The 72,089-nt window shown below is 34.0% G+C and overlaps 2 protein-coding genes across 2 annotated transcripts; both read right to left on the bottom strand.

Annotated features, from left to right (window-relative positions):
- Positions 1-4,764: 4,764 nt before the first annotated feature.
- On the bottom strand, positions 4,765-21,591 carry LOC18424391 (uncharacterized). Its single transcript, XM_088845992.1, has 5 exons — positions 19,127-21,591; positions 18,919-18,958; positions 18,776-18,836; positions 18,588-18,639; positions 4,765-7,390 (listed from the first exon to the last, which is right to left on the bottom strand). Exons 1-5 carry the CDS (start codon positions 21,563-21,565, stop codon positions 4,922-4,924), a joined length of 5,061 nt encoding a protein of 1,686 aa, XP_088702118.1. The 5' UTR covers positions 21,566-21,591; the 3' UTR covers positions 4,765-4,921.
- Positions 21,592-61,825: 40,234 nt separating this feature from the next.
- LOC18424390 (ferric reduction oxidase 2) lies at positions 61,826-71,761 on the bottom strand. The gene is made up of 8 exons (XM_020676620.2): positions 71,540-71,761; positions 71,172-71,274; positions 68,012-68,188; positions 67,693-67,927; positions 64,331-64,658; positions 63,926-64,169; positions 63,073-63,785; positions 61,826-62,269 (listed from the first exon to the last, which is right to left on the bottom strand). The coding sequence occupies exons 1-8, from the start codon at positions 71,733-71,735 to the stop codon at positions 62,118-62,120; spliced, it is 2,148 nt and encodes a 715-aa protein (XP_020532279.1). The 5' UTR covers positions 71,736-71,761; the 3' UTR covers positions 61,826-62,117.
- Positions 71,762-72,089: the final 328 nt, after the last annotated feature.

Raw genomic sequence — 72,089 nt, 5'->3', positions numbered from 1 at the left:
TGCTAATTTGATTGACAGGTTGAAGAAAGAATTGAACAAGGTTTTTGACATGAAGGACCTAGTAGCTGCAAAACTATTTTTGAGTATGACAATCAAGCGTGATGGGAAATACAAAAAGTTGTGGCTCTCACAAGAAAAATACATTGAGAAGGTACTTGAAAGATTCAGCATGAAGAATACCAAGCCAATTAGTACACCATTACCTAGTCACTTCAAGTTGAGTGCCAAGTTATCTCCAACCAACAGTGAAGAGAAGAAGGAAATGGAGAAGATCCCCTATGCTGCAGCCGTACGGAGTTTGATGTACGCTATGGTGTGCACAACGCCTGACATAACACATGCCACCAGTGTAGTTAGTAGGTACTTGGCAAATCCAGACAAACAACATTGGGAAGCTGTAAAATGGATTCTAAGGTATCTAAGAGGCACATCTAAAGTTTGTCTATGTTTTGGAAACTCATCACCCTTGGTGGAAGGCTATACAGATGCAGATATAGCAAGAGATCTTGATAGAAGAAAGTCTACTTCGGGTTACTTGTTTACTTTTGCAGGAGGAGCCATTTGTTGACAATCAAAGTTACAAAAATGTGTTGCACTGTCAACTATAGAGGCAGAGTATATCGCTGCCACATAAGTCTATAACGAGATGCTGTGACTGAAGCGTTTTCTTATGGAGTTGGGTTTGAAGCAAAATGAGCATGTAGTTAGATGTGACAGTCAAAGCGTCATTGATCTGAGCAAAAATGCTATATTCTACTCTAGGACCAAGCACATTGAGGTATGGTACGATTGGATTCGAGAAGTCTTAGAAAATGGGTTCATAAAGATTTGCAAAATCCATACCGATCGGAATCCGTCAGACATGATGATGAAGACAATGCCAAATGAGAAGCATGAGCTATGCAGAGCTTTGGCAGGCATGGGTGCCATGTGAGTATCCAGTATGGGGGAACCCTCCTCATGGGTCTGGAGGGGGAGTTTGTTATGGTGATTGCGTTTTGGGGTCCAGCCCCATAAGAAGAAAAAAATGGTTAGAGAGAGAAAAGGGTTAGAGAGAAGCGATTCTCATGAAGATTTTGAGTGATTTCGTCTTTAGAGAGAGAAAATCTAGGTTGCTCTCACGATTATCCTCCTAGACAGTAGTTGCTCTCATGGTTCTCCTCCTGGACAATGGTTGCTCTCAAGGTTCTCCTCCTGAACACTGATTTAACTATGGAATGAAGATAGTCTTTTCCTGGACAACGATTTAGCTATGGAATAGAGATGAGAGGTCGATGATATTGCCGATGGGAAGACTGGGTCTAAAAGGGTTTACTCAATTGAATTTTGTTAAGGGTTATAGAAGTAACTATATGTCCCAAAATCTGTAATGTAACTTTAATTGGTATAATGGATTTTAGTTTGCCATGCCCATGGATGTAGCTCTCTTGGGGTGAACCAAGTAAATCGTTGTGTTCTTGTGGTGTGTGTGTTTTATGTTTTATTTATCATGTTATGGCTCGTACTCTCGTCTATTTGGTTTATAGCTGGATAAGTATATGATCTTGGTGGGATCCAATATTTGCGATGTCACACCCCAAGTTTTATAACACTAAAATTCTTGAGATGTGATAATCAGTTCTTAAAGAACAAAACCAATTGATTTTTTTTTTTCCTCTATATTGCACCAAAACAAATGTTCCATTAAGGAACTTTTAGATTTATACAAAGTCTATTAATAACTTATAATTAACATGAAGATATATATATATATATATATATATATATATATATATATATATATATATATATATATATATATATATATATATATATATACAACTTTGATAGAACAAAAGTTATAAAAGCGGATTTATCCATAACTACAAACTTCTTCCAAACTATTCTTGTTGTACATATGAACAATACAGTTGCAATTACTTTGAAAAGAATTCACAATAGTTTGATGAGTTTGACTACTCAGTAAGTGACCATCATAATTCAAAAAAATCATGGTTGGAAAATATAAATATTTTATAAAAGAATACATATTAAAGACAATATGAGAAAGAGCATACATGAAGAATAGTTTCAAATTCAGAAACACACAATTTAACATAATTCAGAAGATTTGAATGCATCTTGAACCAGTATGAGGAAGTGCATCTATAAATCCTTCAACAGGAAAGTCCAGTTTAACATGATTCAAAGGATTTCACAAAATACCCTACTAATGACCCAAGTAGGTCATCTATATATCACATCAGCGTCTTGAATGTGTCAACGTAATCCCTATCGGCATACCAGATAGGTCTAGTCATATCTCACCGGTGTACCAAATGAGTCCACTTATTACCTGTAACTAACGTTTTTGGTAGATTATAATTTTCTATCTGCTAAGGTTCTATGAATTCCTTCCATGCTAGTTCTAGTTAGACAAGATCTTGATATCGTAATAAGTAAGACTTATAGTGTATTTCTATTAAGATCTCATAAGAATCCTAAACCTATTATTTTGATACTAAATTAATTCCTGAAGTAGAAGTCCTACCCATCGGGCCAATCAAATCATGATAGAACCTCTATCATTACAATCAGGAGGGAGACACCACCAACAGGTGAATTTGTTACGCATTACCTCACACACGCACATAACCTCAGCGCGCTTTGGGATTTTTGATAGGCACTGGCCTTACGAGACATGACCTTCTCATTTGCCCTTCTGGCGAGAGAACGCTACATTACTAAAAGGGTCCCAATGAGTAGTGCCTCACATAAGTTTTGGGAGAGCGACTACCCAAATATACACACTCCTAACTCTCATCTTATCATAGAGAGTAGAGAAAAATCACAACTGTCGACACAAATATCTCATTAGATCATAACAGGGGCATGTCTCCATACGCCCATATCTCATCAAAAATATGTTACCATGCATACATATCTTATTAGAAGCATGTTATCATGTACATATATCGTATCAAAAGCATATTACCATGCACACATATCTTATCAGAAGCATATCTCATATGTAATCACAAGAAACATCAACATGTCTATGCTATACATATAGTCACAAGGGGCATCACTATGTCATATTATCATGCATATAAATTCAAAAGGCATTATTATGTCAATTGCATTCCATATATCAACGTAGTAGATATCAGGAAACAATAATATCGTATTTTCAAAATATCATTGAAATCATTAACATGAATCCACATGAAACAATTTATAGCAATCATTTGAACATAACACTCGCACATAACACTTACATATAACACTTCCAGTATTTTCAAATAATCATGTTACAGATACACGTAAAACTTATAGCACAGAAAAATTGTTTTTTAGGAAAAGCAAGGCCACTTGCACATAACACTCAAAGTATCTAAACTTTATGTTGGAAATATTACAATTAAATACAGAAATATCTATAAGAATATTACAAAGATATAGGTTTTTCCCAATAATGATTTTACAAGAAAAATGAAGTCACTTACCTATATGTCACTCTGAGGTGGATATGTTGCTATCATTACCGGAGTAGAACTGGAATCAATGGTGTTATACTAAAGGTATGAGAAGAAAGAGCATAAAAATATTATAGAATTATAAAATATGGGAAAAGGAGCATAAAAATATATTCATATAAGAGAGAAAAAATATTATAGAATTATTTTTATGAGAATATGATGTGAGAGAGAAGAACTATTATAAGCTTTTTAATTATTTTTCATGACAATATTTTGAGAACATTATCATGATGAGAACATACTATAACATATAATATAAAATTAAATAAAAATTATAATGAATATTATAATAATATAAAATAGTGAAAATAATATGCATACAAACAATATATAAATGAAAACTGATAATAAATTAAATAATATAATCGTGCAATGGTGACATATATAGTAATATGTAGGTAAAAACTATTCATAACATTATAAAATTAACAAATTAGCTAATTGAACTCCATAATACAAAATTAAGTGTATCATATATAACTGAATAAATCATTAAAATAATATTATGATTACAAGAAAATAATGAGGATATTATGAGTGCAAAAAAATACTATTTTTATAAGAACATCATTATTATGAGAATGATGAGAATATTATTAAAATCATAATATCATTATGAGAGAATACTTCATAAGAATATTATTAAAGTAATAATATTATTATGAGGAAGTAATGAAAAAAATGAATAAAAAAAATAATTGTAATAAGAGAGAAAAAGAGATTTAGGTATAGACAGATGGAAGCTTTGATGAGCTTCATGATTAGCTTATGAGGGGGAGGGAATATTTTGAAAGTGAGAGAGGACACTTCACAACTTACACATATCAAGGTATGTTGTTTATCTTTTTATTTTTTTGTTAATTATTTTATAATGCCACATCACTTTCTATTATTATCTTTTAATATCACATCACTTCTTATCATTTTTTTTTCTCATAATGTCACATTATACCATAATATTTTAATTAAATATTACTCTAGAAAGTATAAATGAAAGGTGTTGTAAAAGATTGATCCCATGGTGCATTAACAACACAATGAACTATCGCTCAAAATCATTTCTTTATATAAATATTTTATTTTGATTTTTATATTATTATTATTACTTTTATTATATTTATTATCATTATTATTATTAAGTTTTAAAAAAATTAGGATCATTTCCGCATCTAAGAAGGTTATGAATTCCTAACACTGAATACTCCCGCCAATGCTCTAAGAATGCACAACAAAACGAACACCGTCAGAGAGGAAACAGTTCACAAAAGCTATTGAAGCAATAGAAATCAAACCATACTACAGTATTCTGCCAAAGTTCGTCACAAGCTCTTATGGTTATGAGACAAGCTGGTCATAATTATCTTATACCTGAATGGTTGATTTGATCAAGCTTAAGCTCAATGCTATCTTCCTATAGAAGTGAGAATTTGCGAGAAGACTTGGCTTGTTGCTAAATCGGAGCCCTCATCGCTGGTATCGATTCCATCCTTTAAGCTGTCAAAACGCCTAGGCTGAGGCACCTGAGAAGGAAACTGCGTGGTCATATTGGTGCTATCTTCGTACGGTTCTCTTTCTATCGAGGTCTGTTGAAGCTGGAGAGCATACTCCAAATTCCAAATAGCATCAGCCATACAAGGTCTATTGACGCCCCGTTCAGCTAAACATTTCTCAGCTGTTTCTACAAATTTTCTCAGAGATCGCGGATTGATCTTACCCACCAGCCTAGGGTCAATAATTTTCTCAATTGAATCCCCTTTTTGCGACTTCATGGCCCAATCAGCCAAGTTTGCCTGCTCAGTTGGAAGGCAGGGATCCAGTGCTGCTCTAGCACAGAGAACTTCAAGAAGAACCACACCGAAAGAGTAAACATCTGATTTCACGGTTAATTGTCGGGTTTTGAAATATTCAGGGTCGAAGTAACCAAAGCTGCCTTTGATGAGTGTGCTCACATGGGTCAGATCACTCTCACCATGGTCCGGACCGAGCTTTGAAATCCCAAAATCTGCAACTTTTGCAGTGAAATTCTCATCAAGAAGGATATTGGCTGACTTAACATCTCGATGGATGATTTTTTGTGAAGAACCAGTGTGGAGATAGTGAAGTGCCCTTGCTGCTCCGATACATATCTCGAGCCTATGTTTCCATGATAAAGCAGGGAGGTCATCACCATACAGGTGATTATTAAGAGACCCATTCTCCATGTATTCATAAACCAGAATCATCTCAGCTTGCTCTTCACAATACCCAATTAGGGAAACAAGGTGTCGATGTCTTATACTCGATAGCAATTTCACTTCTGTTTGAAATTCAGAGACACCCTGTTTTGATCCTGTGCTTGCCCTTTTAACAGCCACTTTTGTGCCATCTCTTAGCACTCCTTTGAATACTTTACCAAAGCCACCCACACCGATGACAAACTGTTCATCAAAGTTGCAGGTGGCGAATTGTATCTCAGAGAAAGAGATGCTAAGGTCGAAATTTAGGTTTCGAGCAGGACATGTGGTGTTGGTTCCAATGCTAAATGACTTCCCCCCATCAATTGCCAATGGAGTCCATTTAACAGATTCCTCCTTTTTAGGCCTCCTTTTCTTGGAACCCAAGAGAACTGCCACCAAAAGAAGAGAGAGAACGAAAAGACCACCAAGAACAGAACCCAATATGATACCCAATCGGTTATTAGAACCACCATGAGAGACCCCAATTGGGTTTGCACTAAGCTTCATGATCTCCAATCCATTAAGCATGGCATCATTGCTCCAAAGGTTGTTAGACACAGAGAGACCAACACTTACACGAAGAGTAGCCTCTGATTTAATAGCATCAGCCACAAAATCTGCATAATAAGGGGCAGCCAAAGTCTGCACTGTAACAGTAGAGAGATCCAAATCCTGAATCGCTAAGAAATCGTTGATATAGACATTGAAATAGAGGTTATTAGGTGATCCATTAAGAATGTCACAAAAATGGAATCTGACCATGTATTGGAAGGTTGGATCGACTGTAAAAACCCAAGTCAGATTGAATTTCTGAGAAATTATTCCCAGATGGACCATATGTTGAGCAGTCGAAAAAACTTTTTCGGGTGCAATCTCTTTGGTAAGCTGAGCACTATAATGGATTGGCTCTGTATAAAATATAGGAGTTGCAGAGCTCTTCAAGAACAAGTATTCAGTATCAGGGATCCAAGTCCTCCACATTGTGTCATTCCAAGGGGTGATTTTGGGGCCACCCATGTTAATCCTATACACTGTCTCCAAAGCCTGGTCTGGTAAATTGGAAAGCCTACGACCCGATGGAACCATACTTACAGAATCAGGAATAAAGTCATTGGGGAGTGAAAAAAGCTCAATGGCATTGACAAATGCATAATTTGCAGAGTTGGGATCTGAGTTTTCAGCAGAGGGAACGAAATTCAGGACCAAAGTATCTGATTTCACAGGGATTATATACTCCTTGAACACAACTATTGAATTTGTGGGGGATTTGAAATCATGGAGGAGCTCAATCCCAAGAGTGGAAACAGAGAAAACAGACAATCCGAGATCGTAGTTCCGATTTCTGAATGGCGAAAAATGGAGGCGAAGCATATGAAGGCCATGCTTGCTTACCCTGAAGGTGTAAAAGAAGGGTCGAGTAAAGACTCTAGCTGAGTTGTAAAGTCCTGGTTGTGAATTTGCAGAGACTGATTGAGAAGGAGAGAAGTACTGATCATGGACGAATACTCTGCTGTCGACGGTGGTCTTGGAGGTCGAACCACAGTTGATTAGGAAGTTATCAATTGGGTCGAAAGCCAGAGAGAGAGGCAATAACCAGAAGCAGAGCAGAAGGGGTTGGAGCTTCTCCATTGTAATGAATTGGGGTTGTAGCAGTTTTCAGAGAACCAAACCTTGAAATTTATACAATGGAAATGTATGCCATAGTTTGGACACTCTCCCTAGAAAAAGAGCACGTCATTAAGCAATTGGGGCCCCTGTTCTTGCGGTCTATGGGTTTACTGGTGACCAAAGTAAATAGCCTTGTCCGTTGCGGGAAATAAGGGGTGCGCTTGGCACATACGGTGTAGAGGTAAGGTGCACCTTCAAATTTTATCATGGTATATAATTTTGATGTAAAATGTTGTTAGGATTATATTAAAATCTATTATTATATTTAATTATAACATTATAAATTTTAAAAAAAGTTACAATCGAGTAGATCTATAAACATATGAGAGGCTCTCAACAATCAAATTAGAGTCCACCTTCAAATAGTGTCGAAAAAGATGGTTTCAATACTGGAAAATTTTTACTAGCCTTAAAATATATTTTTATTTTTAATTATAAAATTTAGAGCTTAAAAAATAGTATAGATCGAGCAGATCTACAAAAACTTGAATAACTTAAAAATTGACGGTCTAAAACTGCGTTACAAGATGCACTATTTTCGAAACTTGAAATTCATTTTTTTCTCAAGTCCATGTATGCTGATGTCGAGATGATCAATTTGAGAATATTTGGGCATCAAAACAACCTCTTTTAGTAAAATTTTTGAGGTAGGCTCTAATTTGATCGTTTAGAGATTAGGGTCTGCATAAACTTTTTCCTTTAATCTTTCCTCCCAATATTTTTCTATATTTTTATGTTCTCTCCCCATTTTTTGTTTCTTAGTATGGGGAACCAATGAGAAACCTTTGTCACAGTCGTGAGTGCTTTGATGCAGCATCAAAAAGTTTGAGAGGGCTTTTTGCTCTTGCTTTACCAATGGTAGCCAAGTCTTGTGAAAGTTTGAAGGTTTTCCTAGCAGCGGGGCGATTGCGTTGATTAACTCAAATTTCTCTACGCGGCCGCACATCTAGTAGGCAGCAGCAAAAAGGACTATTTACTACTAAGAATTTCTTATAAGAAAACAAATAGTTAGTGTGGTATTTAATTAACCGGTTACAAGGCAACACTATACTATTTAAAGAGTGATCAACGGGCTACTTGAGCTCCAAAGGCGAACATCTGTTCGACCAATACAGTAACGTTTACTTTGGAAACTAATGGCACCTGTCCTGTTTTTATTTTTGAGCGATTGACGTACAGACCTTAAAAGTCTATGTATAATACGAAAATTATAAAGAAAGTCGTTTAACCTTTCTAATTTTTTTTTTATTTTTAATTGTCCCTTGCTCAACCTGAATTTTAGTTTTTATTTTAGGTTTTCTTTTTAGTTTTTCCATTATTAGGGCAGTGCCCCAAACTTGAAGGCACTTCCATACTAACAAAAAAACTAAAAAAAACTGAACAAAAAAGTAAAAAAGTAGATTGATCGAGAGACAATTTTGAAAGAAATAAAAAACGAGAGGGGGTGACCGACCTTCTTTGTAATTTTCATATATAAGTGGATCATTTTGTATTTTACGTAAAATTTTAAAGTCCGTACATGAATCATCTTCAATTTTCTAACATCATCATCTTTCGCCCCTCTCAATTTGTCTTTGCCCTTTTATTTGATTTTTACAGACAAGTTATCAGACTAGGGTTCTCAATTTCTATCGACAGTTTTCTATTTTCTATCTTTTTCCTCAGACTTAGTTTTACAGAGATTCTCGAAAAAAATATCATTATTGGTTGGGTGAGGTTTGTTTAAGGTTTCAACCTTCAACAATCACGGTAAGGTAAACCTCAAAATCTTATTAAAAGATATATTTTTGGTGCCAAAACTTTTATCATGGCCTAAAATTCTATTTTTCATCTTATATTGAAATTGAATGCTCTGAAAGTGGTACATTTAGCAGATCTATAAGCATTTGAAATTTTTTGAAAATGAACGGTTAGATAATGTGTTACAAGATACACTATTTTTAGGACTTGAAATTCATTTTTTCTTTCATATCCATATATATTGAGGTCAAGATGATCAATTGTTTTTAAATGATGAAACAACCTTTTTCAATGAGTTTTTTAGGTGCACCTTACTTCTATAGTATAAGGTTAACACCTTATATCATATTTTTAAGGATAATTTTAATAGGGTTAGTTCCGCAATTTTGTTGATTAATGCCGATGCAGCGGTTATGCGTGTTCGAAGAGCCGGGTCCCTTACGTGAAAAATGATGAATTTATTATTCCGAAATTTCCACTCAATCTTCTATGCTTCTAATAAAATAATAAATTTAAGTTTAAAAATAATGCATCTTATAATATATTATAGGAAAAGGTTTATATAGAGCCGAGGCTCTAAACAATCAAATAAGAGCCTACCTCAAAAATTTCACCAGAAGATGTTGTTTTGATGCTCAAGCATCCTCAAATTGATAATCTCAAACATCAAGATGCACAGACATGAGAAAAAAATGGATTTCAAGTTTTGGAAATAGTGTATTTTTTAATGCCTTTTTGGACAGTTAATTTTTAATATTTTCAATTTTTTATAGATCTGTTTATCTACACTATTTTTTGAAGCTTTAAACTTTATAAATAAAGATGAAAATATATTTTAAGGCTATCACAAATATTTTTAGTATTGAAACCACATTTCCTGATACTATTTGAAGGTAGGCTCTAATTTGATTGTTTAGAGCCTAGGCTCTATACAAACCACACCCTATATTATTTGGTCTGCCTATTTTTAAAATTTTTAAATATTTGTAGATTTGATCGATTTTCACCATCATTAATGCTTAAAAATTCATAATTAAAGTCAAAATAGATAATTTGGCTATCATAAATATTTCTGATACCAAAACTGTATCTTTTTACAAAGTTTAAAAGTACGCTTTACTTTGATTATTTAAGGTCTAACACCAACCTCACGTAAAAAGTATAATTCTAATAAATATGGATGGTTCAAATCAGAATTTGAAAGGCCAATTAATGGAGCCTTCTAGGTTTTCGAATTCATTGTATTCATAAAATTGATTTTAGAGGATAAGAGAATAGATTTTTTCTTTAAAAAATAAAGGAATATAGCCATGTCAGGGAAATGCCCGATATAATATATGACGATGTCGGATGGGAAAATCTAGAATCTATATTGGGTGTCGTATTTTTATTTATTGGAAAAAGTATAGTTGGAGAGAGATGATTTAGAGAAGAAAGGAGTAAGAGAGAGAGGACACGGAAGCAAAAAACAATGTGAGAGGTGAACTTCCTAAAAAAACAGGTTAAGTGAACTTCCATGTGGGAATGGAAACTACAACTACTCATTTTTAAGAGCCAGATTCCTATGGAACTTCTTGTTATCAAAAAAGGATATTGAACTTCAAGCTCTTAGAGTCATCCGATGAATGCTTAGCCTCTACCAACGTGTGCATGGTTATGACAGATGATGCAATCCGGTACACTGCGCCCCACCATATGGTTATGGTTGATCCCCTACGTGCAAGAACCGACCAGAGCAATTGTATGATCCCCTGCGTGCAAGAACGTACTTAGAGGGATTTGTTGGATCCTAAAATTTCATATTATTTTTTATTCATTGCAGCTATCAATTTATACAAAAAGAGCAAGACCATTAAAATGGTCAGAAGTACGCTAAAAAATCAATGAAGTAGTTAAATTGACAATACTTTGGACAATTTTCTTACTTTTGCAAATCTTTTCATGTAGATACCTCCTCAAGAATTTTGTAAAACAAATTCCATAGGATATTTTGGTAATTTGACCTATTTAAGTCACTTAAATCAAATGACATGAATACATGTACTGATCTTGGTGCAAAATCCCAAGTATATTTTTTTAAAAAAAAACTTGATCTGAGTTTGAAACCTAGAGCAAGTAGTGTTTTGGTAATTTAGCCCAAATTATGTCACTCAAGCTAAAACATGTAAGTATCCTTGAGTGTTCTGGGTTCCAAACCCAAACTAATATTTTTAATGAAAAATATGTTTTGATTTTGGAACATGAAACAAAGGAATTTAGGTCATTTCACTCAAGTAATTTAGGTGACCAAATTATCAAAATGCACTCATTTTTTTACAGGCTATGACCTTGGAATCAGAGCATTTTTTATATATTTTTCGACAAAATTCTCAAGGAAGTTACTAAGTGAAAGTAATTTTAAAAACTAACCGCCTTTTAAGTTGTATACCCACCCCATTGATTATTTTTTAGATTATTTGATCATTTTATTGGTATTTTTTGTTATAAAGAAAGAAAAGATTTGCACCCCAAAAGTAGTCCAAAAGAAATATGCTCCAACCAGAGCTATATAGAAGGTCGAATGTAGGTTTGCAAAAACTCAAAATCAACTTTTTTTTGTTCTGTTTAAATTTTTCATCAAGTCAAAGTTGTTTTGGAAAAGGGGCTAGGGTGCAGTAGTGACACACTCTGCTCTACACTTAGTGATTTTTATTCCCACCAACGCATTAATATTTTTTAAAAGCTAACTTTTAATCTACTTATAAAAAAAAAAAAACAAAATAAAAATAAAATAAATAAATAAATCCGGTCATTCTCACTTAATTACCCAAAAATAAATAAAATGGTGGAACTTTCCTTAGTTCCTCACCTTCAAAAGTAGTTTTTGAAGAGGGGAGCATAGTACTTTAATGTTCTCAACGACGTACTGAAAGTTTTCTTCTCAAATCAAAATAGGAAACAGCTGTCCAGCATCAACGACTCAAAGTCTTTCCTTTTTATTTTTCTTTTTCTTTGTTGTTTTTTCTATTTAATTTTGTAGTTTGTGAAAGAAATGAGTCAAAGGGAAAAATAATTATTCTTCTCCTGTGCTGTGGAACGACCTAACCATCCCCATCTTCTAAAGGGCTCCTAAAAGCCACCATGTAGAAGGATAAGGCCTATTTTTCTACTTCTTTTGTTTAAATATATTCACTTTCCACATTAGGGAAAGCTTTTCATGGGGCCCAGTGACAAATACCCATAATCTCAGCTGTGGAGTAGATGACTTGAGTTTATTTAAGTCACAATTTCAAAAGGTGGCTCTATAGCTTCGGATCTTGATCCAATGGTTTAGAGTGTTTTATTTCTAATTTTTATTTTATAAACCATTTTGCAGCAAAATTTGGGGTATACATACATCTGATAGAGGTACACATGATAAAAATAATAAAGAAGATTTTATGTGATGAAAAATTACCAAAATACTCCTAAAACATTAAGGGACGTTTTGATTATATATTTTATTAGAATTATTTTTTCATATTTTTATTGGGTGCTCCTCAAGAAGGAGATGGGACGTTAATTTCAGCCAAAAAAGGTATTATAAGAAAATTAAAAATTAAATTATAATTTGGCATGATACTATAACATGAGCCATCTTAATCAAACGGCTGAGAAGTGGGTTCACTTATAATGTACGTGTGCTTGAGGTCATACAAAAAGCTTTCCCCCATGAAATTATAGTTGATGGTGAGAATAAGCGGGATTCAAAATTATAGTTGATGGTGAGAATAAGTGGGATTCAACTCGCGTAGGAGGACTGTATGGAGATGGAGAAGAAGATGGAGATTTTTTTTTTTAAGTGGGGAGAGGGCCTTTGCCTTTGGTGGGAATTGAGCTTAAGATATATCGTCGTAAATCGTCAAGCGGAAACCAATTAAGCCCGGGCTCTTTTCCTAAGATGGAGACTTTAGGGTAGGGTGGGGAGGAGACCTAGAAATTGCGAAACTAGATTAAGACGGTGTGGCTGTGGCGATGAAGATGGTGGTTTTAGGGTTGGGTAAAGGAATTCTACGTGTTTGGATGGCTTTCAACGTGATTCAATTAAACTTTTATTTTTTATAAGAAATGTGAAACGTAATGTGAAAATCACTTTTTCTAGCTATAAGATCGTGTGGCTATGCTCGATCTACATTATTTACGTAGTTTTAAATTTTATAATTAAAGATGAAAATATATTTTAAAGCTATCACGAAGATTTTTAATATTAAAACTATATTTCTCAGCACTATTTGAAGGTGCACTTTACTTTAATTGTTTAGAACCTCAGCCCTATACAAACTGCACTTTTGTAAAAAAGATATGGTTTCTATAAGTTGGCTGGCTCATATGTACACATGTGGCCCCCCAAATTAGAGCGCACCCCCAAATTTTCTATAAGTTTCTATAAGGCTGCAACCTTAAACAATCTAATTAAAGTACGCCTCCAAATTTTATCATAACATGTAATTTTAGTGCAAAAAATTCTTAAGATTATTTGACAATCTATTTTTCATATCTAATTATAAAATTTTAAACTCCAAAAATGATTAAAATCAATTAGATCTATAAACACATGAAAATCTTGAAAATGGATGGTTTAGATAATGTGTTTCAAGATGTACTATTTCTGGGACTCAAAATCTTTTCTCTTTTTTTTTTTGTTCATATTTATATAACTTTATGTCGAGATGATCTATTAAGGGGTTTTTTTAACATTAAAATAACTTTTTCCGATGGATTTTTGAGGTGCATCTTTAATTCTACATTTTAAGGTTGCAATCTTATATAAACTTTTTCCTTTTTTCAAAGTCCCTAAAAAATGGATATTTACATTAATTTTCCTATTAAATACTTTATTAAAACTTAACTTGGAACATATAACAAGAATTATGATTGAGAAAATAACCTCTCTCATTACTAAATACTTCATCTAATCCAAACCTACGAGTATTATGCAATGTTTTAAAAAGCGGCTCAGTGAACAGGATCACCAATCCGAAAAACTAGGCAAAATCGGCGAATCAGCAATTCGGATCAGACATTCGATAAGGTTTTAGCTTAAAAAACATTTCAAAAAATAACTAAAAATCTATAAAAAAATCAAGTTTCTTATGTTTCCAAAAAATTTGGGGGTATTGCACTGCAAATTTTTATTATTTTATAAAAAAATATGTAAATACTAAGAATTTGTTTCATGCTCGAGTGTTTGTTGACCAATCCATTACAATAAAATGGATCTCTCTAGTGAAAAATAAAGTTTAAAATACAATCCATTACAATAAAATGGATCTCTCTAACTCAATTTTTTATCTTTATAATTTAATAATCTCCATTATCACTTGTTAAATATAGGAGATCATGTCTACTCATTTCTTATTTTTCATTTTTTATGAAAACTAATTAATTAATTAATTTATACTCATATTTTTATTTTATTGAGGTGATTTTTTCTCATAATTTCCTATCTTTTTTTTTGTGGAAATCCCTCATTCGCTACATCACAATGTTTTTTTTTTCTAAATTTTTTTTGCTTATCTTTCTTGTCCTAGAATAGCTAGTTAAAATTTCTTTTTACTCAATTTTTCTAAAACAAATTCTTTCCTATCACCACTCTAAGCTGCTTGTTGGCCTCAATTTTATTTCGCCATGCTTTGATTTGAATTGCTTAGAACATGGTGGCTCTTGAAATACACGATGCAAATCATGAGGGACCATATTGTATGTAAAGTCTATGCACAATATGGTTCTTGATATTACGTACACGCGTCGCAAATAATAAGGAATATGGTGGCTCTTATATTATGTACACGAGTTGCACTGTTTACACTTTATATTTTAAGGTTGGAATATTCAAAGTAAAATGCATTTTTAAGTTTAATAAGCATAGTTTCTTAAATAAATTTGGTTTTGAAATCTCAACGCCATTTCCAAAACTTTTTCAGATTGCCATTACAAATAAGAAAAACTTGAGCCCCCATGAAAATAATTTTCAAGAGAATGGTGTCATATTTCATTACTATGTAAATATATATGGAAATCTATCTTTGTTAAATAGCTAAACTTTTTTATGTAACATAATCATTATAGCGTTTTATTCAATTATTTGGGATTGACTACATGAATCATGTTCTATCATTTTGTTTTATCAAGGGCTATAACTTAAGTGAAGCTATAAACCCCTATATTTAAACTTATCTAACAATTTTGAAAAAATTGAATGTGAGGAACAAAAGACATGGTTGATGAAAGCTCTCACATTTGGGGAGTCCAATAGAGTTTCGAGTGTGGTGGGCTATAAAATCCTCTGTAAGGGTATGTAAGTGCCTTCCGGCTCGTGAGGTTGGGTTTTGGTGGGACCACAAATAGGGTAATACCACATTAGTCCCATAAGGATAGGGGTGGGGTGCTCCTCTTCTTGTATAAACATATGAATACAAACTTTAAGAGTACAAAATATAAAAATAAGCAAATTAAAAATATAAAAATAAGGGAAATGGGACAAGTGGCAGGTTCTCGATATTTTACTGAAATCCATTTGGTGTGAACAATTTTCGATCTAGATTGACCAATTCTAATCCAAATTACCATTTTTTTTTAAATATAAAAAAATATTTTCTATTTTTTTAATAAAAATAACATAATGGGTTGTCTAGGACCTATCATATGGAAAACCTGATTTTGCACACCTAGGTTTTGACACAAGTTGGGATGTTTGGATCTACTTTTACCAATCAAAACCTAGTTTTGGCTAACCCGCACTCGAATTAGCATATTCGAGTATTGGGAAAACCTAGCACTGGCCTCGAATATCATGCCGCCCATTGATATCTACTCCTTCCTTATCCCCCTTTTGTTCCCCATGTCAACCATTGATTGCACCCTTCTACCATGTCACCCTATGAAATAAGTGGCAAAACTGATTTAACAGTAAATAACCAAAACCTAGTTTTCAACTTAGTGGCAGCTAGCCAAGCATATCCAGGATTTGTGTATCCAGGGACCCAAACGATAAACGTTCAGGTGCGTTTTGCTAGTGTGTAATAATTATGTAATTTAGGTTGGAGACTCAGCAAATAAGGTAGACAACATTTTGTCTATACATTCTTACTACTAAAATAAAGTCTGAGATCATCAGCATAACCCCTATGAACAAACTACTATTGACTCTTTGAAAAATTAGATTCAAAATTGGAGCAAATTTCTATATAAGTTTGTCCATGAGTACTAGAAATTCTATTGGCTAAGGTGTCCATATGGCATCAATCTGTACATTTGCCCCCTAAGGAAAATACAAAGGAGTTTTTGAACATTTTAAAACATGCATGACTTCAACTTGTGATCAATTTCAAAAAAATAAAGAATTATTTTTAGTTCTTAGGAACCTCGGTATGATCATCCATCAAATAGAAAGTCCAATCTTTGGAGAAATGACTTAGAGCATTTTTTGAGCGCTAAAACATTGTTGATCATTGCACTCTTGGTTTCTTGACATTCAAGAACTAGAGTTTAAGGAAGGAAAATATTTTGATAGGGCTACAACCCTATCAAAATAAGTAAAGCTTCACCACAAAACTCACTAAAAAATTGTAATTTTGGCATTGGAAAACCTTCAAATCGATTATCTCGGCCTTGACCATTATGGCTGTGAAAAACATTAGGATATCAAGTCCTAAAAATAGTCTATTATAACCAATTATGTAGACTATCCATTTCTCCCTAAAAATAACTTTTCACGAATATGCAAGATTTGTACCATTTTTTAGCTTTACATTTCATTTTTGGTGTAGAAAATTGATTTTAGAGCTATCATGGCCAAAAGTGCTTTCTGGCAAAGGATTTGAGGTGCGGTTCGTATAGAGCCGAGGCTCTAAACAATCAAAGTAAAGCCCACCCTTAAATAGCGTTGAGAAATGTGGTGTCAATACTTGAAATATTTGTGATAGCCTTCAAATATATTTTCAGCTCTAACTATAAAATTAAAGCTTCAAAAATAGTGTAGATCGAGCAGATCTATGAAAATCTTGAAAATTGACAGTTAAAAGACGCATTACAAGATGCACTATTTCTAAAACTTGAAATTCATTTTTTTTCCCATATCTATGCATCTTGATGTTGAGATGATCAATTTAAAGATATTTGGGCGTCAAAACAATCTCATCTAGTGAAAATTTTGAATTATGCTCAAAACCTCCAAAACTTTTCAGGGGTATTTTGCTCAATTGAAATTTTGTAAATTATTTTTTAATATTTTTATTAGGTGCATCTTGATGAGAAGAATGAACCCTTAAAATTTCAAGTAATTTGGATATCAACGACGGTGGAAGATTGAGTTGGTCAACATAAAATCACGCATCAGGTATCCACATACATGGAAGGCTGGGAGGCGAACTCTAGCGCATACCAGAAAAACTTGCCTTGAGCCACAAAGTTTTGACCTAGGGGTCATGGCTGGCCTGGCCCGGGTTACTATTTCCTTATTTTCTTTGATTTTTAGTAGTTGACGAAAGCATAACTCGGCCTTAGAACCCAGCCCTAGGCCTGACCGAGTCTAAGTAACTCTACCCAAGTTGGGCAGGTCATGGCCAGCCCAAAAGTGTTCAAAAAATAAAAAATACAAAAAAAGCAATTTGTGACTTGATCACCAAACTCGGGATACTCAGGCGAGTCTGTGTTGGCTCGCCCGAGTAGTCAAATGCTGGTTTTTAATTTCCATTAGGCCTGGCTCGAACCAAGCTAATGCTAGGCTGGACCACCTACATGACCCTCAAGCTTGGCCTCGGCGAGGGACCTTCCATCAAGCCAAGCTCAAGCAAACCCTGGCTTGATGCAGCCCAAACCCGTTGCAAGCCCTAATTAGGTATAAGAAATGCAAGTACATACAAGCAGTACCTTCCCATAATCATATACAAGTGATACTAACACAACTACTGATACAGCCTGAGTGGCGAAAAGGACGTGTTGGACATTTTACGGCAAAGTTTTGATTAGTTTTGTTTTTCTTATTCAGTAAGACGGGAGCTGAAACCTGCAACTGTGCAACAACTGAGGAGGGGGCAGAAGAAGGAGAACCAACTAATGTAAAATTTTCCATTGTAAACACCAATTAACTCCAACAAGAAACATTGAGAGAAACAAACTTCTAACGGAGTTTTGCTTTCATATAAGCTGAATTCTGTTTTCTTATAAGCTATAAATGCTTACATGCAGTGTTCTATAACATGAGCGAGTCTAAGAAGACAGTTACCAGCTAGACTCGACCCGTTCCTATACTTAAGTATTATAGTTTGTACAGACTTGTTGAATCTTTGACAGATTTGATGGAGCCTATATGGACAACTCAGAATAGAGACCCCGGCCGAAGCCGGGATCCAAGCCTTGTTTTTGAACATTATTGATTTGGTAAAAACAGTCATCAAAAGCATGAGGAGGTATTCATGGCCTTCACATCATCCACAATGCAATTCCAAACAGATTTAACTATCTCACATTTAGTTATACTGAATGTAGGTGGAAGACAAATCACAGAAGATCCAGTCATTGCTTCAAGAAAGTTACACGAGGGTTAAACGCCCAATACAAAAAACTTGAGACCTGCATTGGGAAGCTTCATAACTATTATTACAATAAACTTACCAGGAAGAAAGAGTGAGAATCCCATTTGCTTTAAAGGAATACATGATATCTGTCCTCCAATCTAATCCAAGAAATGTGGATTTAGTCTGTGGAGACTATATGTTAACTATGTGACCTACAAGAGAGATATATTCCGAATGCACCAGCCAATGCTCTAAGAGCGCATAACAAATCGAACATCATCTGAAAGGAAACAGTTCACAAAAGCTATTGAAGCAAAAGAAATCAAACCATACTATAATACTGTGCCATTATCACTACTTCTTCTACTTGAGACAAGCTAGTCATATAAGAGTACGGAATTATTCTATCCCTGAATTGTATATTTGATCAAGCTTAAGCTCAATTCTATCTTCCTAGAGAAGTGAGAAGTTGCGAGAAGACTTGGCTTGTTGCTAAATCAGAGCCCTCATCGCTCGTCTCGGTTCCATCCTTTAGGTTGTCAAAATGCCTAGGCTGAGCCACCTCAGAGGGAAACTCTGTGCTCATATTGGTGCTATCCTCGTACGGTTCTCTCTCTATTGCGGTCTGTTGAAGCTGGAGAGCATATTCCAAGTTCCAAAGAACATCAGCCATAGAAGGTCTATCGACACCATATTCAGCTAAACATTTCTCTGCTGTTTCTCCAACTTTTCTTAGAGAGCAAGGATTGATCTTACCCACAAGCCTAGGGTCAATAACTTTCTCAATTAAACCCTTCTTTTGCCACTTCATAGCCCAATCAGCCAAGTTAGCCTGCTCAGTAGGAAGGTAGGGATCGATGGCAGCTCTAGCACAGAGAACTTCAAGAAGAACCACACCGAAAGAGTAAACATCTGATTTCTCAGTTAATTGTTGGGTTTTGAAATATTCAGGGTCGAAGTAACCAAAGCTTCCTTTGACGAGTGTACTCACATGGGTCTGATCACTCTCACCATTGTCCGGACCAAGCTTTGAAATCCCAAAATCTGCAACTTTTGCAGTGAAATTCTCGTCAAGAAGGATATTGGCTGACTTAACATCTCGATGGATGATCTTTTGAGAAGAACCAGTGTGGAGATAGTGAAGTCCCCTTGCTGCTCCAATGCATATCTCGAGCCTTTGTTTCCATGACAAAGCAGGGAGGTCATCACCATACAGTTGATGTTTAAGAGACCCATTCTCCATGTATTCATAAACCAGAATCATCTCAGCTTGCTCTTCACAATACCCAATTAGGGAAACAAGGTGTCGATGTCTTATACTAGACAGCAATCTCACTTCTGTTTCAAATTCAGAGACACCCTGTTTTGATCCTTTGCTTGCCCTTTTAACAGCCACTTTGGTGCCATCTCTGAGCACTCCTTTGAATACTTTACCAAAGCCACCCACACCGATGACAAACTGTTCATCAAAGTTGCAGGTGGCGAATTGTATCTCAGAGAAAGAGATGCTAAGGCCGAAATTTAGGTTTCGAGCAGGACATGTGGTGTTGGTTCCAATGCTAAATGACTTCCCCCCATCAATTGCCAATGGAGTCCATTTAACAGATTCCTCCTTTTTAGACCTCCTTTTCTTGGAAACCAAGAGAACTGCCACCAAAAAAAGAGAGAGAACGAAAAGCCCACCAAGAACAGAGCCCAATATGATACCCAATCGCGTATTAGAACCACCATGAGAGACCCCAATTGGGTTTGCAATAAGCTTCATGATCTCCAATCCATTAAGTATGGCATCCTTGCTCCGAAGGTTGTTATCCTCAGAGAGACCAACACTTACACGAAGAGTACCCTCTGATTCATCAGCATCAGCCACAGAATCTGCATAATAAGGGGTAGCCAAAGTCTGCACTGTAACAGTAGAGAGATCCAAAACCGGAATCGCTAAGAAATCGTTGATATAGACATTGAAATAGAGGTTATTAAGTGATCTACTAAGAATGTCACAAAAATGGAATCTGACCATGTATTGGAAGGTTGGATCGACTGTAAAAACCCAAGTCAGATTGAATTTCTGAGAAACTATTCCCAGTTGGACCATATGTTGAGCAGTCGAATAAACTTTTTCGGGTGCAATCTCTTTGGTAAGCAGACCACTATAATGGATTGGCCCTGTATAAACTATAGGACTTGCAGAGCTCTTCAAGAACAAGTATTCAGTATCAGGGATCCAAGTCCTCCACATTGTGTCATTCCAAGGGGTGATTTTGGGGCCACCCATGTTAATCCTATACACTGTCTCCAAAGCCTGGTCTGGTAAATTGGAAAGCCTACGACGCGATGGAACCATACTTACAGAATCAGGAATAAAGTCATTGGGGAGTGAAAAAAGCTCAATGGCATTGACAAATGCATAATTTGCAGAGTTGGGATCTGAGTTTTCAGCAGAGGGAAGGAAATTCAGGACCAAAGTATCTGATTTCACAGGGATTATATACTCCTTGAACACAACCGTTGAATTTGTGGGAGGTCTGAAATCATGGAGGAGCTCAAACCCAAGAGTGGAGACAGAGAAAACAGACAATCCGAGATCGTACTTCCGATCTCTGAATGGCGAAAAATGGAGGCGAAGCATATGAAAGCCATGACTGCTTACCTTGAAGGTGTAAAAGAAGGGTAGAGTAGAGACTCTAGCAGAGTTGTAAAGGCCTGGTTGTGAATTTGCAGAGACTGAGTCAGAATGAGAGAAGTACTGATCATGGACGAACACTCTCCTGTCAACGGTGGTGTTGGAGGTTGAACCACAGTTGATTAGGAAGTTATCAATTGGGTTGAAAGCCAGAGAGAGAGGCAAAAACCAGACGCAGAGCAGAAGGGATTGGAGCTTCTCCATTGTGATGAATTGGGGCTCCAGTTGTAGCAGTTTTCAGAGAACCAAAGCTGGAAATATATACAATGGAAATGTATGCCATAATCTGGACTCTCTCTCTAGAAAAAGAGCTGATCATTAAGCAATTAACACACTTTCTCTCTCTAAATCCATGTAACTCCTATTCTTTCTCTCTCTAAGCTGTAACTCCGATTCTTTCTCTCCATTTGATTAAGAATTGGTATCACTAATTGAGGGAAATGAACAGGGGTTAAATTTGATGATCTTTATGGTTGACGTTGACTGCAGCATCCTTGCGTAATCCATCGGGTAACTCGTAACACAAATGTAATTAGCCTTCTTCTTTGACCGAAACTACGAAATGGTCCCTCTTCAATGAATTTCCTTGCAAATACTAAAATGCCCTCCGACCAGATCCCGCCCTTACGGTCGAAATAAGGTTTTGTTTGGTACCTCGGAAAATAGAAGAAAATAGACTTCCACTTCAGATTCGGCCCTTATTGTGGAAAGAAGGTATTGTTTGCAACTGAGAAAATAGAAGAAAAAAAACTTTTTTTTTTTTTTTTTTTTTTCAGCTGCCATATTTTCCGCTTTTTGAAAATAGAGAAAAGTATGAAAATACAAAATCTCATACTTTTTTATATTTATATGTTTTTTCCTGATTTTAAAAAACTGCAGTGTAATACCGTGAGAAGGGCAAAACTTTAAAAAAAGGTTAGGGTCGTGGTGATAGCACCCAATACTTTACTCTAATCACCACATTGTGGTTTCCATTCCTATTACTAATACCACCCTACTAGATACATTAAAAAAAAAAAAAACTAACTTCTAATCTATTTGAAAAAATAGATAGATGCTTGTCTTACTCAAAAAAAAAAAAATTAAAGAAATAAAAAAAGAGAGTAAAACTCCCTGGGTCTCTTTTTTATTTCTCTAACCTCATGATCTTTTCCCTTCTCAATATCTCTTTACCCAAGCCCTAGCCCAAACTTTATTTGGTTGTCTCGTACCGATTATCAAACTAGGGTTCTCAATTTTTACCTACAGTTTTCTACTTCCGACCTTTTTCTCGTGCTTCCAAATTTTTATGGATTCTAATAAAAAAACAGCTTTCTTGGTGGCCAAAAGTAGCTCGAATTTTTAAGGGTAATGTTGAGGGTCAGTTCAGTAATTTTGTTGAGTAATGCCAATGCGGTAGTTCCGCGTGTACGAGAATCTGGGTCCACTAAGAGGAAAATGGTGAATTTATTATTCCGAAATTGCCATTCAATCTTCTACACTTTTTCTTTTTCATTCCGTCATCATTGAACGGTCCAACAAATTTATTTATTTTCTTGTCATCTTTACGATAGAGACTAATCCCAAGTTGCAACGACTGGCAAGGTGGTGTCTAAGTATGGTCCAGCTGGTGTATATTTATCGGGAAATGTTTACATACAGCTGGTGGTGTATATTTATAGAGAAAAGTTTATATAGAGCCGATGTTCCGAACCATCAAATTTGAGCCTATCTCAAAAAATTTATTAGTAAAAAGTTGTTTTGGTGTTCAAATATCTTCAAGATATATCATCTTTATATTAAGATATATGGATATTGAATTTCAAGTTTTGAAAATAAGGCATTTGAAAACGTGTTTTAAACTGTTAATTTTCAAGATTTTCAAGTTTTTATAGATTTGTTGATCTACACTATTTTTTAAGCTTTAAAATTTATAAATAAATATAAAAATATATTTTAAGGCTATCACAAAGATTTCCCATATTAAAAAACCACAGTTCTTGATACTATTTGAAGGTAGGTTCTAATTTGATTGTTTAGAGCCTAGGCTCAATACAAACTGCACCCATATTTATAAATAAAATAAAAAACTAAAGTTCAAAAAGTGATGCACCTCACATAACAAACATATTATTTGAAAGATTGTCTACAAAGAAATAATTTATCTTTTGTATATAGAGGTTACAATCATTCTCACTTATTAGATGTCAAATTGGATGACTTGGCGTAGATCATGACGTTCGAAAAAATTTGCAACGTTGTGTCTATTCAAAGGCACACTTACAACCACCTATTTTGAGATTTACGGGACAAAGAATGATTGTAACCTTATATTTTTAAGATTTTCAAATACTTATAAATGGAAAATTGTTTTATGTGGGTTGGAGTGTATTTTTACAATATGCGGTCATAAGGTATGAAGCAACCTTAAAGATAGATGAAAATAGGTGATCCATCTAAAAACAATTGAAACTAACGGTCCAAATATTTTCTTAATAGAATTATTATTTTTAATTTTCAAAATTTATTTATTTATTCATATTCATAATCTCCATGTTAGAGATTACATGTCCTTAAAAATTGGATCTGAAAATCTATCTCAAAATCATATTTTTAAAAGGTGACTCATTTCTATATGGACTCATAGAAACTGTGTTTTTTATGGCTTTGCTTGATTTACACCATTTTTAAAACTTAAAAATTCACAATTAAGGTTGAAATAGATCGCATGGCAATTGTAAACATTTTTTTCACCGAAACTCCATCGTTTTACAAACTTTGGAAGTGCACCTTATCGGTTGATTATTTAAAGTCAACACCCATTCGAAAAAGGGTATGGTTTTGATAAGGTTGCAACCTTCAACAATCCAATTAAGGTGCACACTCAAATTTTATCATAACATATAATTTTGATGTAAAATATTTTTAGGATTATCACAAAATCTATTTTCATATCTAATTATAAAATCAAGTCAATATGAAAATCTTGAAAATAGATGGTCTAAATAATGTGTTGTAAGATGCACTATTTCTGGGACTCAAAATATGTTTTTTTTTCATAGTCATACATCTCTACGTCGACATGATCAATTAGAGGATTTTTCAACATTAAAATAACATTTTTCCGATCGATATTTTAGGTGCATCCATAGTTCTACATTTTAAGGTTGCAACTTTAGATAAACTTTTTCCTTAGAAAAAAAGATATAAGTATGATATAGCATCTATTGCAATCGATGGTCCAAATCAAAATGTTGAAAGGTCTGTCATTAGAGCCTTTTAGGTTTTCCAATTCATTCTTTTCATAAAATTGATCTTAGAGGTTAAGAGAATGGATTTTCTAGAAAAAAGGAAAAAAAAAAAAAGGAGCATAACCATATCAAGGAAAGGGCCGATATAATATATGATCATATCAGATGTGAAATCTGTAATCTGTGTGGGTGCGTTTGATATCGGAGAAAATAGGGGAAAGCCTCACACTCTCTTTTGAAGTGTAATTTTCACCTGTTTGAGAATAGTAAAATTCGGGAAAATCAAAACTTATTTTTTTTTCCATTTTACTATTCCCTGCAGACTATAGGGCACCCCTAAACAACCATTTTTTTTTTTTTTTTTTGAACGGAAGAGGAAGCGATAACTATAAAGCCATGCTGTGGCAAGTGTTCCTACGTGCCACTTTTGGAGAAAGTTACAAACCATCAACAAATATAATAATATTATGATATAGCATGTACAATTTATTATATTATAGATAATATTTTATAATATATTAATATAATATATTATAATATATTAATGTGTTATAATATGATAATATATTATTGTAATATAATATTATCATATTATATATGTAATAATATATATTATAATAATATTCTTATATATAATTTATTATATAATATATTATAATATAACATAATATAATATATTTAATAACACTACTAGCTTTTCGCTACGATGGATTTTGGAGGGAAGACTCACAATAATAGATGAGTCGGCCGACTCATTGAAACCTTGTATTAAAAATATTGTGTTTAAGTGAATGGAGTTATAACACATATAAAATGATAGTCTTTCATTAAAAAATATAAAATCCAATATATAGGGCTTTATAATGTAATAATAGCCCAATAGTTTAAGGGGAGAAAGGGCGGTAATGGTGGCAACGCGCTGGGTGGCCCGCCCTGGTCGGTTCTCCCGGCCCTAAAACACTCCTGGACCACAAAATGTGGCCCAGGGCAAGGCCACCAGGCCTGTGCCTTTCTTGAGGCAGCTAGCATTACTTTTAAAATGGATGTCAAAAGTTGGTGGTCTGACCAAAATTTATAAGTCAACACGCTAAAAAAATATATCAAATTTTATACTTATTTTTAAAAAAAAGTATAAAATGAGATTATTTACCTTTAGTACAAAGTGGTCATATTAATCTTGATAAATGGATGTGAAATTGGGTAGCGGCAATTATTCCATTAACTAAGCTCAAACTTCAAAAAGAATTTTATCGAACTCTGTGACACATCCAACCTCTCGAATTTCATATCGGATGGTTGTAAATAATTATGACTATCTTGTATCAAATGTAAATGATCTCACTGTATACAATTCTTATTGTAAATTTTTTTTTATATTCACATTCACGCTTTGATTTTTGACCTCTAGGATCCAAAATTTATTGCTAAGATCGATTTTGAAGAGAGGATTCACATGAATAGATGAGTTGGCCAACTCACATAAACCTTGGACTTAAATTATTGTGTTTAGCTAAATGGAGTTAGAACACATATAAAATGATATTTTTTCGTTAAAAAATATAAACTCCAAGATATAGGGCTTTATAATGTAATAATAGCTCAATTGTTTAAAGCAGTGTTTAAAAAATCGTCGAGTCAAATCGGAGAGTCCGGTTCGACTCGGGAATCGCTACAAAACGCACCGAATCGACACAAAAAACGAGAATCCCCCGTGTCTAGAGAGAACCGGACGATTCCCAATAATAGACTCGCGATTCTGTCTGAGTCCCAATAGTAGAATCGCGAGTCACCCGGAAGAACAAGGGCTGAACAGTGTTCTTCACAGGATTTCGATTTTTTTTGTCTTTTTTTTATCGATTTTCAACGTTTTCAGCCTTATGAACGAATATTACAGGCTTTAATTCAAATTTCGAATCAGTTTCACTCAATAAAAGGAATTAAAAACCACCGTTTTTTATCAACAAATTTGGTTCGCAAAGTGAGTTTTAGGGTTTCCGCCATTTTCACGATTTCAATCGAAATAAAGCTTCATTTTTTGTACAATTTCAGGCTTAGTGATTGTAAGAGTGTTGGTCAGAATTTTGTGTTCATAATTTGTAATTATCTTGGAGGAATACATATCAATTTTGAGTTTGAAGGCACGGATGCATGAAGAACAGGTAAAAACTCAGTTTTTTTTTTTTTTTCCCCATTTGATCAAATTTAGTTAATATTTTACAAATCATGTATTAAATTTATAGGGTTTTTATTCTTTATAGTGTTATTTATCATTAGATATATTAATTTGATTATATTTATTCAATTTAAGTTGGATTTTATAGAAAATAAGAGTGATGTCTGTTAACAAAACAGTGGACTGTTTTTTGTTTTTGTTTTTTTTCCGCCATTTCACGATTTCAATAGAAATAAAGCTTCATTTTTTGTAAATTTCAGGCTGAGTGATTGTAAGAGTGTTGGTCAGAATTTTGTGTTCATAATTTGTGATTATCTAGCAGGAATACATATCAATTTTGAGTTAGAACGCACAGATGCACAAAGAACAGGTAAAAACTTAGTTTTTTTTTTCCCATGCGATCCAATCCAGTCAATAGTTTACAAATCGTGTATTAAATTTATAGGGTTTTGATTCTTTGTAGTGTTGTTTATCATTAGATATATTCAATTTGATTATATTTATCCAATTTGAGTTGGATTTTATAGAAAATAAGAGTGATGTATGTTAAAAAAAAAGTGGATTGCATTTTTTTTTTTTTCTGCCATTTTCACAATTTCAATAAATATTTTGCAAAAAATGTGCTAAATTTATAGGGTTTTGATGCGTTATAATGTTGTTTATCATCTCATGCATTCAATTTTATCTGATTTATTTAATTTGAGATTGAATGACTGTTGTCTGTGAAGAACTGGGTTTTTGTTTTTTTTTTTATTCATGATCAATTTTTTTGAGCAATCATGATTTTTCAAAAAATTGTTTTAGATTATCATGAGGAATTAAACAATATTTTTAATTTTTATTGTTAAATTTCTAGTTCAAAAAATTACATGTTGATAGATTATTTATGCAAAAAAATACATGTTATTATATTTATAATGCAAAACTGTATTTTTTAATTTGTTGTTAATGCAAAAAAATACATTAACAAATAAATGTTGTTAAACTGTATTATATTTTTAATGCAGTTTTGTATTAAAAAAATATTTTTAATTTTTTAAATTTTTAATACAAAAAATATGTGTTGTTAACCTGTATTATCATGAGGAATTAAAGTGAATATCAGTGTAAAAAAATCGTGGCATGTTGTTATATTTTTAATCCAAAACTATATTTTTTAATTTGTTGTTAATGCAAAAAAATACATTAACAAATACATGTTGTTAAATTGTATTATATTTTTAATGCAGTTTTGCATTAAAAAAGTATTTTTAATTTTTAAAATTTTTAATGCAAAAAATATATATTGTTAAATTGTATTGTCATGAGGAATTAAAGTGAATCATTGTAAAATATCATGTATGATAATTATATTAGCTTGCAATTATCAATTTTATTATTAAATTTTTAATGCAAAAAATGTATGTTCTTGATAATTGAGTTGTAGGCATGTTTGGAGCTTACTTTTTTTATTATATTATCTTGCATATTTGTAATTGAGATGTATGAATATTTGGCATATGTGACTTATACAGACTTTTTTTTTATCTATAATGTTGCATAAATGTTTTTTTTTTCTTAGTAGGAACTAATTCATATTTGTCGAAACGAAGATTTGTGACAAGTCCATATGTATTAGCATTGTGAATTACTATACTATTGTAAATATTTTTTTTATTGATATTATATCAATGTAAATATATTGTTCTTTATGTAGTGGTTGATATAGGTTATTTTTATCTATAATGGTGCATAAATAAATTATTTTTCCCAGTAGAAATTAAAATATTTTTGTCAATTGAAGTATTTTGCATTAACTAACAAATATAACTTCATGAACTACCCCTACATATTATCACGGCACATGGTGATTATTTTTCATGTTTAACTGTCAGGTTAATTTTTAACCGTTTACATTTTAAAGTTGAACAATGGCAAGATCTGCAAAAGACCCTGCATGGCAACATGGGGTCAGACTTGATCCCAACAAAAAAGATAAAATTATTTGTACTTACTGCCAAAAAGTGATAAGTAGTACTTGGCAAGGGTTAAGGGAGATGTTCAAGCAGCACTTGGCAAGGGTTAAGGGAGATGTTTTTGCGTGCAATAGTGTCCCTAATAATGTAAGAAAGCAGATGGCGGCATTTTTCAAAGCTACCAAAAAAAAAGAATTGCAAGGTAGAGGATGGATGAGGAGATAACTAGTTTATATACGCCATCAAGTGGGAATAATCTAGAAGAGCAATATAATAATGACTTGGAGATGGCTACAAGAATGAGTTTACATAAACATACCAGAGAGGGAACGGGGGTTTAGAATGCCTGGTGGTTATGATATGGGCAAGCATGGTGGGCCTAGCTCAGACATGCATGGCGGGCCTAGCTCAGACATGCATGGCGGACCCAGCTCAAGCATGTACGGCGGGCATTTATCAAAGCTACCAAAAAAAAAAAATTGCAAGGTAGAGGATGGATGAGGAGATAGCTAGTTTATATACGCCATCAAGTGAGAATAATCTAGAAGAGCAATATAATAATGACTTGGAGATGGCCACAAGAATGAGTTTACATGAACATACCAGAGGGAACGCGGGTTTAGAATGCCTGGTGGTTATGACATGGGCAAGCATGGTAGACCTAGCTCAGACATGCATGGCGGGCCTAGCTCAGACATGCATGGCGGGCCCAGCTCGAGCATGTACGACGGGCCCAACTAAAATATGTATGGAGGGGTTGGTGACAATATGTATCACGAAGAATCAGACGTTAAAGAAATTGTTTCTAGATTACCTAGGAGTGCTAGTATTGCAGGTCATGGTCGTATAGACCTATTTCTCTCAAAGCCTAAGTCACAACAGATGACCTTAAAAGGCATGGTTAAAGGTACAAGAAACATGTTGGAGAGATATATTAGTAAATGGTTATACGATAAAGGGATTCCCTTTAATGCAGCCCAAAGCCATATTTTCCACCTATGGTCAGTGCAATCCAAAGAGCCGGGCCCGGTGTAAAACCCCCGACGACATATGAGCTCAGTGGGCCAATATTAGATGAAGTGGTGCAGGAAGTTACAAAGTGGATTAAGAATATAAACAGAATTGCTCAAGGACAGGCATTACTCTCATGAGTGATAGTTGGTTGAATAAACTTAGCAAAAAGGAGTTTTTAAATTTCTTGGCCTATTCCCCAAAAGGTACTGCTTTTTTGTATAGCAAAGATGTATCAAGAACGAAGAAGGATGCAAACTTCTACGTACGACTATATGATCAGATCGTTGAGGAGGTGTGAGATAAGCATGTAGTCTAGTTTATTACGGACAATGCGCGTGCATGTGTTTCTGCGGGCAGCAAGTTGATGGATAAGATGAAGCATCTAGTATGGACCCCGTGTGCTGCACACGACATCGATCTTATGTTAGAGGAGATCGGTGAGATGAAAATTGTGAGGGAGACTCTAGAGGAAGTAAGGTTGGTATTGAGATTTATATACAACCACTCTAAAATATTATTTCTGTTTAGAGAACACTCTAAGAAAAAAAAGATAGTCAGGCCTGCCATAACCCGCTTTGGGACCGATTACTTAGCTGTGGACTCCATTCGGGAATCTGAAGGTGCATTAAAGAGATTGTTTACTTGTGAAGAGTGGTTAAATGACTGCCTCTCGAAGTCTAGTACCGGTATAAAAGTAGACGGCATAGTCTCAAATAGGAGGTTCTGGTCTCGATGTTCCAGTGTTGTAGAGGCCACTGCCCATTTGATCACGGTGTTAAGAATGGTGGATGCTGACAAGAAAGCTACCATGTGCATCCTTTATGAAGGTATCGAGAAGGCGGAATCAGCTATTGGGGAGAATTGTAGTTTTGCTAGCAAAGTAATCGAGATTATAGAAATGAGGTGGAACACCAAATTTGGATGTCCAATTCATTATGCTGGTAAATATATATTTATATCATTAGAATGTTTAATTTTAAATCATTTTTTATGAAATTGTAAATGATATTTTTCTATCTATATAGTTTCTAGGTTACTACTTCAACCCAAAATTTTTCTATTTGACACCTGAACATCCCCACAAGATTATGGAAGGGGTCAGATACATTATTGCAAGGTTGGAGAATCAAAACCAAGTAGCAGCAATACCTGAGATATTATTTAACGTTTGGGTAAGAACTTCATTGAGTTGTTATATTTTTGAGGAATAATGCACTAAAACGAAATATATTTATTTTAGCTTGCTATGTATAGGGATGCTATAGGATCTTTAAGAACTAGACTTGCCAGGAATTCTCGAACTAAGATGGATCCAGGTTATCCCCTCGCTAATATTTTATTCATTCATATATTTAATTGTCACACCCCAAGAATTTACAATACTATTATTCCTGAGATGTGATGGACAAAACATATATACATCTATTGATAGGACAAATTTACAGTGGCGAGGTCTTACATAGTAAATAAAGAAAGCTAGCACAACAACAGTATCTTCCAAGGTTGATCTTGACTAGCACTCAAAATGAATCCGTAGTTATCCTGAAAAAATGTTTACCATAGTTTGATGAGTTTGGCTACTCAGTAAGTGATCATCATAATCCTAAAACTAATCATAATTGAAAGATATCAATATTTTCCAAAATGAGATCTATTAACAGAAATGCATCAATAGTTTCACTTTCAATAAATGCATAATTAAGTATAATCCGAGTAATTGAAATGCTTATAACACTTTTAACGGCAGTACATAATTCAAAGGATTTCACAAAATACCCTACTGGCATCCCAAATAGGTCACCTACATACCCCATCAGCGTCCTGATGGGTCCACTTAATCCCTATCGACGTCCCAGATAGGTCCACTTAATCCCTGCAGGTCCACTTATACCTCACCGGCGTACCGGATGAGTCCACTTAAACCCTACCGGCGTCCCAGATAGGTCCACTTATACCTCACCGGCGAATCTGATGAGTCCACTTGCATACTTAAATTATTTCTAAATCTCTTTAAACATTTGAAAGCAGCAATATCATGTACTCAACATATCATTGAAACCATTAATATGAATTTCACTTAAACCATTAATAACAGTTACTCTCTATAACATTTCAAAAATAACCAATCAAATATTTTGGGCTCAAATTTAGAAAGGTAGCAGTTTGTAAAGGCATTCTAGCATAATTGCCAATTTAATATGTATAGAAAAACTCTTATAAAAATTCAAGAATACGGAATTATCACAATTTATGGAATATCAATTCACAAATAAACATTTCACAACAATACTATAATCAATTGCAAAAATGTCAATTTTTAAATAATAAGGCAGTCATTTGCACATGAATTTTACAATATCTAAATATTCAAAACAGTAGAAAGAAATATCACAATTTTACTAAAAGCAGAAATGTCACATTTATTTCTAACAATAGACTAGAAAAATAAATAAATTTATTTTTCTAATTTACAGCATTCAAAATTTCTAACATAGATAAAATATCACAATTTTTATTAAAAAGATTATTTTTCAAGATAATGAGGTCACGTGCGCATAAAATTTATCGCGCCTAAAATTCATGCTAATAAGAAGAAATAATTATTTCATTTCATTTTTAAAAAGAATGGATTATTTTTCGAGACAATGATGTCACTTACACACAAAACTGATAAAATAAAGATCCTAGACGGAAATATCACTATTTATTAAAAATAGACTATTTTTCAGAAAGACGATGTCACTTACACACAAAACTGATAAAATAAAGATCCTAGACGGAAATATCACTATTTATTAAAAATAGACTATTTTTCAAAAAGACGATGTCACTTACACACAAAACTTATAAAATAAAGATCCTAGACGGAAATATCACTATTTATTAAAAATAGACTATTTTTCAGAAAGACGATGTCACTTACACAGAAAATTGATAAAATAAAGATCCTAGACGGAAATATCACTATTTATTAAAAATAGACTATTTTTCAGAAAGACGATGTCACTTACACACAAAACTGATAAAATAAAGATCCTAGACGGAAATATCACTATTTATTAAAAATAGACCATTTTTCAGAAAGACGATGTCACTTACACACAAAACTGATAAAATAAAGATCCTAGACGGAAATATCACTATTTATTAAAAATAGACTATTTTTCAGAAAGACGATGTCACTTACACACAAAACTGATAAAATAAAGATCCTAGACGGAAATATCACTATTTATTAAAAATAGACTATTTTTCAGAAAGACGATGTCACTTACCCACAATTATTTGAGAGGGAGCTTCCGATAAAAAAATTCTGTTCGAGAGAGAAGTTCACTGTGTTTCGACCAGAGAGAGATCTCAAAGTTTTGTTTTAGGGTGGGAGTGCTCACATTCCCTATTTAAATTCTTATAACGTATTATTATATTGTTTTATTACGCTCTACCTCATATCTGAGGTGTCGCGTTAAAAGCAAACTTTTATCGTACGAAAACCACGTCCGCTAAAGGACGTTGCCAGCTGCAAGCAGCAGGAGGCAAAAGCAGGCAAAAGAAAAAAAGTAAAGGCAAAGGCAAATCTTTTGAAAATAGTGATGGTCCTCAAGGACCATCATATTCAAACAGAACATCACCTATTTAAAAGCATATTTTCTCCTTTTCTTTTTTTTTTTTTTTTTTTTTTTTTTGAAATTTTTGGATTGTTACATTAATCTTATGAATTGTTCTTGCCTTTACAATGCTTTTTGCATTTCAATCCAGTTGAATGGTGTGAGATATATGGTACTGATGCACCTCACCTAAAGAGGATAGCAATCAAGGTGCACACCCAAACATGTTCTGCTGCTGGCTGTGAGCGCAATTGGAGTACGTTCCAATGGTTGCACACTATTAGGAGGAATCGACTCGCTTCATAAACTAGTCTACGTTCATTATAACTTAAACCTCCGAGAGTGACAAATAATAAGGAAGCTTGAAGACTATGGGCCACTAGACTTAGACACAATATTTGTCACAGACACAGCAGACCAATGGGTAGTAGAAGAGGAGAAGCCAGTGCTGCACAAGAAAGCGTTCCTTGAGGCTATCGGTGAGGAAGATCTTGAAGAAGGTGATGACCACCAATGGTTTAAAAAGCGGATCGGTGACCCTGATCGGGCACCTGAAAAACCGATCCGGATCGGCGAATCGGCTATCCGGATCGGGAATAGGGTGAATCTGTCAAATTAAAGCTTAAAAAAAATCCGAAAAAATTATTAAAATTCATTATAAATATTGTTTTTTAGGAATTGAATAAAAAATAAGGGTACTCCATTAAGAATTTTCATTTCTTTGCATGAATATGCGAATATTGATATGTTCTTTCCCTGCATGAACTACTATTTGCCATTTAATTTATGTCACACAAAAGGATAAACATAGAATTATCATGGAATAAGTATATCAACATACATGGACGACAATAAAGCATACAATTAGTAACATATGATCTAAAAATAAAATGACAGACGACGATGTTCTTCTTCTTGGTCACGCTGGTACCATTGATTGAATTCGTTTGACAATTCATTGATTCGATCTAAAAACGAATCATCGATATAATCAGGCATCTGACTATATCCAAATCCCTGAGTATTAGTGTTCTGTTGTGTTCCCAATCCAAAATCCTCGAAGCTTGTCCATCCTTCAAGCTCACCTACACTGTTAGGCTCATCCCTACCCTGTTGCAGTTGGGACTCGATATGTGAATAATATGGCTGGGATAGGGTAGCCTCGGAATCATCATCTCTCTCATTTTCCCTTAGACCCCCTTCCCACTCTCCCTCATTAGGTGCATTATCACCGACATCTCCGACGATTTGTGGATACGTTGGCTGACTGCTTCCTCTTTCATGCTGCTCATCACCTTCTTCAAGATTTTCCTCATCGATAGCCTCAAGGAACGCTCTCTTGTGCAACACTGGCTCCTCCTCTTCTACTACCCATTGCTCTATTCTATCTGTGACAAATATTGTGTCTAAGTCTATCAGCCCAGAGTCTTCAAGTATTCTTCTTATTTATCGCTCTCGGAGGTTTAAGTTGTAATGAACGTAAACTAGTTTATGAAGCTCCTCCGAAGCGAATCGATTTCTCCTTGTAGAGTGCAACCATTGGAACGTACTCTAGTTGCGTTCACAGCCAGTAGCAGAACATGTTTGGGAGAGCACCTTGATTGCTATCCTCTTTAGGTGAGGTGCATCAGTATCATATATCTCCCACCATTCAGCTGTATTAAAATGCAAAAAGCATTGTAAGGGCAAGAACAATTCATAAGATTAAATATATGAATGAACAAAATATTAGCTAGGGGATAACTTGGATCCATCTTAGTTAGAGAAATCCTGGCAAGTCTAGTTCCGAAGGATCCTATAGCATCTATATACATAGCAAGCTAAAAAAAAAATATTTCGTTTTAGTGCATTATTCCTCACAAATATAACAACTCAATAAAGTTCTTACCCAAACATTAAATAATACATCTTGTATTGCTGCTACTTGGTTTCGCTGGCTTCTCTCCAACCTTGCAATAATATATCTGACCCCTTCCATAATCTTGTAGGGATGTTCAGGTGTCAAATAGAAAAATTTTAGGTTGAAGTAGTAACTTATAAAATATATAGATAGAAAAATGTCATTTACAATATCATAAAAAAATGATTTAAAATGAAACATTTTAATGATATAAATATATATTTACCAGCATAATGAATTGGACGTCCAAATTTGGTGTTCCACCTCCGTTCTATAATCTCGATCACTTTGCTAATAAAACTACACTTCTCCCCAATAGCTGATTTCGCTCTTTCGATACCTTCATAAAGGATGCCCATGGTAGCTTTCTTGTCAACATCCACCATTCTTAACACCGTGACCAAAGGGGCAATGGCTTCTACGATATTGGAACATCGAGACCAGAACCTCCTATTTGAGACTATGCCGTCCACTTTTATACCGATACTGGACTTCGAGAGGCAGTCATTTAACCACTCTTCACATGTAAACAATCTCTTTAAGGAACTTTCAGATTCCCGAATGGAGTCCACCGCTAAGTAATCGGTCGCAAAGCAGGTTATGGCATGCCTGATTATCTCTTTTTTCTTAGAGTGTTATCTAAACAGAAATAATATTTTAGAGTGGTTGTATATAAATCTCGACACCAACCTTGCTTCCTCTAGAGTCTCCTTCACAATTTTGATCTCACCGATCTCTAACATAAGATCGATGTTGTGTGCAGCACATGGGGTCCATACTAGATGCTTCCTCTTCTCCATCAACTTGCTGCCCACAGAAACATATGCACGCGCATTGTCTGTAATAAACTGGACTACATGCTTGTCTCCTATCTCCTCCACTATCTGATCATATAGTCGTACGTAGAAGTTTTTGCATCCTTCTTCGTTCTTGATACGTCTTTGCTAGACAAAAAAGCTGTACCTTTTGGAGAATAGGTCAAGAAGTTTAAAAATTTATTTTTACTAACTTTACTCAACCAACCATCACTCATGAGAGTAATGCCTATCTTTGGCCAACTCTGTTTATATTCTTCAATCCATGTTGTAACTTCCTTCACCTCTTCATCTAATATTGGCCCACTGAGCTCATATGTCGTAGGGGGTTTTACCCTGGGCCCGGCTCTCTGGATTGCACTGACCATAGGTGGAAAATATGGGCTATTGGATGCATCAAAGGGAATCCATTTATCGTAGAACCATTTACCAACATATCTCCCCAACATGTTTCTTGTACCTGTAACCATACTTTTTAGAGTCATCTGTTGTGACTTAAGCTTTGAGATAAATGGGTCTATACGATCATGACCTGCAATACTGACACTCCAAGATAAGTTAGGAATTATTTCTTCAACATTTGATTCTTGTTGATACATACTGCTACCAACCCCTCCATATATATTTGAGCTGGGCTGGCCATACATGCTCAACCTGGGCCCGCCATGCATGTCTAAGCTGGGCCCGCCATACATGTCTGAGCTAGTCCCATTATGCATGTCTGAGCTAGACCCACCAGGCATTCTAAACTCACGTTCCCTCTGATATTGTTCATGTAAACTCATTCTTGTGGCTATGTACAGGTCATTATTATATTGCTCTTCTATGTCATTATTATATTGCTCTTCTGTATCATTCATGCTTGATGGCGTATATAAACTAGCTATCTCCTCATTCATCCTATATTTGGCAATTTTTTTACCTTTGTTAGCATTAAGAAATGTCGCCATTTGTTTTTTTACATTACTAGAAATACTACTGCATGCAGAAACATCTCTTTTAACCCCTGCCAAGTGTTGCTTGAACCTATGTACCCCACTACTTATCACTCTTTGACAGTAATTACAAATATTTTTGTCTTTTTTGTTGGGATCAAGTCTGACCCCATGTTGCCATGCAGAGTCTTCTGCAGTTCTTGACATGATTCAACTGTTTTAATATGTAAAAAGTTTAAAATTAACCTGACAGTTCAACAAGAAAAATAATCACCATGTGCAGTGATAATATGTTGGCGTAGTTCATGTAGTTATATTTGTTATTATTTGTTATTGCAAAATACTTCTATTGACAATAATTTTTTCATACATATCAATTACAAACATACAGGATAATATAATACAAAATGCAAGCTCCAAACATGGCTACAACTCAATTATTAAGAACATACATTTTTTTGCATTAAAAAATTAATAATAAAATTGAAAAAATACAGGATAATATAATTGTCATATATGCCACAATTTTTTTACAATGATATTCACTTTAATTCCTCATGATAATACAATTTAACAACATGTATTTTTTGTGTTCAAAATTTTAAAAATTGAAAATACATTTTTAATGCAAAACTACATTAAAAATATAATACAGTTTTGCGTTAGAATTTACAAATAGAATAACATGTATGTTTTTTGCATAAATATTCTATCAATATGCAATTTTTTCAACAAAAACTTTAACAATAAAAATTAAAAATATGGTTTGATACCTCATGATAATCAAAACCTGGTCACTATTTTTCACATCTTTTTCGAAAAATCACGATTTTTTAAAAAAAATCGATCATGTACTAAAAAAACAAACAAACAAAAACAATTCTTCACAAAGCCACCGAACATCAGTCATTCCTACTAAAAAATGCATTAACAACAAATTAAAAAAATACAGTTTTGCATTAAAAATATAATAACATGCATTTTTTTGCATAAATAATCTATCAACATACAATTTTTTCAACATAAACTTTAACAATAAAAATTAAAAATATGGTTTAATACCTCATGATAATCAAAACCTTGTCTCAATTTTCACATCTTTTCGGAAAATCATCATTTTTCAAAAAATTCGATCATGGATAAAATAAAAAAAAGTACAGCAAATTTTCAAAAAATTCGATTATGGATTACAAAAAAAAAAACCACATATTTTCAAAAAATTCAATCATGGATTACAAAAAATTCGATCATGGATTACAAAAAATTCGATCATGTATTACAAAAAATTCGATCATGGATTATGGATTACAAAAAATTCGATTATGGATTACAAAAATTTCAATCATGGATTACAAAAAATTCGATCATGGATTACAAAAAATTCGATCATGGATTACAAAAAAAATATAAAAAACAATTCGATAATGGATTACAAAAAAATATAAAAAACAATTTGTAAAATATTGTGAACAAAAAATCGAAAGGCGGAAAAAAAAAAACAGCAGAAATTTTTTTTCACATACATTACTGTGTTCCTCTAAAAAATCAGGCTGTAATTGAGCAAATTAAATAAAATTGAATATGTTAAATGATAAAAGACACAATAAAGATTAAAAACCCTACAAATGTAACTCATTATTTTCAAAATATGCGGTGAAATTGATCATATGGCGGAAAAAAAAAAAAAAAAAAACTCAAAGTTCTTACCTGGTTTCGTGAACCCGAGCCTTCAATCTCCAAATTACTCTGTTTTTCTCAACGATTATCACAAATTCGTAATAGAATTTTTTGATGAACAACTTTACGATCAAAATGCCTACAAATTTTCATAGATTCATGCCCTATTTGGCGTGAAACACAAGGAAAGGCAGAAACCCTAAAAACGTAACTTTCATGATCCAAAAACACGAAATTTCTCCACCATTTAATCCATGTAAAGGCTGAAAAAAGCTGCATAAAGCCTGCATATTCGATCACATGGAAAAAAAAACAAGAAAAATTATCAAAAAATGACAAATTTTAAAGAATCCTGTGAAGAACACTGTGCAGCCCGTGTTCTTCACGGGACTCGCCGATTCTGTACAGTAAATCGGCGAGTTACTTTACAGAATCGCCCGGTTCGCTCTGGAACCGGGCGATTCCGTGTAATTTGCTCGAATCGGCACGTCCAGTGCCGATTCCCGAGTCGAACCGGGCAAGTCCGGTTCGACTCGATGTTTTTCAAATCACTGGTTTAAAGGCTCTATAATGGTACGAGGAAGGGCATGATTAGAGAAAGAAAGGAACTAGAGAGAACTAGAGAGAGGAGGTAAGGGTGGCAATGGCCGAGTGGCCCGCCTTGATCGGATCGTCCGGCTCTAAAAAACAAGAGCCTGGGTCAGGCCACTAGGCCTGGCCATAACATGGTCAGGCTGGTTCGTGGCCGTGGCCGACCGCCTTTTTTTCTTTATTTTCTCATGAGCTATTATTATTATTATTATTATTAATCTAGCACAGTCTAGCTTGGATAAGGCTTGAGATTAAGCCTATTTGCCCCAGTCAGAACCAGGCAGGGCTTAGGCAGGCCTTATGGGGACTAGAGCCAGGCTATGGCCAAGGCCAGCCCGTCCAAGACCTATTCCATTACCAGTCCTAAGAGGAGGAAATGATTTAGTGAGAAAGGGCACAACCAAATAAAGAACGCACATGGTTAGAGAGAGAAATTTAAGAAATGAAGTTAGAGAAAGGAAGGTATCAAAGAGAGAAAGAGCACGTTGAGAGAGAGAGCAGATTTGGAGAGAGAGAGAGAAAGGAGTTAGACATAGGAAAAGTATGGTTTAAAAGAGATGATTTAGAGAGAGAAAAAGGCGTAGTTTGAGAGAGAGAGAGGACATGGAAGCGTAAAAGAATGTGAGAGGCAAACTTCTTGAAAAACAGTATAAGTGAACTTCCATGGGGATTGGTAGCTAAAACTTATCATTTTCTGTAAGCCAGATTCATGTAGATTTTCCTATTATCAAACAAGAAAGTGCTACAGTAAGTTTGAACTTCAAGCTCTTAGAGCTGGAACTTCCCATTACCAAATGTGCCCTAGAAATGTTAAACCCATTTTGGGCATCCTACGGTGACCGGTTGGGCACTGAGATGGCATACTGGCCATGATAAGTAACCTTCATTTTCGTGATACTATGGCACACAGTAGCTGTGTGCAGTATGTAGTACACAGGCACGGTGTTTATCTTCTATTCATGACAAAGGGTGCTGGAGACTATTTAAAACTATAGAGTAATGAGAAGCTTAACCTCCAACTTTTACTGTACTTGTTGTTTTGGAAAAATGCCCTGTTTTATTTCAAAATAAAAACTCCCTTCTTTCATAGAGTTTTGGAAAGCGTAAGCCATTAGAAATTTTGTCAGTCTTATTTGTATATACAGAAGTGTTGGGTTATTTGTCCTATATTAAATTGTGGAAGAGAGGAATTTTGTATATATATATATATATATATTCTCTTCACTTATGTTTTCAGAGCAAATGGGAGAGAGGGCCTATGCAAAACACGTGAAAGGACATTTAATGACGAACTTTGCATTTCACTCACTCACATCCACACATGAAGTGCCCCTCGCACGTATACGGTTTGGGCTCATATCTCGTCTATCTTTTTGTTGCTATACACAATGCTTCTAGTAGAATGACCTTTGGTAGTTTATATCATCGGATGAATGCTTAGCCTCTAGAGGTTTATTGTCCGGTGATTTGTGCCATACCAATGATTTCCATTACCGATTTGTGCCTTGCCACTGTGTGCACGGTTTCAGAGGGGTGATGCACTCCAGTAAACTGCTCCCCACCATATGGTTTTGGTGGATAATGTGTTTCGATGATTGTGCCCCTCTAGTTGCAACACACTCCTCCGATAGTTTGGTGCATTCGTACTTATGGCCTGACAGTGAAGATGTGTATGTATGTGCGATGATTGGTCTTCTAAAAATCGACGAGGCACGATACGGTGGTTATTTTTGGAACTCGAAGAGTCACTGCACCGCATTGATGATTGAGATATCAAAAACGATAACACTCAGACTTTTGAGATCACATGTCTCTATAAATAAGGACTTGTTTCCTACTGATTTGACATTCAGAAGCCATATAACTTTTCAAAGTGTTTTATGTGAGAACTTTTTCTCTATAGAAAGAGGTAACTTTGGTCCTTTAGATTTTACAGTACTTGCTTATTTGTAATGATGAGAAACTTTCTCAATCTTTTGTGTTTATGTATCTTGAAGACAAATTTCATTTCACCCTCCTATTTGCAACATCTCTGATGTTGGAAAATAACAATAGATGCCCTATTTTCCTACGACAGGAGCAATTGTATGACGTGCAAAAACATAGAAGGATTTGTTGGAAAGTTTCATATTATCTTAAATCATTATAGCCATCAAATTATACACAAAGAGAAAAGATCATTAAAATGGGCCAAGTAGACTAAAAAAATAAATGAAGTCGTTAAATGACAATAACTTTGACAAGGTTCTTACTTTTTTCCAAGCTTTTCATACATGTATCTCGCCAAGAATTTTGTAAAAAAGTAAAAATTCCAGGTTTGTAGGATATTTTAGTAATTTGACTTATTTAAGAGACTTGAGTCAAATGGCCTGAATACCTGTACTTTATGCTTTGTGCAAAATCCCGAGCATATATTTCATTAAAAAAACCCTTGCTCCGACTTTGAAACCTGGAATAAGTAATGCTTTGGTAACTTACACCTGATTAAGTCACCCTATCTAAAACATGTAAATATTCTTGATTGTTCTGGTATCCAAACCCAAAAAATAAAATTTTTAATGAAAAATATGTTTCGAGTTTGGAACATGGAACAACGGAATTTAGGTCACTTCACTCAAGTAATTTGGGTGACCAAATTATCAAAATGCCTTGGTCTGTTTTTTTTTTTTTTTTGGTTATAAACTTGGAATAAGTGCATTTTTTATTTATTTTTAACAAAATCCTTGAGGAGGTTACTAAGCGAAAATAATTTTAAAAAGTACTCCCACGCTTGATTTTTTTCGAAATTATTTGATCATTTTAATGGTAGTTTTCGTATGTAAAGAAAGGAAAAATTTACATCCCAGAAGTGGTCCAAAAGAAAGATGCTCCAACAAGACCTTATATTCGATAGAAGGTCGAATGCTGGTTTTGCGAAAGCTCATAATCAACTTCTTTTTATTTAATTTTTTACTTGTTTAATTTTTCATAAAGTGAGTCAAAGTTGTTTTGCGAAATTTCATATCAAAAAATTGGTGGATCTTTCGTTGGTGTCTCACACTCGTAAGTATTTCTTGAGGAGGTGAGCATAGTATTTTAATGTTCTCAACAACATATAGAAAGTTTTCTGCTCAAATTATAGATAGAGAGTGAAGCTAAATTGATACGAAGCATTGCATATAGCGTTTGAAAAATTACTATTAAAAAGTAACTATTTTTTTTTTTACAGAAATGAAGTTGCAACAATATACGTCATTTATTTTATTTAGATAGTATAGATTTGATATGTTTTAAAATCATGATATTTTTTTATAATATTTTAAAAATAAAGTGGTATATATTGAGACCATTCACCTTTAATAAAAAGAGGTTTGTAATCATCTAATGTATAATCTGATGGTTTCCCTATGTACAAAGTTAAACAAATATCTAAATTTTTGAGCCGAATCAGTGGAATAAATATTTTAGTCCAATTTCATATTTAACCGACAAATTAATTGTGACAGTCTTGTATTAAAGACAAATGATCTACTTTTCCTTTAAAAACCCAACACTTATATCTTTACTAGAAAAAGCATCCCTTGGCATATAATTATTCTCCTAGACCGAAGGGTACCAAAGGTAAATTCCTTTACCACGTCATCATAATTAAGTGTACCCTTAAACGCAATAAAGACCCTTTGGAAGGGTGTTTGGGACTAGGGTTGTCCAAGAAGGTGCGCAAAGGGTCCCATGCATTTATTTTTGTACGTCAAGGGAAGGGCATCTCGGTATGCATAAGGCAACGAAAAAACAGAGGGGACAAAGACCAATGGGGAAGCAACAGACGCTTGTGGATAATGTTTCCAAACAGCTGTCCAACACCAACCGCTCAATATATTTCCCTCTAATTTTTTTTTTTTTTTTTTTCATGTTTAATTTTGCATTTTGGGAAAAAATAAGCCACAAGGGAGAAAAAAAAAAAAAAAGGGATTGCATTGAAACCATTTACTTTTGGGTACCATTTGTATCGAGCTTAGGCTCTAAATAATCAAATTAGAACCTATTTTTAAATAGTATCGAAAAATATAGTTTTAATACTGAAAATATTTGTGATAGCCTTAAAATATATTTTCATGTTTATTTATAAAGTTTAAAGTTTAAAAAATAGTGTAGATGGATAGATATATGAACACTTGAAAATCTTGAAAATTAACAGTCCAAAAATACGTTACAAAATATACTATTTTCAAAACTTGAAATCCATTTTTTTTCTCATGTTCATGCATCTTGAAGTCGAGATGATCAATTTGAAGATATTTGGCCATCAAAATAACCACTTCTAGTGAAATTTTTTAGGTAAGCTCAAATTTGATTGTTTAGAGCCTTGACTCTATATAAACTTTTTTTTTTATTTTTTTGGTATAAGAAAGTCAAAACTACTAATAGCCATCCCATATGAAATCTAGTTGCTTGAGTTTATCACAAGATTTAAAAAAAAAAAAATTTGAACTTAAAGCTTTGGTCAATAAAATAAATGCAACCTATTCTTTTTCTTTGTTTTGGAGTAGGCCTAACCATCCCTATCTTATGAAGGGCTAATGACAACCACGATGTAAAGGATAAGGCAGCCTCTAATCTAGTTTTCTACCTTCTTTTGTTGAAATATATTGACTTTCCACATTAGAGAAAGCTTTTCATGTGACCCATATGACATTGAAAATTATTTGAATACTTAGGGCTGCAGCCCTATCAAAATACTTCGGGATGCAATCCTCTTCACTGTCTATTATTTTGGACGGTGACGATTTACCAAAGTGAAATCCATTATCAACGACTTCAAAAGAAACCCCTTTTTCCTACGTAACACTCTTCTCTCTTCCTTTTTTTTTTCTCTCTCAAAATCGATGAAGCCAAGATTTGCAAAATCATCTATGACTGGTTTCACTTTCCTTGAGACTTTCTTCACATCTGCATCAATGGATGGTGAGATTTAGGGTTCCTTTGGCTCATCAGCACGACTGATGAATTTTAGGGCTTGCATTTCTCCCTCATCCAGTTTATTTATTTAGGTCGCATTTCTCTTTCCTCTGCTTTAGACGAAACTGTTGTTTAGGAGCGTTTCAATCTCTATTAAAACCCACATCAAATTAGAACTCACAAAAAAAATTTCACTAGAAGAGGTTGTTTTGATACCTAAATATGGTCAAATTGATCATCTCAACATCAAGATGCATGGACATGAGAAAAAAATAGATTTCAAGTTTTGAAAATAGTGCATATTGTAACGCATTTTTGGACAGTTAATTTTCAAGATTTTCAAGTTTTCGTAGATCTACTCGATCTACACTATTTTTGAAGTTTTAAATTTTATAATTAAAGATGAAAATATATTTCAAAGCTATCACAAAGATTTCCAGTATTGAAACCACATTTCTCGATATTATTTGAATTTGCGCTTTATTTTGATTGTTTAGAGCCTCAGTTCTATGTAAACCACACCCATATCTAATATGGGACAGAAAAAAAATATCTCTTGTGATAAAAAAAATATTAAAATATATTTGAAACTTTTAGGAGTATTTATTTATTTTTTTTGTTTTCATGATATATATATATACACACTAGGTGCACCCTGGAAAAGGAGATGGGACACCCTAAACTTCAGCCAAAAAGATGTTATAAAAAAAGTTAAAAATCAAATGGTATTTTGGCAAAACATTATGACATGAACGATCTAAATCGAACGGCTGAAAAGTCAGATAACATATATAATAATATGTGGTTGAGGTCACACAGACAGCTTTTCCCCATTAAATTATAGTTGATGGTGAGAATAAGTGGGATTCAGCTGGAGTGGGACTCTCGCATGAGGCCGACTTTAGGGTTTCGGTAGAGGGATTCTAGAAGTTGGGGTGGCTTGCAACGTGATTCAATTCAATTCAAAATTTTTTTTTTTTATAATAAATACGGAAATTAACGTTAAAATCACTTCTTCTTTTTTTTTTATAGCGATTTTTAAGAGAGGTCCCTCACATTTGGAAATTTATATATATGTAATTTTTTTTTCTTTTCTATTTTTCCCAATATACCATTATTTCGATACACTTAGTTCTGAACCATACTGAAGTTGGTTTTTACAAAAAATTTTGTTCGGTACCGAGACCAACAAATATATTTATGCCCTTAATTAAGTTCAATACTAAGAGTATCAAATAAATTTATTTTTTTACATGTTATGTTCGAGACTCTTAGTACCCAACTATTAGTTTTCTTGTATTCGGTATTGAGAGTACCAAACACTTCTATTTTTATTTATTTTTACTTTATTTGTTCAATAGTATTGAACTTTGTTAAAGGTGTTAATATGCTTAGTACTCTTAGTACCAAACAATATTTTTTGCAAATACTAGCTTCAACATAGTTCAAAACTGAGAACCAAGAGTATCAAAGTAATAAGAATTTCAGTAAAAAAAAAAAAATAGAAGAAGAAAAGGGACAACTATAAAAAATTAAAATTATGATGACATTGTTTTAAATAGGGAAAAGTTTATATAGAGCCGAGGTTTTACGCAATAAAATTTGATCCTACATCAAAAACTTAACTAGAAGAGGTTGTTTTGATGCCCGAATATCATCAAATTGATCATCTCGACATCAAGATGCCTGAACATGAGAAAAAAATAGATTTCAAGTTTCAGAAATAGTATATTTTGTAACATATTTTTGGACCGTTAATTATCAAGATTTTCAAGTTTTCATAGATATGTCAATCTACACTATTTTTTAAGCTTTAAACTTTATAAATAAAGATAAAAATATATTTTAAGGCTATCACAAAGATTTCCAATATTGAAACGACACTATTTGAAGGTAGGCTCTAATTTGATTGTTTAGAGCCTAGGATCTATACAAACTGCACTCTTTTAAATATCAATAGAAAAGGGATATTTACGTTTATTTTCCTAATAAATACTTTACTAAAACTTAATTGGAAACATAAAACTAGCATTATGATTGAAAAAAGAAACTCTCTCTTTATTAAATACTTCATCTTATCCAAACTTATGAGTATTATGCTAGGTTTTAAAAAACAGCTCGGTGAACTGAATCGCCCATTCAAATAACTAGGTCAAATTCGTGGATCAGCAATCAGGATTGGAGAATCGGTCGATTTCAGCCTAAATTTTTTCAAAAAATAACTAACAATCTAGTGTCTTATGTTTCCAAAGAAATTAGGGGTACTGCATTGCAAATTTTTGTTATTCTATCAAAAATATGTAAATGCTGAGAACTTTCTTCATGCCCAATTATTTGTTGACCATTCTAATCCATTTTATAGTGAAAAATGAAGTTTAAAATGTAATTCATTGCAATAAAATGGACTTTTCTAACTCAAATTGTTATCTTTAATATTTTAATAATCTCCATTACAATTTGTTAAACACAGGAGATCTTGCCTACTCATGTTTTATTTTTTTTCTTCTTTATAAAAATTAATTAATTAAATTACTTATTTATTTTTACTTATATTTTTATTGCATTGAAGTTGCATAAGTCTAAGGATCAAAACATTCAGGAAAGGGGTTGGAGTCGCGGTGATAGCACCCCACACCCTAGTCACCACGTGGTGGTTTCCATTTCCACTAATACCACGCCAATAACACCTTCAAAAAAACTAACTCCTAAACTATTTGAGAAAAGTGGGTAGGGGCCTATCTTTCCCATTGAATTACGAAAATAGAAAAAAGACCAAAAACATTTTTTTCTGATATTTTCTATCTTTTTTTGTTGAAATCCCTCATTCACTACATCACTATGTTAAATTTTTTTTTGCCAAGTTTTCTTGTGCGTCATTGTAACTGTTCTTTCTTGTCCTCAAATAGCTTGGTCAAATTTTCTTTTTACTTTATTTTTATTTTTATTTTTTTCTTTCCTGTCACCACTCTAAGCTTCTTGTTGGCCTCAATGTTGTTTTGGCGTGCATTGATTTGAATTGCTGGTGAACATGATGACACACGATGCAAATCATAAGGGACCATATTGTGTGTAAAAAGTCTATACACAATATGGTTCTTGATATTATGTACACGAGTTGCAAATCATAAGGAGCGTGGTGGCTCTTATATTATGTACACCAGTTGCATCGTTTGTACTTTACATTATAAAGATAGAATATTCAAAGTAAAATGCATTTTTAAGATTAATAAGCTTAGTTTCTGAAATAAATTGGTTCCGAAATCTCAATGCCATTTTTAAAACCTTTTCAGATTGCCATTACAAATGGGCAAAACTTGAGTCCCCATGAAAATAATTTTGAAGAGAATGGTGACATATTTCATTACCATGTTGATTCATCTTTGATAAATAACTAAACTTTTTTATGTAACATCATCATCAACATAGCTTTCTTCCAATTATTTTGAGTCGGATATATGAATCATGATCCATCATTCTGCTCCATCAGAGGCCATATCATTAATGAGACCATAAATCCCATATCTAAACCTTCTTATATAACAATATTGAAATAATTGGATGTGAGGAATTAATGATATGATTGATAAAAACCCTCAACCTTAGTCCCACATTGAGCAGCCCAAGAGAGTTTCGAGCAGAGCGAGCTATAAAATCTTCTGTAGGAGTTTGAAGTTGCCTTCCGGCTCGTGAGGGTGGGTTTTGATGGGACCACAAATAGGAGTTTTAACATATTAGTCCCACAAGGAGAGGGTGGGGTGCCCCTTTCTTGTAAAAACATATAGCTACAAACTTTAAGGGTACATAATATACGAACAAGGAAAATAAGAAAGAAAAAATATTAAAATAAGGGAACCGGGCGATTGAACCGGTCATTTCCCAATGTGTGACCGAAATCAGTCCGGTGTCCCCAATTCTTGATTTGGATTGCTGGTTCCAATCTCTATTGTTGTTTTTTCAGTTCCAATCTGGATTGTTGTTTTTTTTAAACATTGGTATTATGTAAAGAAAATTCTCTCGTTTTTTAAACAATGGTATTATGTAAAGAAAATTCTCTCTCTTTTTTTTCTTTTTGGAGGAAAATAATTGTCGTGAGAAGCCTAATCAACCATTCTAAATATTAAGTAATATGTTTAAAGGAAAATAATACTTTTTGCATTTTTACCATCTCCATATTGTAATAAGAATAACAATTTAGTCGTTTGGGACCTATGATATGGAAAACCTGATTTTGCACATCTAGGTTTTGATACAGGCGTGGCTGTTTGGATCTACTTTTACTCATCAAAAATTGGTTTCGGCTAAACCTATACGCTCATTCAAAAAAAATAAAATAAAATGAGCATTTTCGAGTATTGAGGAAACGTAGCACTACTATTGCGGTTACCGCCTGCACCCTTCCACCATGTCAACTTATGAAATAAACGGCTAAATTGATTTTCAATGGGATTTTTCATATACTGGGTTCTTCCAGTAGCAAGCCAAACAACATTGTTATGAAAATTAGGTTTTATACGTACTAGAATCTGCATAATCAGGTTTGAAGGCAAATACAGGATTTGTGTATCCATGAACCCAAATGACAAACGCGCAGGTGCCTCTAGCTAGTGTGTAATAATTTTGTAATTTCGGTTGCAGACTCAGAAAATAAGGTAGACAACTTTTGTCTATACATTCATATTACTAAAATAAAGTTTGTGATTATCATCATAACCCCTATGAACAAACTGCTATTGACTTTCTGAAATATTAGATTCAAAATTGGAACAAATTTCTCCATAAGTTTGTACATGATGAGTATTGGAAATTCCATTGACTAAGGTGTTCCTATGGAACCAATTTGTACATTTCGGCCCCAAAGGAAAATATAAAGGAATTTTTGTACTCCTATATACAAGGTTATGCCAACATCCATGACTCACCTTGTGTTTCAGAGGAGTCAAGAATAATTTTTAGTTCTTAGGAACCTCAGTTTGATCATCAAAGTCCAATCTCGGGAGAAATGACTTACAATATTTGTTGAGCTCTAAAACATTGTTGATCACTGCACTCTTGGTTTCTTGACATTCAGTAACTAGAGTTTTAAGAAAGGAAAATGTTTTTATAGGGATGCAACCCTATCAAAATAAATGAGCCTTCACCACAAAACTCGCCAAAAATTGTAGTGCCGGAATTGGAAAACCCTTAAATCAATCATCTAGGCCTTGACCATTATGGTTGCGAAAAAAAGTTGGGATTTTAACTCCTAAAAGTAATGTATATTGTAACACATTATCTACACCACTCATTTTGCCTTAAAAATAAGTATTCACGAATCTACAAGATTTGTACTTTTTTTTAGCTTTAAATTTCATAGCTGGAGTAAAAAATTGATTTTACAGCTATCATGAAGATTTTCTATACCCAAAGTGCTTTTTGGACAAAGATGTGAGGTGGGGTTTTACTTTATTTTCATGAAGCCTGAGCGCTATAAAAACTGTATCCTTTAAGAAAGGGTGCGATTCTAATTAGGTTGCAGCCGTAAACAATCCAATTAAAGCGCACCTCCAAATTTTATTATAACATGTAATTTTGGTGTAAAAAATTCTTAGGATTATCTAAAAATGTATTTTCATATCTAATTATAAAATTTTAAACTCCAAAAATAGTTAAAATCATGTAGATCTATAAACATGAGAAAATCTTGAAAATGGATAGTCTAGATAATGTGTTGCAAGATGCACTATTTTTTACGACTCAAAATCTTTTTTTTTACACATTCATACATCCCGATATCGAGATGATCAATTAGACGGTCTTTAAACATTAAAATCACCTTTTTCAATGGATTTTTGAGGTGCATATGTAATTCTACATTTTAAGGTTGCAACTTTTCCCTCTAAAAAATGCTTAGAAGTCTACTTGTTAAGACGCGTGGGTTGTTACACTATTTGAATATAAGAGCTTGTTATTGCTGATTACTCCATTCCCCATTAACACTTCATAAAGAGAGAGAGAAGGAGAGAGGGACTTTTTACTCCTCATCAACATAACTCCCACCATTAGATATCAACAACTGTGGAAGATTGAGCTCATCAAAAACATCACGCATCAGGTATCAACAAATATGGAAGGCAGAAGTGTCCTTTTTCCACTTAGTCCCTCCACTACAATCCTTTGCTGACATGTTACAGCTAGGGCTAGTAATGGCCAGGAGGCGAAGCCTGGCACAGGCCAGAAAAACTTTGCCTTGAGCCACAAAATTTTTACCTAGGGGTCATGGCCGGCCTCGCCCGGGTTATTATTTCCTTATTTTTCTTTGGTTTTTAACAGTGTAGGAAACCACGATTTGGCCTTAGAACCCGGTCTTGGGCTTGGCTGAGTAACTCGGCCTTGGACTTGGCTGAGTAACTCGGGCTGAGTCTGAGTAACTTTACCCGAGTTGGGCAAGTCCTAGCGAGGCCAAAAGGTGTTAAAATTTTAAAATATAAAAAGTTCCTAAAATATGGAAGTTTTGTTTTGAGTAAAATTAGATCAAACATATCTATATGAGGTTAAAAAATAGTGAAAAAATGGCTTTTGAAAAAATCAATTTGTGATCGGAGGCATTTTTTAAATAATTCAAAAAGAAGGGAAAATGTAAAAATAAACATTCATGGCCAAAGCACTTCTCAATCTTTGCCAAAATGATAGAGAACATAAAGAAACATATTACAAATAAATTATTTTTCTTTTTTATATTTTTTTTGAATTTTTATTTTCAAATCTCGATCTTCAGGCTTTCCAGGGTTACTTAGGCCAGTCTGAGTGGGCTCGCCCAAGTAGTCAAGCACTGGTTTTTAATTTTATGTAGGCCTGGCCCTAACCAAGCTAATGTTGGGCCAGACACCTACATGACCCTCAAGCCAAGCCTTGGCCAGGGCCCTTCTGTCGAGCCATGCTTTGTACTCCTATAAGTGATGGGGAATGGGCACGTAAAGAATAGAGATGATGAATAACTGTTTACTTATAAAATGATGGTGCAGATGTGCTACCGAAGAGGATCAAGGAGGTGTACTCTGGTGAAAATATGGATTGAAAAAGGACAATGATACTGTTGCAAAAGATCTTAATAGGAAGCGTGGATGTGAGATTGATTGCAGGAAAAGGAAAAAAATGTAGATTTTGGCAACAAAAGCAGATTTTGGCAACAAAAGGGGATAGAAGACAGGCCTTTGAATATTCAAATTCAGGAATTATTTTCAAAAACAATTTCAAACAGTCTGACAGTAAAAAAAAATGATGAAAAGAAGGGTTACATAAGACTGACAAGAGACATAAAACTCAAATATATAAGAGTTAATGAGAATGTGGCAGAGGAGTACATTCAATAATTATCTCCGTTTCAGTAATATTATCATTGTCGTGAAAAAGAGAACGTTTGCATGGGAACTGAGTACCAAAGGATTGTTTAATGTTGGTTAATAGGGGTGGCAACGGGTCAGTTACGGGTTCGGTTCCTGCTAGACCCTGACCAAATAGGCCGAGATGGACCCGCAACCTAGACCCTAACCCTATGGGTCAAGAGAACCTTATACTCGTACATATACCCGTACCCATAATGACAATACGGACCCAAGATCCGACCTGTACCCAGACTCCAACCAATCTCAAATAGATCCGTTTCATTTGTGTTTGAACTCAGTGGGTTCTTAAATATGCAGAAGAGAGAGATATATAGGAGAGCGAGAGGGGGAGAGAGAGGTATAGAGATGAACATTAGCGCCCCTTGGCAGCAGAGCAGATAAGTGCCCCCTGGTAGCATAACACAGGAAAGGGATATGAGCATGAGCTCCACTTCAACGGTTCTTACTTCTTAGGATTAAAGCAAGGTATCCTGATTGGATGCTTGAGAATTTGAGGGGTTTTGTGAGTGAGTTGTTCAGTTTGTGAAGAAATGTATTGTGCTTTTCAGTGTTGGTGAAGAATGGGGTTTTGGGGCATACAAAGAACTTGGTGATTTTAATGGAGGATGAAGTGAATCTAACTGGGCAGGCCTTGTTTTCCACCATTAATGAGGGATTTGAGCCTTGAGTGGTGCGGGAGATTGGTTATTTTCTATGTAAATAGCTTGAATTAAAATTTTGACGGTGGACAATATAAATCGAATTTCTTTGCTTTTCAACCATTGACGAGGGCTTCAAGGTCTGCAGGCTTGCATTTTTAAACCCACAGATGACCTCTCTCTCTCTCTATATCTCTCAACTCTTCTTTTTGTATTTCTCTCTCGAGTTTTATGTCTATCACCCAATGGTTTAAAAAACGGATCGGTGACCCGGATCGGGCTTTCAAAAAACAGATTCGGATCGACGAATCGGCGATCCGGATCGGAAATCGAGTGAATCGGTCAGAATAAAACTTAAAAAAAATTCAAAAAAATTATTAAAATTCATTATAAATATTGTTTTTTAGGAATTCAATAAAAAATGAAGGTACTCCATTAAGAATTTTCATGTTTTTGAATGAATATACGAATATTGATATGTTCTTTCCCTGCATGAACCGCCATTCAGCATTTAATTTACAGTATTTCGTGCTCATCCCTACACTGTTGCTATTGGGACTCGATATGTGAATAATATGGCTGGGATAGGGTGGCCTCAGAATCACCATCTCTCTCATTTTGTCTTTGAATAATATGGATTAAAAAAAAAAAATAACAAATTTTCAAAAAAATCGATCATGGATTAAAAAATAAATCACAAATTTTCAAAAAATTCTATCATAGATTACAAAAAAAAATTCGATCATGGATTAAAAAAAAAAAATCACAAATTTTCAAAAAATTCAATCATGGATTACATAAAATTCGATCATGGATTACATAAAATTCGATCATGGATTACATAAAATTCGATCATGGATTACAAAAAAAAACAAACAAAAAAAAACAAAAAATTCAATCGTGGATTACAAAAAAAGAAAAAAACAGTTCGATCATGGATTACAAAAAATTCAATCATGGATTACAAAAAACTCTATCATGGGTTACAAAAAAAGCAAAAAACAAAAAATTCAATCATGGATTACAAAAAAAAAAACAAACATTTCGATCATGGATTACAAAAAAAAAACAAACATTTCGATCATGTATTACAAAACATTCGATCATGGATTACAAAAAATTCTATCATGGGTTACAAAAAAAAAAAAAAAAACAAAAAAATCGATCATGGATTACAAAAAAAGAAAACAAACATTTCGATCATGGATTACAAAAAATTCTATTATGGGTTACAAAAAACCAAAAAATTCGATCATGGATTACAAAAAAACAAAAACAATTCGATCATGGATTACAAAAAAATCGATCAAGTATTACAAAAAAATCTATCATGGATTACAAAAAAAAAAAAAAAAAAAAAAAAAAAAAAAAAAAAAACCGTACGAACTCGCCGATTCACTGTTCGGACTCGCCGATTCCGTACAGTGAATCGGCGATTCACTGTACAGAATCGTCCGGTTCTCTCTAGAACAGGACGATTTCCGATTTTTTAAGCGATCCGGTCCCCTTTTCACGATTTCCGAGTCGAACCGGGCGAGTCCTGTTTGACTCGGCGTTTTTTAAAACACTGCTATCACCACATTTTTTTGGGTACCCAACCTGTGCCTATTTCGGGTCCATAGAGATGGCCCCGGACCCTACCATCGGGTTCAAGACCCATTCCCGGTCAGGTATACCCGACGGGTCCCGGTTGGATCTGGGTACATTGCCACCCCGATCCTCGGCCTAAAAATATTTGAGGAATTCAACTTTATCGGTCAAAGATGCTTGACGAAGTTTCGGAGCATTGGCCTTTTTAAGATGGATAATGTATGTTGGTTTTATTTGGTGTTCAAACCAATTTTTTTTGAGAAGGAAATCGGGAAGAAATTTTTCCATGGGTCAACACTCAAGCTTAATCAGGGCATAACTTGTGTTTATGACTGAGTTTAGGGTTATTTCAAAATTGATTTGATTCCAAAATTTTGCTATAGACTCATTCGCCGTAGTTGAAACACAACTCTGTTTAGAGCCTCTTAGCTGCGGTTTACAGGGTACACTCGAGCTATTGCTCGTAGTTGACTGTCAACCAGGTTGGATTGACTTGAGAACTTGACATGCTAACCCTAAACTCAGGTCCGGGGTTCGGGTGTAGCTTCTGAACCTAGGGGTCGTGTCCAGTCGACGTATGGACTTAAGAGTCCGGTGACTCGGATCTGATCCAGGTCCACCTTCAATCTAATCAAGTAGGGTTTGGACTATGTCTCCGTCGGTCTTACTTTTAAGGGAAAATTATATAAATATCTGTTTTATTTTTTGTTATTATTAAAATACCTAAAAATTTCTTTTATTATTCATATGTTCGTTTTTTGAACTTCATAACATTTTTTTTTAAAAAGATCGAATTGCCCATTTTCGATTTTTCAAAAACCGAAATGGGCTCAAATTCGGTTTTTGAAAAACCTAATATAAGGGCCTGCATCCCACGCAAGTTTCCAAATTCTCTCTCTTGTATTTCATCCTTGATTTTGGGGTTTTAGTTTTTAAGAGAACAACTCACAGCTCTGGTTTTAGTAATCATTTGCACTCCAATTGTACTTTTGCTTTATCTACTTCTTCCTTGATGATTCTCTCTCCCCTTCCTCAATTAGCCTTTTTAGTTTCTAGTGACCATGGACTCTCTCTCTCGAGAATGTTCAAAACTCGTCCAACTAAAAGATTAATTGTTCAAAACCCAAACATGCCCAACTAAATCTCTCTCTCAAGCCGATATGAAATGCTCAAAACACAAAAAAGCTCATATAAAAAGCCTAACATCCACTGCCACATTAGTTGTTACACTGGTTCGGAGGATCTCTCTTTACTCTCTATCTCTTCTATCTTCCGAGGTTGATTGATACAACCAATGGTTTAAAAATCGGATCGGTGATCCGGATCGGGCTTTTCAAAAACAGATCCGGATCGGCGAATCGGCGATACGGATCGGAATCGGGTGAATCAGTCAGAATAAAGCTTCAAAAAAATCCGAAAAAATTATTAAAATTCATTATAAATATTTTTTTTTAGGAATTCAATAAAAAATGAGGGTACTCCATTAAGAATTTTCATGTTTTTGAATGAATATGCGAATATTGATATGTTCTTCCCCTGCATGAACTGCCATTCAACATTTAATTTACATCACACAAAAGGATAAACATAGAATTATCATGGAATAAGTATATCAACATACATGGACTACAATAAAGCATAAAATTAGTAACATACGATCTAAATTAAGATGTAAAAAGTTTAAATTAACCTGACAGTTCAAAAAGAAAAATAATCACCATATGTAATGATAATATGTTGCGGTAGTTCATGTAGTCATATTCGTTGTTATTTGTTATTGCAAAAGGACAATAATATTTTCGTACATATCAATTACAAACATTTAGAATAATACAAAATGCAAGCTCCAAACATGGCTACAACTCAATTAACAAGAACATACATTTTTTGCATTAAAAAATTAATAATAAAAACAATTCTTCAAAGAGCCGGCTAACATCAGTCCTTTCAACTAAAAAATCCATGAACAACAGATAAAAAAAATACAGTTTTATATTGAAAATATAATAACATGCATTTTTTTGCATAAATAATCCATCAACATACAATTTTTTCAACAAAAACTTTAACAATAAAAATTTAAAATATGGTTTAATACCTCATGATAATTAAAACCTTGTCACGATTTTCACATCTTTTCGGAAAATCATCATTTTTCAAAAAATTCGATCATGGAAAAAAAAAAAAAAAATTTACAGCAAACTCAAACAATAAAAATTAAAAATTGGGTTTAAATGTTTAATACATCATGATAATCAAAACTTTATCACGATTTTCACATCTTTTCGAAAAATCATCATTTTTCAAAAAATTCGATCATGGATAAAAAGAAATAAAAAAAAAAAGTACAGCAAATTTTCAAAAAATTTGATCATAGATTAAAAAAAAAAATTAACAAATTTTCAAAAAGTTCGATCATGGATTAAAAAAAAAAAATCATAAATTTTCTAAAAATTCGATCATGGATTACAAAAAATTCGATCATGGATTACAAAAAATTCGCTCATGGATTACATAAAATTCGATCATGGATTACATAAAATTCGATCATGGATTACAAAAAAAATAAAAACATAAAAAAACAAAAAATTCGATCGTGGATTACAAGAACAGAAAAAAACAATTCGATCATGGATTACAAAAAATTCAATCATGCGTTACAAAAAAAAAAAAAACACAAAAAATTCGATCATGGATTACAAGTAAAAAAAACAAACATTTCGATCATGGATTACAAAAAAGTCGATCATGGATTACAGAAAATTCTATCATGGATTACAAAAAATTCGATCATGGATTACATAAAATTCGATCATGGATTACAAAAAAGTCGATCATGGATTACAGAAAATTCTATCATGGATTACAAAAAATTCGTTCATGGATTACATAAAATTCGATCATGCATTACAAAAACAAAAAAACAAAAAATTCGATCGTGGATTACAAAAAAGAAAAAAACAATTACATCATGGATAACAAACAATTCAATCATTGATTACAAAAAACTCTATCATGGGTTACATAAAAAACAAAAAACAAAAAATTCGATCATGGATTACTAAAAAAAACAAACATTTCGATCATGGATTACAAAACATTCGATTATGGATTACAAAAAATTCTATCATGGGTTACAAAAATAAAAAATAAAAAATAAAATTCGATCATGGATTACAAGAAAAAAAAACAAACATTTTGATCATGGATTACAAAAAATTCGATCATAGATTACAAAAAATTCTATCATGGGCTACACAAACAAAAAAAAAAAAAAAAAAATTTGTTCTTCACAGAGTCGTTTTACATAAGCGATTTTAACTCAAAAATTCACCTCCAAGTGAATAAATTACATCCAATTGACTATATTTTCTGATAAACAACAATATAAGGAATCAAAAACCTAAATTTTTAACACATTATTTCAAATATATCATGAAAACAAAATCAAAAGACGGAAAAAAAAAAAAAAAAACAGCGGAATTTGGTTCCGCAGGCATCTCACTGTTCATATCAAATTTCTTGCTGTAATTAATCAGATTACGTAAAATTGAAAATTTTAAATCATACTAGACACAATAAAGATTAAAAACCCTAATTATTGAACTCATTTTGTTCAAAATATGCCGTGAAATAAATCAAATGGCGGAAAAAAAAAAAAAACCCAAAGTTCTTACCTGTTTTTGTGAACCGAAGCCTTCAATCTCCAAAAAACTCTGTTTTTCTCAACGATTATCACAAATATGTAACAAAAGCTTTTGATTCACAGCTTTAAGATCAATATGCCTACAAATTTTGAAAGATTCATGCCCTATTTGGCATGAAATTTCAGAAATGGCGGAAACCCTAAACCCCGAATTTTTCTTGATCCAAAAACAACCAATTTTTCCACCATTTAATCCTTGAAAAATCTGAATAAAGCTGTTTACAGCCTGAAAAACAGATCACATGCCGAAAAAACAAAAAAAATGATCAAAAAATGACAAATTTGAAAAAATCCGTAAAGAACACTGTGCAACCCGTGTTCTTCACGGACTCGCCGATTCCGCACAGTGAATCGGCGAGTCACTGTGCGGAATCGTCCGGTTCTCTCTAGAACCGGACGATTCCCGGTTTTTGAACCGATCCGGTACCTTTTTCGTGAATTCTGAGTCGAACCGGACGAGTCCAGTTCGACTCGACGATTTTTTAAACGCTGGATACAACCATCTAGTTCGCCATCAACCAAACCAGCTCTGATAAACGTTACCCTTCCAATGGCCTGATCTAAGTGTCACCACAAAGGAAACTTGCAAAAAATTGCGTCATTTTGTTGCCCTGATATTGGGTTTTCCAAAACCCTAAAATCAACGATGAAACATAAGAGAGAGATTGTGGAAACTTGCATGTGATGTAGGACCTGATATTCGATTGTTCAAAAACCAAATTTGGGCTTATTTCGATTTTTTAAAAACCGAAAATGGGCAATTTAGTCTTCTTTTTTTTTAAATCATTGAAACGGACATATAAGTAACAACGAAAAGTTTTAGGTATTTTAGTAATAACGGAAAATCAAATAGATATTTATGTAATTTTTCCTATTTTTAAACATATATTTTGTAGTAAAAAAACATATATAATATTTTTAAATTTGTATATTTTCACTTGTACCGTATCCAACCCGATGGTTCGGGTCAGGGTCAAGGTCATTTGAACCCATCCACGTTCGACCTTGAACTTACGACTAGACCCGACTCGTTTGACCCTTTGTGATCTTCACAAGATTCTAAGAGAGTACAGCTCTCAAAAAAAATAAAAATAAAAAAATAAATAAACAAGAGAAAAAGAAGAAAAAAACCTTACCAAGTGCTTTTCTAGGGTTAATTGTATCGGGGAGGTATACTCGAATGAACTCGATTGCATCTCGAAGCTATTGAGGGTAGGACGATGAAAACCTTGAAGACGATGAAAACATCCTGTACCTCAGGATCAAGAGTTCAAGCACAACTAAAATTGTTTTCAAAAACTTAAGTCTAAAACCTGTTATTCGATATTTAATTTGCGGAGACGCTGGGGTCTGGAGATCCGGAGGTAGCTTTGTTGGCTAAGCATATATGCGCGAAGCGTGCACTCGGTGAAGCTTCACTTTACTGCACCTTTCTCCACTGCAACATTCCTGTAAACGTGGTTAAGAAATTGATTTCTTACCTTTGTTAGGTCGAAAACTTCAGAGCTATCAAGGGAGATTCAGTGACTTCCGTATAAGTGAGTCCCAAAGTTCAGCATTGCCATCGTCTTAAATTTTGACACAAATGGTCATTTGCAGAGTGTCTCTGTGTCTTTTCTTGTGGTAAAGAAAATATTCATTTGTTTTCGAAACAGCTTGGCTGGAAACATCTCTCTCCGATTCCGGATAAGCCAACATCAACTCTACTGCATCTATAAGCGAACACGATTGCCATTTCGATCTTTGGTCATGGTTCAATAGTGGCCACGATTTTTGTTTGCGGTTAATATGCAAGTGTGGTTTCTGGCCTTTGATAAGTTTGCTTAAAGGCAATTTAAGCCCCAAATCCTTCGTAACTTTGCTTTATAGACCTGTAGCCTACAATTTCAAGGTATTAGTTCATGGCAAACAAGATCATGTTAAACGCGATCAAGTTCATGATCAAAGATCCCGTTCGTTTCGATCACTTTGATGGCTCAAATTTCATGAGACGGCGGCAGTTAGTTATCTTTCCGTTGAGAGCTCTCAAGTTTCCTATTTGATCACATAGGCATGCTTGGATCCTTCAACTACTATTGAGCCTATGATCACAGATTCCCTTACTGATCTTGATGCTGAGTCCCCGACATCTGAAACTCAACCACAACCTCCGACCACTCTTCGTCTTTGATCGAAGAGGCACTCCTCAGCCATAGTCGCACTGTGTTTCTACTCGTACGACACAGCTGCTCATGCGGAGCCTATGCAATCGGCAGCGCGGACTGTGCACACACATTGAGCTTGCACTCTGCAATCAAAACCTTCAAAAAATACTTTCTTAACAGGGATAAAATCCATACTACGTTTTTGGATCAGAATATAATGAGAGTTCTTCCTTTCCCATACAAAAATTATGAAGCGTTCCAACACAATAAAAAACATTAGGGAAGAAAATGTTTACCACCGTTTTTATAATTGTAATTTCAAATAAACCTCGGGTTCAAAAAAGACCATGAACCCCCTAAAACGTTTTTATAATTGTAATTTCAAATAAACTTCGGGTTCAGAAAAGACTATAAACCCCCTAAAAGTTGAAAGAAAAGGTGTTTAACCCAATATCTATTTTTTATTATCTAAATTGCAATATTTAGCGCTTCTAATAATTTTATTATATAAATAAAATTTGAGATGCCTATTTTGACCTATTTGTCGGGTTTATAAGATGTGAGTGCAGGGTTCCAAGGGAGGTTGAGCGAAAGGGAGGGGGAGGAAGGGGTTCAATGTGTTGGGATGTGATGCCAAATCACAACCCCATGGTATTTTTATTTTGACGAGGGTTATTTTAATCATAATGAAAATGTTCTTTCTCATAAGGCTTTATAGCTCATTAAGTTGGGTGGAAAGGAGAGTGAAAGAAAGTGAAATTCGTGGAGATAACGTTGGGGAGAAAATTTTGAGGTCATTTGGGTTCAAATTGAGCCATTTTGTTAGCATTTCTTCGCGACATCGATGAATAGAAAAAAGAAGTCGATTGTAGGTGATTTCGTGATAGGAAGTTCTTTTGTTTGAGCTTTTCCTTGAGATTGTATGAAGTAACTCTATATAACCCCAATCTTGTAAGTTTTCCTCTTGATAGTTAGTATATTTTTGCCGTCTTGCTTGTGGATGTAGCCCATCTTGGGTGAACCATGTATATGTGCGTGTCCCTCTCTACTTTTACTTGTGTTGTGCTTTGAAGTTTTTTAATATTGCTTGTTTTATTGTTTTTATATTTTTCTCAATTATATTGCACTTATTATTGTATCTTGGATACGTTAGTTGAGTGTTGAAATCATTGTGGTATAAAGCTCATTACATCTAGTGAGATTTGAAAATATTCTGTTTGCTCAAAAAGGGTGATTGGGTTATCCCATTATTACAAGACAATGGTGTGAATGGTGAGGGAGAGAGAGAGGAGCGCTTTTGTAGGGTTTGGATGTCAGGATCATTAGAAAAATAATAAGGATAAACATTGTAATTTAGACAAAGAAAAAGATGTAAAAAAAGTTCAACATCTTCGTTTCTTTCTTTGGTTTAAAGGCCGTCTATAGACTTTTCATGAACATGAGAGCTTATTTGGGATTATAATTACATAGAGGGAGGTATATGTCTTTTGCCAAATAGTATGAAGTGCTTGGTAAAAAGACGAGCTCAACCTTTCCTGCACCCATTCAAAGTCCAAACTACAACTTAAATATATATGAACTTTCCCTCTTTATTGAAAGGAAAAGTTTATATAGAACCGAAGCTCTAAACAATCAAATTAGAGCCCAACCCAAAAACTTCACTAGAAGAGGTTGTTTTGATAACCAAATATCTTCAAATTGATTATATCTCGACATCAAAATGCATGAATATGAGAAAAAAAATGGATTTCAAGTTTTAAAAATAGTATATCTCGTAACGCATTTTTGATCCGTCAATTTTCAAAATTTTCAAGTTTCTATAGATCTGCTCTATCTACACTATTTTTTAAGGTTTGAATTTTATAATTAAAAATTAAAATATATTTTAAAGCTATCACAAAGATTTTCAGTATTGATATCATATTTCCCGACACTATTTGAAAGTACAATGTACTTTGATTGTTTAGAACCACGGCTCTATACAAACCGCACCCTTATTAAAATGCTTCTAATGAGGCGTACTGCCCTTTGTAATGAACCCACGCTCTCTTTTCTTTTCTTTTTTTCTTTTTTGTGGTTTTGGGTAGCCCATCAATAGACATTAAATGTGACTTGTAGCATTGCTAACATCAACTACTGATTCTTTATTGTTTCAAAATACACCCTTGTGGTAGAGAACAACTAAATTTCACAATTTATACAGAAACATGCTTATTGCAATACACACGTGCCATACTTCTTACTCGTATCCAAACCCGAAAGAGGCCCACACTCAATACAAGCATTTACTCTACTTGTTTGTCTTTTTCTTTTTGTCACAATTATACACCAAAAATTCCCACTCTTAAACAAATGCAGGTTTCCATCTTCATCTTTTATGGATCGATTGGTCCGAAAGGCATTTTGATCTTTGATGCAGGTTTCCATCGTCATCTTCATCTTTGATGCATCCATGCTTTGGAGTTAGAAGGTGAAGTTGAGGGACTCAAAGTGGAAATTGTAGGCCAAGGCAGATGAACAAAATGCGGCTGCTTCATCACGCATTGAATCTGGGCCGCATACCATCACTCCAATACTTGATCCATCGCTCGCCTCTCCATATGACTCCAACATCTCTGCATGTCATAAACCAACTCTCTCAAGAAAGCAATTTTGCCAACCCCGCTTGGATGTTCTCATCATAAAGCCTTTCTGTTTGACAAAGTCTCTCTCTCACCCATTACCCAACATTTTTTTTTCTTTTTTTCATCGACACCGAGGGTGCTTTTCAGCTTTATTATGACAAAAATACCTTTATTTCTCTCTGTTTTTTCTCTCTATGCTTACATTCCCGTTCACATTCATATCTCTCTAAAAATGTAAATGTATCAGTGTGTCTCTAGGTTTGGGATCTACTTAGAGAGAAAAAACAGGAAAGAAAGAGAGAAACCAACAAACCCGTTTATATTTTTAGAGAGGGAAACCAACAGATTTATTCATATTTTTAAGGAGATACCGACAAACTATGAAAAAACTTTAGAGAGAGAAACCAACAAACCTATTTATGTTTTTAGAGAGAGAAAGAGAGTGAAATATGAATGAAAGGTGGGCGATAGAAAAAAAAGGAAAGGGAGAGAAATATAAATGTTTATTTTGACTTTTACAGGAGACATTAACAAGAGTATTTTTGTTACAAATATTACTAAAAAATACCATAAGGGTATGTGAGGAAAAAATAAAATATTTTCCTGCAATGGGTGAGAAAGACATCAACAATGGAGACTGTAATGAGAGTATCCAACCTGGGGGGTTCTAGTTATTTTCCCTTCTTTTGATATATTTGGGGCTACACGTAAAAGAAAAAAAAAGTGGTTTTGGTGTTCACTTCATTGATTTTCTTGGTTGTGGCAAGCTTAAGAGATTGAGAGAGAGTATGTACTTGTGAGATCGGGCCTAGCACCGATATGGATATTTGTGGCCTGTAAGAGCGACTGTTGCGGGAGACTCTCGAGCTCGCGGTCTGCATTGTACGACCAGGCACTCGGGGACGTCGTCGGTGTCGGCAACTCCAAGTTCTGAATTTGTTTCATCTCCATGGGACTATGCCTTCTATTCCACATGACCGCAAGCGTGGCCATGGTAGCTATGCTCACACACACAAACAACACATTAAGCATCGCATGAGCCCCTGTCGGATACACATCACCGGTGTTGTGGTCAATTGGGTAGACATAATAGCGCTCGGTTATGCCAAGAAGAAGCAAAAACATTACAAAAGATGAAGATATAATAGCCCCCATCCATAACCAACTCTTAGTAGGACCCAGGATTGCCGAAACAGGGGCCTCACTCCGGCTTGGTTTGAACCACACAGCTCTAAGGAGCTTGTCTTTCCTGTCATTTCCTTCTGACTCTGGTTTTCCTCGGGTTATAAAAGCCTCGATGCGTAAATCAAGGCCGGAGATGCTCGGGCTCGACGGAGGGAGGAGGACGTCAAGCATGGAGAGGCCATCTGAATTCCTGAAGGCACAAATCATGAGGATGCTGGGTACAGGGGAACCCAGAGTGCCTGACATCACAACCAGCTCGCGCACCACCGACATGAATGGCGTTATGCCACTCCCTCCACTGATCAGGACCAGTGCATCGTGCCTGCACCATTTTGATGGAAAATTTTTCAATTTAGGGATTTTTGGTAACATTTGCCTAATTTAGTCTTTCTAGACAAATAGTCTGTTGGGCTTTTACTTAGTGGCAGACAGACATAGACAGTAGCACTTCAAGCAACATACCTTAAGAAGTGGCAAGAGGAAGGCCCATAGGGACCTTCAATGTGCACATCAAGGTGCTCAAGGGCAGGGGCCATGGAGACCGTGTCGAAGAGGCGACGAGACCAACTTCCTTCGCTCTTTACGACAACACTGAGCTTATCGACCTCCATCTTTGAGTTGGAAGTCACAGTGAAGGGGTGCCATTGCAAACTGGAGATGCTAGGCACGTTCACAAACACCATGCTCAAGGGATTATACTTCAGACCTAAACACAATCTCAAGAGTGTTCAGATCGTTTTAGATTGAAAGAGAGAGAAAGTGTTAGAGGGAAAGACAACATAAAGAGATATGGAGAGTGGACAGAAGAAAGAGTTAAGAGAGACTCTGTTTATGATAGTTAAAATGATGAAGCACCATCACACTCACCCGGCTGCTTAGTGAAGGTGAGCTCCACGGTTTCGCAAGGTAAAATCCGGGAAGAAATGAGCCTGACCTTTCTGCGAGATTGAAGGAATCGAAGGAAGCGATCGATGAGGAAGAGGTAGACTCCAGGGAGAATCATGGTGAAGAAGAAGGCACCAACGTGAAGAACATAAAAGAGGATGAAGACAAAGTAGAGATGGTGAGCATAATAGAATAGCTCAAACATCCTCTCTCTTATCTGCTTTAAAGTAGTGACCCACATAACTATTCCGGCCGAAAGAGCAACCACTCCGGCCACAATCGACACGCCAGTCTTTTCCCAGTCCCCCAACTGCATGTACCATAAACTCTATCCTCATTTTACAGAATAATTTTCAAGTCTTCGAACTTTCGAGGGGGAGATATCCATCAAACAAACACAAACTTTTACAAGGAAAGGAACCGTCAATACTGCGATTTAATGATATAAACTATTGCCCAGTTTTTCATTTTATAGAACAAGACTAGAAAGAGTTTTGGCCATGAATACTTATTTTTGCATAATTCCACTTTTTTTTAGAACACTTTGAAAATACACGTGGGTACAAATTGATTTTTTAAAATCTTTTTTTTTTTTTTTTCACTACTTTTACTTCATTTGAATGTGTTTTATTTAATCATATGTAATTATACTTTTCATAATTTTGTTTTGTATTTTTTAATTTTTTAAATATTTTTTGGACTGGTCAGGACCTTCCTCAGTTAGGTCAGTTGACCTAGCCAATTTATCGATTACTCGGACCCACCCCTGGCCAGTTTTTTAGGTCGGTTCAATATTACGAACACCGCTTGTGCCCATTGAATTTGCCATCCAACAAGTAATCACAGTGGGCTTTTTAATGCAAATCTTTATGGGTAATACTTGCCCATGGTTTGATTTAAAAAATGCACCAAATAGATAAATTATTTAATATCTTAAATATTTATTTTGATTTAATTTCAACAAGCCCATCAAAATACGATGTAATCATGAGTTAGAAGAGTCGAAAATGAGTGAGATGTTAAATGGTCCATAAGCTGGATGTATTCAGAGGAATTTCAATGAGAAATGCCTTCAAGTTGGGCTCGCTTGGGGCCAAAAAGGTTGGAGATTGGCTTATTTAGGGCGTGTCCAACTTGAAAAGGTTTTGCCAGTTTTTCAAAACCTCGCAGTCGACCCGGTCTGGGAATCGACTAGGACCAAATCGGTTCCCCATAAAACACCTTTTTATATATATATATTTTCTCCTTTCAGCTTATCTAATATTTTTTTAGGTCCTTCTTAACCCCCGACCTAAACCCCTATTTCATTTTTTTTATTTTTTACTTTAGCATATTTATTAAGTCACGATCATCAATTTTGACTAATCTAAATCCACAGATTTTGAAACACCTAAATTTACCAACCTTAGCGAAGTCGTAAAAACCCAAGAAACATCCATAAGGAAAGAGAAATGCGAAAGGTAGATATTTCCTTCCCCCATCCAGCATTTCAATTTAGACCAAGTGAGTAATTGATAGTTTGATCTAGATCTAATGTCTGAAAGTATTTTATTTTTAATTTTTTTTATAAATTATATGATTATGAAATTTAGTACGTGCTATGTTATCAATAGGGCAAACTTAAAAAATATATTAATTTTTTTTATATAAAATACAATCACCAAAATACCATTTGAAATTTTTAGGGGTATTTTGGTCATTTTATGTTATTGAGAATATTGTTTTTATATTTTTACAGGTGCAACTTTAAGAGAGGAGTGGACGCCCAAAATTTGGCATCAAAATAGTTTGTAAAATGAATTAAAAATAAAATAATACAGAGATTGTGATTGAGGCCATCTCAACCGTCTATTCAGAAGAGACGGTTGGATAGGGGGAAGCTTATAAGTTTTATGTAGGGAAAGCATAGAAAGTTTGCCCAATAGAAAAGGATGCAGTTCATGGTTAATGTTAAACAAATTAAATAAATAAATAAAATAAAATAAATGGTAAGATTTTTATGCTTCCCCTACAGCATAAAAACTTATATACTTCCGCTTGTCCGACTGCCCATTCTCAATGGAGGGCTAAAAAATGTCTAATCACAATGTCACGTCACTACATTATTTTATTTTTAATTTTTTCACTACACCAAATTTTTTCCGTCCAATCCTCTATTAAATTGGCACTCGTAAAAAATATAAAATAAATATTTTAAATAAAATAAAATAACTAAAATACCCTTAAAATCTTTTATGGGTATTTGGTTATTATATTTTATCGATAAATTATTTTTATTATTGTTTTGTAGGTGTGCCCCGAATTTCATATACAAAAATTACAAATAAAATACAGAACTAAAATCAAACGGTGAGTGGCTAACGTGATCAAAATTGGATGGCTGGATTGTAGGTGATGTATATATCTTCAATACGGTAGGAAAATTATAAAAACCTTTCCCAAAAAAAAAAAAAAAGAAGAAAAAGACAGGGATGTACGAAAAGAGAGAAGCGTAATTCATGGAAGATTGGAGAGAGAGATAGGGGGGAGAGGCAGGTCAAAAGGTATAAGAGAGAGGTCAAGCATAATTTTTTAGAGGGAGAGTGGGATCTACTTAAAAGGTCAAGAGTGTTTACTCGTAGACTATGTTGCAGTGATCCAAGGCATGCGTTATACAAATATTTAATGAGAGAGGTCGTCAAAAAAACGGTAGAAGAGTGATCCAAGGCATGTGTTACAGAAATATTTAATGAGAGAGGTCGTTAAAAAAACGGTAGAAGAGTGATCCAAGGCATGTGTTCGAGAAATATTTAATGAGAGAGGTCGTTAAAAAAACGGTAGAAGAGTGATCCAAGGCATGCGTTATAGAAATATTTAATGAGAGAGGTCGTTAAAAAAACGGTAGAAGAGCCGAGTACTCCACCATGTCCGTGCTGAGTACTCGGTCCAAGTTGGGCCAATAACATTAAAAAAATAAAAATAAAAAGTTAAAAAAATACAAATAACATCTTAAAAAAAAATGTTTAAAGTAAATTTAAACAAAAAAATATTTGGAAAATGGATTTCGAAAAAAATCAATTTGTAGCCATGGGTATTTTTGAAATAATGCAAAAAGAATAAAAATGTAAAAATAAGTATTGATATCAAAATATTTTTCGATCTTTGTCAAAATAGAACACAAAAAACATGTTACAAATAGATTTGTTTTTTTTCTTTATATTTTAATTTTTTATAAATTTTTTGAATTTTTTTTTTAAACCTCCATTATTGAACACTCAACTCGGGATACTCCAGTGAGTCCGAGCGACTCGCCGAAGTAGTGGAACACTGTGAGAGAGAGAGAGAGAGAGAAGGGATACACTTACAAGCTCTAACTTGTGTCCTGCAGCAAAAAGGATAGAATAGGAAAGACCATGTGCCGTGAACAAAGTCATGGTTATGTGTCCCAACCAAATGTGATACTTCACTCCTGCCTCATTACCGATACCCAGAACCTGCAACAACACTGAACCTCTCGCCACAGGGATGAAGAGAAACGCCGCACACACATTCCCAACCAAACCAAACCTCAGCGCCACGCTGCTCAGCTTCGCTTGCCACCTTTTCATCCCAAAAAAAAAAACAGTAAGAGCGAGAGACAGAGGTGTGGTTATGTAAAAAAGCACCATGGGGTTGATTTTTTACATGGGGTTTTGGCCTGGTTTTAGCTTTGAGAAACTGATGCTCAAGTAGGTGGAGAAGGAGTAGACGAGGAGAGCCACAAACATCAAGAGACAGGCAAGCTCCATGGCTGAGACGATCCCCAGGGGACCCTTCACAATTACAGGACGAGACCATGCTTCCAATCTCTGCTTCTCACCCCTGTAAAACATGCACATAACAAACATCCCCATAGATAGAGAGACTAGCTCAAACAATCTCACACTTGGCGAAATTTGTGAGAAATTGATAATATAAATATGTTGGTTAAAACTAGTGGTTTAAAAAATCGATCGGTGCCCCGGATCAAGCATCTCAAAAACCGATCCGGATCGACGAATCCGAGATCCGCATCGGGAATCGGGCCGAATCACTAAGATTAAGCCTTAAAAAAATTCAAAAAAATTATTAAAATTTATTATAAATGTTGTTTTTTAGGAATCCAATTAGAAATGGGGGTACTACATTATTAACTTTCATTGTTTTCATCAATTTATGAATATTGAGATGTTCTTTTCCTGTATGAACTTATGTTGACCATTAAATTTACATCACACAAAAGAAATCATATATCTAATTTAAAATGTATTATTGACAACTGTAAGAAAAATAGTACACTACATGATTTATAATACAAAAATTAATAAATAAAAGAAAAGATTTGGTTATCAATGTAGAAATTATAAGAATGCGTACCAATTTTCTTTAATTTTTAAGGTTTCTAGAATAAATTAGTAGAAAAGATTGTTAGCAGAAAGGGAGATTTCAAATGGCCTCATTGTATGAATCCTATCTTTAAATTAATATTACTAAATGTATGTTAAAGACCATCACGTTATAAAAATAAAAAATATAATTAGACCATTTATTCCTAGGCTGTATTAAAAAATACCTTTTATTTTTTTGAATAGAAATACTTATTGTGTTATCTTTTTTTTTTTTTACAAAAAAAATATGATACTTGTTGATTATCTTCTTCTTTTTTTGACAAAAGAAGAAGACATTGTACTACATTTTTTTTTTGCTTGTTGTACTACATTTTATTTTTTTTACAAGAAAAATAAAAAAATGTTACTACCAGAGTACATTTTAGTTTTTTATGCCTTTTGTTTTATTGTTTTGCAATAAATACTTGTTATATTACCTTGTATTTTTTTTACAAGAAAAATAAAAAACTGTTGCATTATATTTTTTATATTTATCTTGAAAAGCCTTTTTATTTTTTATTTTTTATTTTTTATTTTTTATTTTTTATTCTTTATTTTTTATTTTTTATTTTTTATTTTTTATTTTTTATTTTTTATTTTTTATTTTTTATTTTTTATTCTTTATTCTTTATTTTTTATTTTTTATTTTTTATTTTTTATTTTTTATTTTTTATTTTTTATTTTTTATTTTTTATTTTTTATTTTTTATTTTTTATTTTTTATTTTTTATTTTTTATTTTTTATTTTTTATTTTTTATTTTTTATTTTTTATTTTTTATTTTTTATTTTTTATTTTTTATTTTTTATTTTTTATTTTTTATTTTTTATTTTTTATTTTTTCTATTTTTTTACAACAATATTTTCTGCCTTTGTTTATTTTTGTTGTGAAAATTTTTTTTATGCCTTTTGTTTTATTTTTTTGCAAGAAATACTTTTTATATTACTTTGTATTTTTTTTACAAGAAAAATAAAAAACAATGTTGTATTATATTTTTTATCTTTATCTTGAAAAGTTTTTTATTTTTTATTTTTTAAGCTTTTTTTACAATAAGAAAAGCTTTTTATTTTTTCTATTTTATTTCAACCTTTTTATTCATTATCTTGAAAAGCTTTTTATTTTTTATCTTTATCTCTATTTTAATTTTTTTATCTTAAAAAAATGTTGTATTATAAACGATGACGCGCAGGGTTCGAACTCAAGACGTCTACCAAAAATTCAACTCAAGACGTCTACCAAAAATTCAAGGTTGTCAACCAACACCACTACATCACCTGATGTGATTCATTAGCGTCTATAATATAATACACATCTTGCCTGAATGATTTTTTGTGGGAATTAGCTTACATCGAAGGATGAGCAATCCTTTTTTCTTTATAAAGTGTTGTGTACTAGTCAATCAGCTGCGCATGTAGAAAAGTGAGAGGGGGTATACGAGTGAGGTGAATTACCATGTGTAGAGGATTTTTAGATGCCACGTGTTGCTCTCGTGAGGTGGCCACGTGTAAACCCAAAAATTTTCGGTGAGACTCGCGATTCACTATTGGGAATTGCCAGGTGTCACGTGTTGCTCTTGTGAGGTGGCCACGTGTAAACCCAAAAATTTTCGGTGAGACTCGCGATTCACTATTGGTTCTCTCTGGACACTGGCGATTCCTGATTTTTTAGTGGAATTGGCACGATAGCCGACGATTCCCGAGTCGAAGAATCGTCGAACCAGGCGAGTCTGGCTCGACTCGACGAGTTTTCAAACTCTGGTTAAAATTGTTACGTTGAATATTATTTTGATATTTTAATTTTCACATATGTTAAAAATCATTGTCAATTTTACCGTAGGACTGTATAACACCATTTATCTTTGATACAAGGAGGTCACAATTGCTTCCAGTGATCCGATATGAAATCAGATAGTTTGGGTGTGTCACAAAGTTTGAGAAAATGTCTTTTGCACTTGAGATTGATCAATAGAATAAATCCAGCCATTAATTTATCAAAGATAGATAGTCTCATTGTATATTTTTCCTTTATAATAAAAATGTCTAAAATATGTATATCTTAAATTTTATATATTTTGAATTCATATTTACTTGTGTTAACGGAAAATTATTGAAGAAATGATACATTAATTTGATATTTTAAACCCCAAGTGATCACTCAAGAATAACAAGATTATAATATCCTAATAAAAGTCCTTATCCATCATATCTGACATTAGTATCATAGGAACAAATATGAGTTAGGATATTATGGATAATTTTCACTAAGTCATTCGTATAATAAGAGCATAATGACAGATTAGGACTCGGACCTCAAATAGTTAGAAAAATGTTACGTACGAAGATCAATGACACTTGTGTTATAGAAATAGAACCTAAAAACCATAAATAAACTTATAAAAGCCATAATGTGGTGTCTTGTAACTGTTTGAGTAATCTCTCACCTTTTGAATGTCTCTTTGAGATGCTTCTCCCTTAAATGGAGATATATGCAACCCAATACCGCTAATAGCAGGATTGGGAAAGTGAAGATTAAGAGAGTAGGTCCTGCATCCAATTAAAAAACTTTTGAGATTTCCTTGTAAATAAAATAAATAAATAAAAACTGGTAAGAGAAATGATTTTTTTTTTTTTTTTTCTTGAACACAACTTGAGTTAAATGATAGCCGAAGTTAAATGACTAGCGTGGTTCGCAACGCTAAATCTCAATCTCCATTCCTATACCAGAAGGCCATCTCCCCACCGACTTATCGAAAAAAAAAAAAAAAAGATGTTAAATGGAGAAAAATAGATAAAGAAGTAAAAGATTAACCTTGAAATCCAAAGTTGGTAGAGAGGGTATGGGCACTAATTTTCACCCACCAGTTTGGCATCCAAAGTTTAGTAGGCATCACAACCCAAATCATCATATAACCAACAAATATCAAACCCATAAACACTTTAAGAACATATTCAACACCCATGTTTCTCCCTCCACCATTGCTGGCTTTGGTGGGAACTGAATCCATTTCCCCCTCTCTACTTTCTCTCTCTACAAACCTTAACACTTGTTGAAGAGAGAGAGTTAACGAAATGGAGAAATATATAGATGTGTCTTCGTTGAATAAGAGGCAGCGTGCAACGCATCCCCCATCTCAAGCGAGTCCCACGCCAATTTTGGAGTCCGCGTGTCTCAGCTGAAGTCAACGGTGTCCACATGCATGCTAAAAGGTGGCGGATATCTTGTTGCCTTCTTTGAGGTGCCAATTTGCCTTTACGATTTTACTTTCTCTCTCTAGGTTCCCTTGTACTTTTGTGCTCTCTCCCTCTTCAATTCATATAAGGTTTAATGAAAATAAAATAAAACCTCACCCCAGGAAACC

The sequence above is a fragment of the Amborella trichopoda genome, chromosome 9, assembly GCF_054954075.1.
Source record: "Amborella trichopoda isolate Santa Cruz 75 chromosome 9, AtrichopodaSantaCruz75HAP2 v2.0, whole genome shotgun sequence".
In the NCBI taxonomy this organism is placed as follows: Eukaryota; Viridiplantae; Streptophyta; class Magnoliopsida; order Amborellales; family Amborellaceae; genus Amborella; species Amborella trichopoda.
This window is presented reverse-complemented; position numbering and strand designations above follow the sequence as displayed.

Excerpts from the sequence above, each read along its gene's own strand:
- LOC18424391 (XM_088845992.1), bottom strand. The coding sequence starts at position 21,565 with ATGGAGAAGCTCCAATCCCTTCTGCTCTGCGTCTGGTTTTTGCCTCTC. Across the intron at positions 18,837-18,918 it reads CGCTCTTAGAGCATTGGCTG|ATTGGAGGACAGATATCATG; the intron begins GTGCATTCGGAA and ends TTCTTGGATTAG. Across the intron at positions 18,640-18,775 it reads ATTCTCACTCTTTCTTCCTG|TATAACTAAATGTGAGATAG; the intron begins GTAAGTTTATTG and ends ACCTACATTCAG.
- LOC18424390 (XM_020676620.2), bottom strand. The coding sequence starts at position 71,735 with ATGGATTCAGTTCCCACCAAAGCCAGCAATGGTGGAGGGAGAAACATG. Across the intron at positions 67,928-68,011 it reads AAACCAGGCCAAAACCCCAT|GTGGCAAGCGAAGCTGAGCA; the intron begins GTAAAAAATCAA and ends TGGGATGAAAAG. Across the intron at positions 64,659-67,692 it reads CAGGACACAAGTTAGAGCTT|TTGGGGGACTGGGAAAAGAC; the intron begins GTAAGTGTATCC and ends TGGTACATGCAG.